The sequence below is a fragment of the Dryas octopetala genome, chromosome 5 (genome assembly GCF_963921425.1).
Source record: "Dryas octopetala chromosome 5, drDryOcto1.1, whole genome shotgun sequence".
NCBI lineage: Eukaryota > Viridiplantae > Streptophyta > Magnoliopsida > Rosales > Rosaceae > Dryas > Dryas octopetala.
Genome location: NC_141370.1, coordinates 9,090,455 through 9,145,622, shown reverse-complemented (window position 1 = coordinate 9,145,622; position 55,168 = coordinate 9,090,455). Strand labels below are relative to the sequence as shown.

General features: G+C 37.0%; 4 protein-coding genes and 1 pseudogene across 6 annotated transcripts; 2 read left to right on the top strand and 3 right to left on the bottom strand.

Annotated features, from left to right (window-relative positions):
• Nucleotides 1-3,832: 3,832 nt before the first annotated feature.
• Nucleotides 3,833-16,527, bottom strand: LOC147284059 (signal responsive 1). 3 transcript variants are annotated; one of them, XM_086243058.1, is made up of 13 exons: nucleotides 16,223-16,527; nucleotides 14,912-15,031; nucleotides 13,874-13,989; nucleotides 11,780-11,868; nucleotides 11,455-11,497; nucleotides 10,072-10,354; nucleotides 9,756-9,869; nucleotides 9,307-9,629; nucleotides 7,793-8,362; nucleotides 6,926-7,617; nucleotides 5,823-6,402; nucleotides 5,353-5,676; nucleotides 3,833-4,473 (listed from the first exon to the last, which is right to left on the bottom strand). In XM_086243058.1, the coding sequence occupies exons 1-13, from the start codon at nucleotides 16,260-16,262 to the stop codon at nucleotides 4,357-4,359; spliced, it is 3,411 nt and encodes a 1,136-aa protein (XP_086099184.1). In that variant the 5' UTR covers nucleotides 16,263-16,527; the 3' UTR covers nucleotides 3,833-4,356. The 3 variants fall into 3 exon arrangements, with proteins under 3 accessions (XP_086099184.1, XP_086099185.1, XP_086099186.1); XM_086243059.1 differs by having other exon boundaries at nucleotides 7,793-8,359; XM_086243060.1 differs by having other exon boundaries at nucleotides 16,235-16,527.
• Nucleotides 16,528-26,988: 10,461 nt separating this feature from the next.
• On the bottom strand, nucleotides 26,989-27,644 carry LOC147284058 (pyrophosphate-energized vacuolar membrane proton pump 1 pseudogene; annotated as a pseudogene).
• A 1,147-nt stretch (nucleotides 27,645-28,791) lies between these two features.
• On the top strand, nucleotides 28,792-34,458 carry LOC147284057 (cyclin-dependent kinase C-1-like). The gene is made up of 12 exons (XM_086243334.1): nucleotides 28,792-29,005; nucleotides 30,219-30,300; nucleotides 30,531-30,621; nucleotides 30,729-30,758; nucleotides 30,890-30,999; nucleotides 31,081-31,153; nucleotides 31,246-31,366; nucleotides 31,460-31,577; nucleotides 32,336-32,475; nucleotides 32,576-32,633; nucleotides 33,130-33,200; nucleotides 33,596-34,458. The coding sequence occupies exons 1-12, from the start codon at nucleotides 28,893-28,895 to the stop codon at nucleotides 34,119-34,121; spliced, it is 1,533 nt and encodes a 510-aa protein (XP_086099460.1). The 5' UTR covers nucleotides 28,792-28,892; the 3' UTR covers nucleotides 34,122-34,458.
• Nucleotides 34,459-39,417: 4,959 nt separating this feature from the next.
• LOC147284056 (agamous-like MADS-box protein AGL62) lies at nucleotides 39,418-40,072 on the top strand. Its single transcript, XM_086245648.1, has 2 exons — nucleotides 39,418-39,789; nucleotides 40,049-40,072. Exons 1-2 carry the CDS (start codon nucleotides 39,418-39,420, stop codon nucleotides 40,070-40,072), a joined length of 396 nt encoding a protein of 131 aa, XP_086101774.1.
• A 438-nt stretch (nucleotides 40,073-40,510) lies between these two features.
• On the bottom strand, nucleotides 40,511-43,933 carry LOC147284055 (Mitochondrial substrate carrier family protein). The gene is made up of 4 exons (XM_086244561.1): nucleotides 43,456-43,933; nucleotides 42,682-42,985; nucleotides 41,106-41,573; nucleotides 40,511-40,693 (listed from the first exon to the last, which is right to left on the bottom strand). Exons 1-4 carry the CDS (start codon nucleotides 43,917-43,919, stop codon nucleotides 40,619-40,621), a joined length of 1,311 nt encoding a protein of 436 aa, XP_086100687.1. The 5' UTR covers nucleotides 43,920-43,933; the 3' UTR covers nucleotides 40,511-40,618.
• Nucleotides 43,934-55,168: the final 11,235 nt, after the last annotated feature.

The window sequence follows — 55,168 nt, the reverse complement described above, 5'->3', positions numbered from 1 at the left end:
GACAAATGGTCGACAAATGATTAACAAATTGTCAACAAATGATGGCCGATAAATGATCAACACATGATCGACAAATGGTCGACACTTGGTCGACACATGGTGCTACAGCAATTAAAGTTGATGCAATTAAAGTTTGATCGATAGCACTTGGGTTGTCCCTAAATAGATAGTTGACTTGTGAATCGGTAAATAGACATTCTGGATCAGTCGTTGAAGCCAAACAAGAGTAGCAGCCTTGTATTATGCTTTTCTTGTAGAAAGAGAATTGTATCTTGTTTCTTACTGCACCAAGAAACACCTGCAGAATTATTAGAAAAACATATCCACATCTGGATATGTTTTTGCTATAGGACTAAAAGTTTCTTCAAAATCTTCTCCATAACTCTGACAGAAACTACGAACATCGATCTGGCTTTAAATCTATCTGCCTTTCTTTTCAACTTGTAAACCCATTTACAAGTGATAAGATGTGCATGTTCAAGTTTGGGATCTTTAAGAGCCTTCATTTCTTCATCCATATGACATTCCTTCACTCCTTGACATCTTTAGCTTCTTCAATACACGAAGGTTCCTCATCATCAAATGGACTTGCTAGAAATAAGAATATGTGCTTGTGAAATTCTAATCTCGATATCTAGTTGGTTAATTTGATGATGGCACTTTTTGGTCTTTGATTTGTTTCAATAATTTCTTCCTGCATGTGAAACACTTGCATCTTCCAATCCTCCTTCATTTTGAGCGCGAGAGCTCCCCCTTCTCCTTGGCCCTTAAATAGAGTATCCAAGATTACACTAGCCCAAGATCAACACCAAGTCTGAAGCAAGATTACACTAGCCCAAGATCAATAACAGTTTTCTAGATACAACCAGAGAGCATAGAAAAACCAGGTAACATAGAAAAATGAAAAGACAAAAGACTGTCAGATACATAAAAAATGACTGTTTAGTTTCCCAAAAAGAGCTTTAATGCTTAACATCAATCACTATCAAGATAAACATAAGATTGTCTCGTTGCTATGTCTGAACTGATGATCATCAGGGACCCTTAATTGTGATAGTTGCTCATAAGATTGTCATCAGTACGTTGATCCAATCAGGTGAAATAGGAGGTACGGGATGTCCTTGCTTTAAGAAAATCTACAACACAAATGTGTTATATTAAGTGAGCAATCAAGCCAAAGAAGCTTATTACTAGTACGATACCACCACATAATTACATCCATTGACAAAACTGAAAGATATATGTTTGCGAGCAGACAAAGAAACATATTTTGCAAGAGGAAAGGTTGAGCAAGAGGTCACCTTTGAAGTTTCTGTAGGCACAAAATTATCTTCATATATGCATCCAAGTCCAACAATGCTTTAAGATCTTTGAGGTCATCATAAAAATTAGTTGTTCCTTCTGGACCATTCAGAACATTGTCACAAACCACCTGCAACATCAGTAATTGAGTTGACTGAGTGAGCAAATTAAGGGTTCAAATAGAAGCACCCTTTTGTTAAACATATAAGACAACTGATTAAATGATATTAATCTAGTACATGACTCCCCCTCTCAGCTCTAGTTCAATCCAAGCCTAAATTTGAAATGTTGGAATGAAATCCCAAAGTACAACTAATCCACACGTTTAAAGCAGGTATTTCTCTAGTTATAAAATAAAAGCTTCTAACTTCCTACTATTAGTGGGAAGAGAGGGAAAAAAATTAATGTTCAATAAAATAAAAAATGAATGAGGGAATTGAGAGGGAAGACGAAAGGGTCTTGTTTACCTTGGTTTCCAGAATCTCAGTGATGACATTCAGCCGGTGACGGTATTGATCTCTTTGTTGAGGATATTGAACCGGGGACTTCACCCTTGCAAGTGCATTTTGCAACATTTCCTTGGTTAATGCATCTTTCAGTAAATTAGGATCATCCTTGGAGGATGAATCTTGCATACTCTGCATGCTGGGTTGTGGATTGGACCCATGCAAACCACTTCCTTCTTGTCTGCAATCCAAAATAACCTTCTTTTGAATTTCCCATGAGCAGACTGTTGGTCTATGATGTTTCCTCACCTGGTGGTCTCTTACGTGGGCCTTTTATATATCAAGGAAAGCTAAATGTTAAATTTCAACAATGGTTTCAAGTATGGAACAATGCTATATATATATGGAAGAAATTTGGGGAAGATATAATGCCTGGAAAATAAAACAGGATCACAATTCTTATAAACAAGAGAATCATGGCAATATACCTAAATTGGAAAATCCCTTGCCGGATTATAAAAAATTATTTTCTACCTTTACAAATATGGATTGGAACTTATTTGTATTCTTATTGTTGGAATGTAAGATTGCGAAAATATCGCGTTTTATCAAGAGCTAGATTACACTATTTCAGTAGAATAAATTAGAGAGCCACTCGAAACAAAAAGTTCTTGAGTTCAACTCTCAATGAAATCACCAATTGTTGAAGCATAAAATCACCACCTTGTTGATTGACTTATACATCCTACAAAAAAGACATGAAAAAACCCTTGGAGGTAAGAGGGTACCGGTGTGGTGCTGGCCAAGGGTCCTCCGACAATCAAGTCAATAAGGTCTTTGAATAAAAACCAAGTAAATAAGCTTGGAGCCATATATGACATTACCTTGATCTTGTACATATGAGGGAATATTTATAGAGGTTTGGAGGAAACCTCATGGCCTTAGGACTATAAGTTTAATAAACTTGTAGTCACCGGGAAGTATACTCCTTGTGGGAGTGAACTCCTATACTTGAATCCTTATTTTGGAAGAATTCAAGCCACTTTGATCCATATGGGAGTTGGTGTTCTAATCCATTGTGGATTTCCTAGGTCCCATTGGTCACGGGTGTATGAAAATACCTCCGTGGATTCACATTTGGATGCATCCGTGGGCTTTGGATGCAAACCCGGATGCATCCGCGAGCTCGGATGCTTCTACAAGTTTGGATGGATCCGCGAGTTCGGATGTGTCTGCAAGTTTAGATGTGTCTGCAAGTTCAGATGTGTCTGTGAGTTCGGATGGATCCGCAAATTCGGATGTATCCGCGGGTTCGGATGCATCCGGCCCTTCTAAGCAGTTGTGTGGGTGATTACCCTTTGCTCCATGCTTAATGGGTCCTTTGAATTTATGGTGCCTTATGCCTCCGGTCCCTTTATATATCATTGATGAAGATTCCTTGTCTATGGGTTCCCCTAGATTCATATAATCATAGGTCTCATTCTCTGAGTTGTACGACCCTTTTCATTTAGTTCCAAGGGTCCTATGCTTGTCTTATTATTTTCCATGGACCTATTCTAAATAAGAAGGATATGTCTCATCTTGATTCCACAAGCATTACATGTGAATTACATACATGATCCTACAACGGTCCATCGAGTTGGTTCCTTGATCGTCCGTGGCTCTTTGCTCATTTCGCACGGTCTCTTAAATTGCTTTAGATGGATGTAGCTTGCTTTGATAGAAGTTATGGCCCTATGTTATATTTGTCACGGTCCCCCCTTTTTTACACAAATTAGAGGTCTGATACCTTTTGTCACTTCTTTATGGACCTTGCACTTGAAATAAGGAGCAAGTCTCTTAGTTATTTTATGGGTCCTTCCTTATTTACTCTTGGTCCTTACAATTGTAAAACCATGGTCCCACACTACACTTGTTTGCATGGATGAGGGATAATATAGAGTGAGGGATAATATAGAGCGTGTTTTAGTGGGTTTAGCATTTTTAGAGGGTTGAGTAGAGAATGATGTTGGGTATAAATGTAAGTGAGTTGTTTTATTTTATTTTTATTAAATTATGTCTTTTTTAGTCAAATAGCATTAGAGTAGAATTGAAAATTGTATTTTCATTAAAATATTGGAGCTAAAAATAAATTTGTTGGGTCCAAATATCAACACTCTAAATACAACAAAGCTTTGGTTAAAGCATTGCTACTCGCTCTCCCCAAAAAGTTGCTTGCCCTCCAAAAAAGAGGAGACCATTATGAAAATGTTATTTGCAATCCATCTGAAAGAACAATACTTGGCTCCATCCCTTGAAGACAAAAAAGACATGTTTTAGTGAGATGGGGTTGGAGGAGCTCCTCCTTCTGAGGATAGAGCCAAGTATTCTTCCCTTTACGCTTCCATTTATTAAGCACCCCTCTTTTTAAACACATACAACAGCATTACGCCAACATGCTTTTAGACAAATGGTTAAAAGAATTGGCAGGTATATTACACGAGAATTTTTCTTAATGGCAATGCATGTATTGATACTAATCTAGTCAACTGACGTCATACCAAAGAAAGAATCTAGTACAACTGATGCACAACAGAATTTACAAGAGGATAGGGTGAACCAGAGATCACTATGAAGCTGCTGTAGGCATGAAAATGTCTTCATCCAACAATGCTTCAATATCTATAAGGTCATCATCAATATCAGTACTCCCTTCTGCACTATTCAGAACACTATCATACACCACCTGCAACATCAGTGAAATCAGAGAGTTCATTCAACAAGAACCCAATCAGACGAATTAAGTAAAATATCCCAAGGTACCATTTGAAGACTAGCACCCTGATGTCAACTGCATATTTACAGTTGCACAATTATAATGAGTTTTTGCATCCCATGAATTATGGCTTTTTTGTTTATACAAAAATTCTTAAACTAAGGGAGCAAAGTATCATAACTAAATATTATAAATAGACATGTACATATTTCATTTATAGCTTCATCATTCCCTAACATATATAAAAAAAACAGGGGTCACTAAGAAATTCTAATTATATATTCTTTGGTTATAACTCAACCTAAAACATGCACATTGGGTCATCCACTCTATGAATGAGAACCAAGCTGAAGTCAAGCCATGAGGAAATGCCCTAAGCTATGCCTAATGGCCTTATATAGACTCTCACTTGGGAATAGGTAAGAGATTTTTTTTTCTATGTTGGGTAAGTGCAAGCATGAGAAAGGAAGGGTGTGTATTCCATTCCCATGAATATCCAAAACCCACAAAATGGGGGTTTTGTATTTCTAGAGGACAAGGTGAGTTTCTCCATCTCATTCCCTTTTTATAACTTCACAATAAGTGATAACAACTATACCCTTATATTTATGCTTCCAGAAATAAAAATTTCATTAGTGTCCTGATAATGCCATTTCCATACCCAACATTTCCAAGCATTGGAATGAGACGCCTCTCATTCCCTCGCAATGGAAATCGCGAAACTAACACTACCTAAAAGTGTTTATCCATACTCTTCAGTGTACCACATTTCCATGGACACAAACCACCAGCACAAAAATAAATGTTTTAAACGCCAAAGAGCAGGGAAGAGGAGAGGCTCTTCTTTACCTTGGTTTCCTGAATCTCAGTGACAACATTTAGCAGCCGACGGTATTGATCTCTTGCTTCAGGATATTGAACCATGGACTTCACCCTAGCAAGTGCCTTTTGCAACCTTTTCTCAGTTTGCTTCCTTCCTTCTTTCAGTATATCATCATCATCATCCTTTGAGGATGAAACTTGCATGCTGGGCCCCTCTGTAAGTTGTTCTGGCTTGAACCCACGCAAACCACTTCCTTTTCGTCTCCAACGCAAAATAATCTTCTCTACAATTCCTACGGACCAGACTATCTTTCTAAAGCTTTTCCTCACCTGGTGGCCTCTTACATGGGCCTTTTATCAAGAAAGGTGGAAGTTAAAATTGAAGATAAGGGTTTGAGTAAGGAACAATGCTTATGGAAGAATTTAGGGAAGATAAAATGCCTGAAAAATCAAACAGCAGCAAAAATCTTATTAACAAGAGAATCATGAAAATGTACCTGAATTTTGACAATCCTTTGCCGGATTATCAAAAATTCTTTTCTACCCTTCCAACTACGGAACTTATTTTGTATTCGTACTGCAGCAGCATCCACATGCTCATCACGTTTCCCTGGCTTCTGTGACTTAACTGCAATAAGTGATAGTGCACGTTCATCTGAAATTCCAAATTTATCGCCACCATACTCTTTCAACTGCTTCCTTTGGAAAGATTGTACCCTGAACACTTGATGAATACGAGCAGCAGCTTGGGTAGCATTACAGACAGCAGTTAAAGAATCCCTCAGGGAAATCCCATCTGTTAAATCCCCATCCCTGATAGGAGATGCAATTCGTTCTGAAACTGTCTGTACTGCTTTTGCTCCCAAAATCTCTGCAGAATTGCCTTCCTTGATATCCAAATTAAGAGATGAAAGGTGGGCACTCAAAGCAGCTTCTGCAAGATAGCCAGCAATTCCTTTGTGTCCCTGTGCAGATGCTAGGTCCGCAGGTGTTTTTCCTGTAGGAGATTTGGTACTTGGGTCTGTTAATGCTCCGGGAGCTGCGCCAAGAGAGATGAGAGAAGCAACTGTGCGCTCTCTGATATTATTTAAAAAAAAAAAAAAGAAACAAAAAAGGAGAAAATTAGACAAAACTAAACAAGAATGAAGATCTAATGAAAGATTCTGAGAGCTGTCCTATTTGAGCAGTTCTGGAATAACGATCGGAACCAGATAAAAAGTAAATGCATTCTCTTGATCCATGGCTAAGGCTTTCATGGAAAAGGATGGTTTTCTTCTGAAAAAACCTTACCCTCTTCTCTCCCTGGGGTACTTACTGCATAGTTTACTACACTTTTAATAGCCTCGTCGGGCCTCTTCTTCCTACAATAGCTTTGCACATTCTTTTTTTTTTTTTTTTTTTTTTTCATTCATACACATTTTTTTAAGTCAGTAAACTGTTACAGTTTCTTTATCAAAAAGATGTTACAGTTTATGGTAAAACAGCAGGCTATGAAATGTTATCTTGCATTCCGGAAGAAGGATAATAGAGAAAAATATAGAAATGAGTACATACCACAACCAAACATCAAAAACAAGAAAGAATTTTTTTAGCTGCTCACCTGCCACAAAAAGCTGCCCAATGAAGTGCGGTCCATCCATTCACATCACGGAAATTGACGCTGACTCCGGCAGTTATTGTGGGTAGTAAGACCCAATCATAGCCAAGAGCAGCTCCAAAATGTAGCACACCTTGGCCACCCTCATCTAGTACACTAGGGCCTTTTCCACCAACAGCCAGCTTCTGCAAGAGCCATACATGCAACTTCTCTTTAAGTAGCTGTTGAAGCAACTGCTCCTCTACTCTCTCCATGGAGAAGTCCTCGTCTGACGTAAGCTTTAGCATCCTGTCCCATTCATCATTGTCATTTTTCAGCAATGAACCAATTTTACTGCTCAACTCAGAATTCTCTGCTACACTGCAGGGATCAACATTTGGAGAAGTAGAGCTTAGAGACAATAATTTTCCAAAGCGCATATTAAGTATTTCATTTGTGCAGCCACTGTAATCATCTTTAGCATCAACATCTTGAATTTGGGTGACTCGGTATTCAAATTCCCTCACTTCACTACACGCTAGCCTATTGGAACATGTCACATAGAAAGGAACCCTCCCGGCCTTATGTGCGGGTGTATAACAACGAAGAACACCATCTGCTATAAGCTCAGCAGGAACTTCAACTTCCCCAAACATACATGACCACTTACAACTTTCTTCTTGTTGACTCTTCAAGAATCTTCCGGTGATCAAAACCTGTAAAAAATGAGGAATACATGAGAAAATATCTCGGTACTTGAGAAACTAGAATATAACTCTGACACGAGAGAACAACACTCTTTAAATCCCTCCGTTGTTTCCCAAGATCAGATGATATATTCAAAGATTAAGATGATATAATAGTAGGGCGTATGGAAGATTAAGATGATACCTTGATTTCAGAGTTTTCATATGCCCAGTTTGGTGAGAAATCAACAATGCTAAAGAGCTGGTCCTGGGAAAGAGAAGGCCCCAGCATGTAGCTATCCAAGCGTACTTGCAGGGGAACACTGGACTCATCAACGCCATTCTCACTTTCAACAGTATCCCAGTAGGCCCCAGAACTGGACTGCATTTGTGGCTCATCCACATCTCCAAGTTCTTTACTCATCCATCGGTTGAAACTGTCAAGCTTCTTCAAGCCTTCAGTGGATGAGCCATCCAACAAAGGCTTCATAGCAGAAGCGTGATGGGCTTTTCCCTCAATGGCCTCATTTCTCTTTGAAATGGACTTTAGATAATATTCATGCTCAGTGTTTGAAAGCTGTACTTGAAGGTCATTTTGCAAAGAATAATTATTTTGTTTGTCAGAATCCATATGGTAAGGCCCCAGGGAATTGAGTAAATCAGCAGCATCATTTCCTTCATGGACCCTAGTAGTTACATCATATCCTGTATTTGAATGCAAGTTCTGATCCATAGGCCAGTTAGATGAGCATGACGAGTTGCCTTCTGCAGTCTGCTGGCAAGTCAAACAAAACCGTGAACACAAATAGATTAATTTGAAGAGGAAAGAACAACCCATAAAGGGGAGCGCAAATAAACCTCCAGCAGGTGTGCCGGAGTGATGTAGAGGAACCCAAATAGCACTCCCCTCCATAAACTGTGGTATTCTTAGTATGCTTAATGGAAAATGATAGGACATTCATATAAATTAATAAATAAACTATTTAAATTCCAGTAACAAACTATGTAATTTATAAATAAATTATCAATATATGGCAACAATAACCACCACCCAAAAGTTTTCCAATGCAAAAGATGAGCATGTTGAAGACTTCAACTATGTTGAACCATCGCATTAGCCAACTGCATGATTAAATGACTCACAAAACGGAAAGGATGACCAGATAACCTATATATGGTGATAATTTAAGTGCTATCAAAGCTCCCAACATTATCCTTACATAAATTACATTGATCATTTTCATCAAAATAAATTTCATCATAGCATGTTCTAGATATCCAGCAATATAAGAAACAGTTTAAGAAAAAAAAAAAATGCAACTAATATCTCAAAAATTGTTAGAACCGTTGGAAACAATAAGACATCAAATATTTGTCAAACTCCTTGCTTAGGTTTGACAGTTTGAATAATTTGATTACCCATAACCAGATTCAGTATAACTAGCTTCCATGACATTTAATAGTGTCACTGTAAATGAATTCTAAGATTACGTAACTACTGTTGGGAAAACATCTTTTGTGAGGAAGTCATATACACCAGATTCCATAACCATACTACATCCATGTTCCCCCAGAATCCACTTGTAAATGGAACACCAGATTCCCATAAGTATCTACCATCCTTGAAAATTATCACACAAGAGTTTGTAATTTCATGGCCCTAGAATTAACATATTTGATGCCAGCAGCACTAAATGTGTAATATAAAATGCTCTTTACCTGCCAAGCTTGTTGGACCTTTGGTTTACTCCCATACACCAGCTTTTTATCAAAACTGTCTGTGAAAAGGTGAGCTGTCTCGTTTTCTTGCTTAGAGATGATTCCCATTGCATCAGATTGTGTTGCTGAAAATGATGGCTGAAAAGGAAAAGATTGGATGCCAGTAGCGCTATTTTCCAAGGCCTTCTCCCATAATGGGAAGTCAAGATTTTTCCTGGGCTCATAGGTCACTCCAGCATCATTACCATCTTCACTCTTATATGCTTGAGTAAGTGAGCTAAAATCCACCCCAGGAATGGCCGACAATTTTTCTTGATACTCATCTGTTGTCAATAATTTTACCATGAAGTTGGTATGCCATATAATTCAACAAATATTATCAATTTAAAAGCACTCATGTATTGAGAAAGACAACATAGGTTTAGAAAAATATAAGGAAACAAGTTTACTTGAAAACGACATGGGATAGAACGCATCAGAGAATCCCGCATTGATCTTCTCAGCCATAGGCTGTTGTGGTTCAAGAAAAGGGTGGAACCGAGAACTTGCTTGGTGATTATATGCTGAATCATATATTATGTTAAGTTAAAATAATGATAAATACAAGAAAAATATAGAAGGTAAAGCTGGAAAATGAGTAATCAAGGGGAGCAATCTAAGAGTTTAGTTTAACAAATCTTCAAAAATATTTATAAAAAAAAAGAAATTGATGACAATTGACAAACTATGCAAAAAAAAAAAAAAAAATTGCCAAATGTAAAACACCTGATTCAGCATCTTCGTATTCTGATGCCTGAGCACTATTCAAGCTTGTTGTGTCGGTAGCTTGTGAACGCATTTGGAAATTATTTGGATTGAAACTAGAAGAAACAGAATTGTCCATCTCAGAATTGGGTGTAGCTTGTGAATGCATTTGGAAATTATTTGGATTGAAACTAGAAGAAACAGAATTGTCCATCTCAGAATTGGGTGCAATATCTTCAGTTTCGTGGGAATAAGGAACAGCTTCTTCAGTCTCTTTAATATGGTTAAAATTTGTCCTATTGCCCTGATCAAGTTATAAAAACAAATGTGAATACACAGAACATGGATATCCATAAGGGAAGTAAAAGGTTAATATATGAAGCTCCTATATTTAAATTAATTTGTATGGTCATGAAGGCCTGTATCACAAAAATGACAACAAGAAATGAACAAGAACCCTATTTTCAAACACCAGATAGCATAAGCATAAGAACTGAATCCATGAATAAGATATTCATTCTCATCATTAAGCTCATGCACTTAGCAGAGTATAATTGTTGAAATCAGGGCCTTGGTCCTTGCCACATCAAATATTTACTTTAAAAATTCAAAGATTGTTCAGGAATCAAGTTTCTCATCATTGAAAACTAAATTCTATTTACAATGGAGTCGGTGGAGCTGCCCCTTGAATTAGTCAGCTAGGTAATCAGTTGAACAAATTTTTTACAGTGGTTCAAATGATAAAATCCTTTGGAATTTACTAATCCTATATATAGATAGATATATATATATATATGCACACATAATTCAATTTCCATAAAATCACCCCTGGAACATATTGTAGATGAAGAACCAACCACTTCAAAATTTCAAAGAAAAGAAAGAAAAAGTTACTTGACTCCTTTTTATTAATGTACCCTCACACTTTTCTCTTCCCTTCATCTATTTTCTTCTTTCTAACAGTCAAGGGATTCACACTAAAAAATTACAAGTCATGGAATTAGGATTGCAAGACGAGGAGTTTCCTTTTAATTATTTCAGATTGATTGGAATATAAGTCGACCAACTTTTATTAACGCCCTTGAGAGGGAACTTCTATTTTTCTTTTTTTGGTGATGCTTTTAGACTAGTGCCTAATTTACTAATACTTTTTCAACATTGATTCAAACATGAATCACAAACATTGAAGCCAAATCAACATAATACATTTCTGGAAGTATGTATAAAGTTCCCAGTTGCTTTGAATGACAAATAATACATATACAATGGATTGGCATAACAATAACTCCTACGATATTTTAAATCCAAACAGAGATCTGAATATGGTAATAATCTAAAGGGTGAAAGAAACTCATGAACTAATTACGAAATCTATACAAATGAAATGATAGCATAAAGCATTACCTTTACTTCCCGGTAGTGGACGAGAACTATGTGCGAGAGTTCCCTGCAGTAGTGATCAAGTAGGTAAGACATGGATACAAAATTTCACAATAACTTGAATAATTAGCATGTGAGACTAAATGTTTACTACGTTTGATTTTCTTCTTCAATTTTTATAAATGTTCAAAATGAGCAGGCAGTCATAGGCATGTTGCATGTGCAAGCTTGCACATATCAACACACCCACAGAGAGAGAGAGCATTGCACACTGCTAAGTGCTAAGACCCGAAAACATAAATCTTTAATAGATTCATTGCATACAAGCTTTTAAAAAACACAAACTTACTCTTCAAGCATCCAATAACTGCGTCTTTGGAAATTTTCATTATCTTCCCCATGGGCATAGTAGCAATGCAACACATCAACACTTCCAGCCTGAAAGAATGTACAATTATTATTCAATATATTTAATTAGAAAACAAAGGAGTTTTCAACAAAATAACTCTTGATGAAAGCTACAAAAAACTTGAGAAAATCAAGCTCCTTCATCCATGCGCACATGCACATGCACATGCACAGAAAAGGGAGGACAGGGAAGGAAGAAAAAAAAAAAAAAAAAGAGGAACTAAAAGACCACTAAGAATGCTCTAAGAACAACCTCATATAACCCCTTTTAGCTGCTTCAAGAAACCTCTGCAGCATAATTCCAAGATTCCAAACGCTGAGTAATCATAAGAAACTGAGCTTTTGCCAGACATTTAATCTTTAATATGTAAATCTTCCCACTACCTAATCAACTTCTAAACCAATTTCTTTCCCCACTGTTTTCCTAAGCAACAATTTTTATTCAGTCAACATTGTCCTGCCTTAGTTTGGAACCAGTGCTCCTTTATACTAAATTAGTTTGGCATAAAATAGCGATGCAAAGTAGCCACAACAAGTTGAGCTTTGAACTGGTGTTGGCTAGGCTGGCTAGATTTTTATTGAGCTGAAGCCTAACACCAACCTCAAGGTTCAGCGCAAGCTTGGCTTGCTGGGAAAGACGATTTTGAACTCAACTCATTTACTTTGATGATCCTATAAATAAGCTGACTTCAATCCCAGGTTTGCCCAAGACCATCAAGAGTACTCACAAGCAGAGCGCTTTGTTTGCATTCCTAACATAAAGTTTTCATTTTACACCGAATTCCTAAAGAATATAATCTCATCCACCCTTGTATACTTTGAAGCCACAATTTTGTTTCCCTAGGCCTTAGCCCACCACATCAAATTTTAGGTACAGTCAACATGTCAGTTTGTCCCACATTGATTTTATACCAAAGCTCTTCCGTCCTATGTCGGTTTGTTATCAATGCTTTCCATTTATGTCAAATTTCTTAGCTCATAGTAGGTGTGCATGGTTCGAAAAACTGAACCACAAAAGCATAACCATAACCAAACCAACATTTTCGAAATGGCCAATTCGAGAACCAAAACCAAATCAAGCCTGGCCCAAGCCAACTGGTTTGGTTAACCGAAAATATCGGTTCGGTTGGTTCGGTTGGTTCAATTATCCAGAAACCGGATAACAACTGGTATACCCTAAACCTCATATCATATAGGACCTATACCCTTTACCTTATCTCATATACTTACATACCCTATACTAGTATACTCTATACTAATTACCTATACTATTATACTATATACCCGAAATCATATACCTTTAACTATAATTGTTTTAATATATATATATACCCTAGTGGTATAGTATATAATTATATATACAAACTATAAATAATAGACTAATCCTATAAAGAATAAACTATACTATAAACATATACTATAAACCTATAAACTATACTATAAACTATAATAAACATATATAAACTATAATAGGATTTGGTTTACTCTAATAATAGGTATTAAAACCATATAGTATAAACTTATAAATTTATAAATTATATAGTAGTATAAACTATATACTAAATAAACTATAAACTATAAATTATAAACTATAATAAACATATACAAACATATATAAACTGTAATAAGAAATTTGGTTTACTCTATAATAGGTATTAAAATCACATATAAACCAATTAATATATAAAAATGAATATATATATATATATATTATAAGTGGTGGTCCGGTTCGGTTAAACTGAAAATTTCAATATTAAAAACCAAAACCAAACCACTCATCATCAGTTGGTTCGGTTTGTTATCCGAAAATGAAAAAAACCAAAACAAACCAATCCGATCAGTTTGGTTCGGTTCGAAACTCGGTTTTTCGGTATTTTTGCACACCCCTAGCTCATAGAATATAATGTTACAGAAGATAAAGTTACCAGAACATAGCTGCATGGTTAAATATGTTTCAATCAAATTTGACACTCAATTTGTTATAATATATCCATCTGTGGTACGTAAAACCTATAACATAACCTTTGATCCTTACCTTGAGCCTCTCATGGGCTTCCTTCACTGTCTTTCCATCTTTTTTCTTCCTCCAGTTATGGCCATCTTTTCTGAAATATCTCAGCACCTTCCGATCAAAAAGAAAAAGAGATCCACCTAAAACAAATGATGAGTGTCAAGCCAAAGTAGGTTTTCATATATACCTATATAAAATTCAAAATAATACAATCAAAACAAGGTGCATACACATCTCATAATCTCATAGAATTTAAAACTTGCAATGATATATGCAAAGTAAATGCACTTAGAACTTCATGTAATGTTATTATATATGACCTGAAAAATGAAAATTTTGAGTCCTATATGTTCAAAAATCAATGCCAGTAACACCCAACATGAATCAAACAAAAAAAATATAAAACACCACAACTCCCATGTCAGAGGGCAATGTAAAAAGATAAGGTTAACTGACTCAATTGCTTCTTGACACAAATACTAACTGACATAAAATTTCCTCCTCTTAATAAGATAATCACTAGTCAAAACCTTATGAGGAGAAGTTTCTATACACATCCCAAAACAATTATTTGGAGAATGATGCACAAAGCAAAATAAACTTAAAAAAGGTGTGCTTTAGAATGTTATAGCAAATTGATTTTTACAAAATAAAAAACTACAAAGCCTGTCCCACACTTTATCAGTGTGACAAACATGTAAATATAGTGCATTCAAGAGGTGACTACCATGCAATTTCTACATAATAATCCGTCCTGTTGGTTGACAATTTTTACAGATTGCTATCACATATACCAGTTGAAATGCAAGCTTAACTACAATCGTTTCTGAAGGTAAAGGGGTGAGGAAGGTGGGACCAAGAGCATGCCTTCCATGAAAACATTTGAGTAAATTGAAACAAGTACCCAAATTTGTGAAAGCCCTTTCTAAAGTCCCAGGAGGACAAAGAAATTAATTTAGAAAAACCAAGCCAAAATTGTTATAAAGTAATACTTCATCATCTGGCAGAAGGAAATTCTATAAATATATTATCGACAAATCCAATGCAGCTGAAAAATCATACCCGGTGGCATAATTGCAGGCTCTGGAGCAATACGAAATTTGTTATAATTTCGAAGTATTTCACATATTTCAGCCGGGCGTAGCCATCGATGTTTAGCTTCTAAGAGAATTTGATCAATATCTGCATCCAATCATATCAAAATTAATTAATCTCCATAGAAATGAGATAAACAAACCACTAACTTAGTTCTAAAATGCTTCATTCATCCACATAACGAAACTATGAGAGAGTCAAGTAAGAGAGTCAATGATTATAGACAAATTTAAAGCTAAAAGAGAAAGATAATTTACAAGATGAACTCCTCCTGACCTAAAGGTACTACGAATTGAGAACAACTTGTAATGGCAATGACTAAACTGTACTTATACGGGAACCATTCCATAATTAGAATGAACATCAAAGCTTAAAGTATTTTTTGGATCAACCATCCCGTTGCGTCAGAAATGGCTAACAAAGCTTCTCTGATTTGACTATGAGATCAATTATAAAAGAGGTCCTGGCAATAGGGTTGTTGATTGATTTTCCAGAATGAATGAAGATCAAAGAGAGTGTCCAGCTATTACCACTGTGATTCAAGATTGGCCTAAGAAGTGGCTATAAGGAGCTCATTCCCAAGTTAATGATCATTGAGGAAGTTGTTCTTAAGTATACATTCAGCAATGAATACTACTGAGGCACGAAGGAAAATTTGCAATGGCTGCCAAGGAGACTTGAGGTCCATAATAATGGTCGCAGTCACTCTACAATGCAAAGAGGCTGTAAAAAGGCCACACAGTACTTATATTGGCTAGGAATAAAGCAAGACACTTATTTTGAGAGCTTCCAAAAGCCACAGAGTTCACCAAATATTGCCATCTCTAGCTTTGAGACTACTTGAGTCATTCCTATACAACTATCAAGGTTGCCCAATTATTCATAGCCAACGTCTGGATGAAATTCCTTCCATCATTGTGACTGACAGAGAAGGTTTCTTCAACCTATTTTGGCAAGAATTATTCAAATAAACTAGGCACCAAGCTCCACATGAGTATTGCTTAACACCCTCAAACATATGGCCAAACAGAGAGGGTGAATAACTACCTGGAAACCTATCTCAGGGGAAAAAAAAAAAAAAAAAAAACTATAAATCAAGAATATTTTACCAGTGAATCTCATTTTTATGAGAAATTAAAGTAACAAAGAAACACCAGAATTCAACTTGGATCAAAATATTCATATAGACAAGTAACACAAGAAATGAATCACAAAAACCATAAGTCAATCTTAAAATTTAAAAAAAAAAAAAAAACTATAGAAAAGCATCAAACTGACCCAATTGATTACCAAGACCGTAGCGCTTGTTCTCCGCCATGAACTCGTTGTGGGTTGTAATCACTGTAATACCAGAAAACCAAACTGTATAACTCACACAGTCATAGCCAACAAGTATATCCAGTTCACTGCTGTTTGATCTGAAATGGGTGGTAACAAAGTAGTGCTTTGGGTAGTGGAGGCGTGTGATGAAGACTGCACAAGAAAGTGAGAAAATTTGCGCGTGTTGGGAATAAAAGGAAGGTTAGAAAGATAGTTCTTCGAAGGCAAAGAGCGAAGGAAGGTTCTGAGGAAGGTGGAAGTGCAGCCCAAATGAAAAGCAATTCAGACAGTAACCATCTGACTCGCTGACTTATATAATTTGGCAGTCTTGGCCCACTTATTTTGACGTCAATCCTGAATTTTATTTCGTCCGATCACAGATTTTTTTTTTTTTTTTTTTTGAGAAATTTTTTAAGGGTTAATTGGTTAAATATAAAAATATTCTACGAAATTTACACTAATTCTCAATTTGATTTATTAACTATAAAAAGTGTCAATTTAATCCATAAATTTTTCAAGTTGTATCAAAACAGTACAAACGTTAATTTTCGAAGATTAACGGAATTACTTATATAAAAATGTAATGAATAAATTGAAATGTTCCTGAAAATGTGGTCACTTGTTGTGCACATGACCAGTTTTCGTTAAATTTTTCAATGAAATTTAATGTTTATACTATTTTGATACAACTTGAAAAGTTTATAGACCAATTTGACATTTTTTATAGTTAATAAACCAAATTAAAATTCATTATAAAGTTCATAGACTATTTTTAAAATATGATACATACTTTAGAGTTAATCATATTTCAAAACACATATTTAGGGTTGTTGATGAAGGATACTTATTAATAACTTATATTAGTTATAGTGTATCGATTACACCCATTAATTTTTCTCAGTTTTTAATTAGTTTAGAGATATACATTTTCTTCTTATTTATGTATATACATACATTATTTATTTTATGCTCTCCAATGAGCATCAGCCTCTAATTAGTTAAGAGATACATTTTCTTCTTATTTATGTATATATATATATACATATATATATGGTATAAATTCAATTTAGACACATAACTATATAAGCTATTTCAACGGGGTCCATGAACTTTAAAATATTTCAAATATACACCCGATCTATTATCTAAATTGAAAAATGAATTTATGTTCATTAATTCGTTGAGAGATCAGTTAAATGACAGCTTGACTTTTGCTGACCAGGATTAATTGGCAACGTGGCGCTATCTCAGCAAACATTTTCCGCCAAATGAGCGACACGGGCCCACAATTTAATAATAATAGAGAGAGAGAGTTTGTGGGCCCGTGTCAGGGGTTAGGTGGACCCATGTCGCTCATTTTCCGCCAAATGAGTGACACAGGTCCACCTAACCCCTGACACGGGTCCACAAACTCATCATCTATTTCTCGCTCGTTGAACACAAGTGAGAGATTTATATTCGAATTTGGGGAAAAACATGATGTTTTTTAGAGACTAAATGGTCAGGAGAGCGTTCGACGAGCGGGAAAGAGGTGATGGGTGTGTGGGCTCGTGTCAAGTGGACATGTGTTGCTCATTTGGCGGGAAATGTATGCTGAGTTGGTGTCACGTCGCCAATTAATCCCCGTTAGCAAAAAGCAAGCTGACATTTAACTGATCTCTCAATAACTTGATGGATGAAATTTCATTTTTCAATTTACATAATAAATCAGGTGTATATTTGAAATATTTGAAAGTTCGTGGACCTCGTTAAAATAGCATATATAGTTATGTGTCTAAATTGAATTTATGCCTATATATATACTACAATAATTTTCCCATAGTTTTGTTTAATCAGATTGAATTTATGAAGAGGTTATTAAAAAAATACAAATATCACTTTGTATATAATTTTTTAATATTAGAAATCCTTTTAAATCTATAGTGAGGAGGGTGGAGAATTATTAGCTTTGATATATCATGATTTACACTCTAAAATCCATGAAAGTTCATCATTTAATAAATTTCTCAAAAGTTAATGGCTTTCAATACAATTCTTTGAAAGTAATACTATAGACTTTCAATACAACTTTTTGAAAATAACATAGTACTTCGAATCAACTAACTTAGAAATTATTTAGTTATTTAACTGTGATAAAAAAAAATAGATGAACATTGTTTTAAATAAAAGCATATAAATAGTTGTTTTTATGATCAAATACCAAATAACTTCTGATTTTGGAGTTTTTTTATAAAGGTGATTTTTAAAGTGGGACCTAAAATATGAACAGTTTGGATTAGGGCTGCCATTTGGTTTTGTTTTTGACCGAACCAACCAACTACCGATAGAATTTTTTTGGTTTGATATACTGATTTTCACAATTCGAAAATCAGAAATCAGAAACCGAAAAAATCCGAAAAAAGTTAGTTTGGTTTTGGTAAAAACCGACCGATTACTGAAAATTATTACTAAAAAAAACCGAATTGATTATTACTGAAAAAATTGAAATATATACTGAAAAAAAAACTAGAACAATTACTGTTTGTGGATAAATCCACATGGATTCAATGGCCAATCACAGACCAACACGTGGCACACCAAGTCCCATTTTTGCTCAGACTCTTTGATGGTCAACTTGGTCAGACCCAGCCATCTGTGTCATCATCTTAGCTCAGCAAATGCCAACAACATGTACATCTGAGATCGGCTCTTACCTCCGGGTTACCCATGTCCGATCCGAACCGACATTGAGATCCACCAGGAATTCGAGAGATTATCTTTTTCGAACACCATCAGTTCGGCTCAGATCTGGAGATCATCTTTCTCCAGTCACATCTCAACCATTGGTTCGGCTCGGCCCGGACCAATGACCGATCACGATCAGACGTGCTTCGACAATCTTGTCAGCACCTGATCATCTCAACCATTGGTTCGGCTCGGCCCGGCCCAATGACCGATCACGATCAGACGTGCTTCGACAATCTTGTCAGCACCTGATCATCTCAACCATTGGTTCGGCTCGGCTCGGCCCGGACCAATGACCGATCACGATCAGACGTGCTTCGACAATCTTGTCAGCACCTGATCATCTCAACCATTGGTTCGGCTCGGCTCGGCCCGGACCAATGACCGATCACGATCAGACGTGCTTCGACAATCTTGTCAGCACCTGATCATCTCAACCATTGGTTCGGCTCGGCCCGGACCAATGACCGATCACGATCAGACGTGCTTCGACAATCTTGTCAGCACCTGATCATCTCAACCATTGGTTCGGCTCGGCCCGGACCAATGACCGATCACGATCAGACGTGCTTCGACAATCTTGTCAGCACCTGATCATCTCAACCATTGGTTCGGCTCGGCCCGGACCAATGACCGATCACGATCAGACGTGCTTCGACAATCTTGTCACCACCTGATCATCTCAACCATTGGTTCGGCTCGGCCCGGCCCAATGACCGATCACGATCAGACGTGCTTCGACAATCTTGTCAGCACCTGATCATCTCAACCATTGGTTCGGCTCGGCTCGGCCCGGACCAATGACCGATCACGATCAGACGTGCTTCGACAATCTTGTCAGCACCTGATCATCTCAACCATTGGTTCGGCTCGGCCCGGACCAATGACCGATCACGATCAGACGTGCTTCGACAATCTTGTCAGCACCTGATCATCTCAACCATTGGTTCGGCTCGGCCCGGACCAATGACCGATCACGATCAGACGTGCTTCGACAATCTTGTCAGCACCTGATCATCTCAACCATTGGTTCGGCTCGGCCCGGACCAATGACCGATCACGATCAGACGTGCTTCGACAATCTTGTCACCACCTGATCATCTCAACCATTGGTTCGGCTCGGCCCGGCCCAATGACCGATCACGATCAGACGTGCTTCGACAATCTTGTCAGCACCTGATCATCTCAACCATTGGTTCGGCTCGGCCCGGACCAATGACCGATCACGATCAGACGTGCTTCGACAATCTTGTCACCACCTGATCATCTCAACCATTGGTTCGGCTCGGCCCGGCCCAATGACCGATCACGATCAGACGTGCTTCGACAATCTTGTCACCACCTGATCATCTCAACCATTGGTTCGGCTCGGCCCGGACCAATGATCGATCACGATCAGACGTGGATCTCTCCACATCACCACATCAACTCAGTCCATTCCATTCCCAGTTCGGATCGGCTCGGCTTTGGTGATCGTCATCTCAAAACCTAGTTGCGGCCGGATTTCACTTGAGGGGATCACTGCACTACCCACCTGATCGGCTTGGCCGACTTGTCTAAATCCGATCCGATCACACATGGGTTTCACGTCTACACGTGAGGACATATGTTCGGATCGGCTCGGCCTCCCACCGCCATCCTAAAGAAGATCACGTTGGGACGAACCGCCATACTCAAGTGCACCTGACGTGACTCTCTGACAGATAAGACATTCCAGCTCACAGCCATGACTATTGGAGCATTCCACCTGATCTTCCATCCTTGCATTCAATGCAGCATTGAATGCAAAGGAGGTGAGTAGCTTTGCATGCTACTAGTTATGACCGAACGCGTGGATCTCTCTCAGCCACTCAATCACATGCAGGTAACTTACTCTCCACACCTTCCCTTGTCTATATAAACCAACTTATATGCACAAAGCCAGAATCCCCATCCACCCAGCCATCACAAAGCAAACACTTGCACAAACTTTGGCTTACCAAAAACACACTTGGACTTGCTGAGAATAAACCCAGAACATTTGCCTTGTTCTTCCCATTCTCCCAAGTTCATCACATGTTCTTCCTCACTTCCATTCAAACACCATCAAACACACATCACTGACTTCATCATCGGAGCGTGTTTGGCTGGTACCACACCGGTCCATCTCCTTTGATCTTGTGTTTGTCTACAGGAAGATCTCAATCAACATCCACGTCATCATCCGGCAAGGCTTCTGATCAGCCAAGTCATCACCCCTAAGTTGTTGTAACTTTCTTACGGAAATTTGCATCAACAGATTGGCGCCGTCTGTGGGAAGATCGACTTCAGCCGTTGTGTTCATCACCACAAGTGCTAAGCTCTTCCTTCACACAGAGTCATCATGACTACCATCTTTCGCGACAGTAGCTCTTCCTCAGGAGGATCCCAGAATGATGAACAACATCAGCCTGAGACACCTGAAAAGACGAGAAGGGCCAATCCCTCTGGAAGAGCTGGGATCAGCAATGACCCAGCCGATCTCAGAGCTACCAATAGGCTCTTGAGAAGGGTAAATCAAGAACAACTTTCTGCTGAGAACGAACTTCTTAGGCAGAACAATGAGCTTTTTACCAAACAGGCAGAACAGACCGCCGAACTGTAACGCCTCCGAGCTCAGCAAGGGATGAGTGTTCGGATCGGCAATAACACGAGAATGACCCGAGCTGATCCCGAGGTTCTTTCTCCAGCTCGTCCCCCACAAGTCACTCAGGCTGACATCGACAATCACCCTTGCCGACGGAACATCGATTGCTCATTCCCTGGCTTCGAGAGTATGCCCTTGATTGATCAGCTCGAGTTCTTAGATGCTCGGCAGATCATCCAACAAAAACGCCAGGCCTATGTCAGAGGCTCTACTTCACCTCCCGGAAGTTACCATGATGATCCGAGCGAGGAACCGAGATCGCCGATCCGAACCAGACTGGGGACTCCACTCGGAAACCCAATACGGACCAGATCGGCCGAACAAAGAACTCCAACCAAGAGTAGACTTGGTCCGCAGCCGAACGTAATCCCGGAAGAAGAGCCCGAACCTTCCTCTTCCAGCACCCAGACCGGCAGACAACCTACACGGGATCGGCTCGGCCCAACCATGGTCACGTCACGAACAACTGCTACTCTCTTCGCGACGCAATAGAGACTCTCGCCCGAGCTGGCAAGATTAATCGATTCCTGACCGGAGCCCCAAGGGTGAAGATCACTGACCCAAGGAGGACCACCAACACCGTTGAAACCAGAGATGCTCATTTGGTTGAGGGCTGAGACCTTCGACTTCGCCTCTGACCCTTCAGATCGGGTCGGATCATCCCGGCGGATACCCCACATCCAATCCGACCCGATCTGAGAATCTTCTAAGAATTGAGTGTTCATCTTTTCTTAGTTATCCCAGCTCGGCTCGGCTCGGCTTTGGTGATCATCATTTCAAATCCTAGTCACGGCCGGATTTCACTTGAAAGGACTACTGCATGATCCGCCTGATCGGTTCGGCCTCTTCCTGTTAGGGATTGGGAAGAAGTCCCGGTTTTTTCGAGGAGAAATCGGACCAACCTGTTCGGATCGGCTCAAGACTCAGATCAGCTCGGCTCAGTGCTCAAACGCACTTGCATACCTACGCACAAATACTGAAGTGTTCGCCTGGTTCTACAATGGTGTTCTGAACATTTCCTCTGACTTGATCAAGATCGGGGACTATCCGATCCGATCTTCTTTCGACAAATATAGATGAACACATCTAGATCCACATTGATTCTCAGATTTTGAAGCTAAAAACACCTGGTCCAAGCAGGAAAAGACTCAAAGGTCTATAAAAATCCCTGGCCGAGCCGAAGTGACTTTCTACAGTCCTAACGTTCGACAGGATATTTCCAAAAAGAAAAATATTTTCAAGCTCAAAACTTTTATCGTGCATACCGAGCCGATCTGAAAGTAAGTTTGAATATTTTTCTCAAAAACAAAATTCCTAATATCTCAATGGACACATCAAACCCATCTGAGATCATCAGGGATTTATAGTTTCTTCTTATTTTCGTCATGCTCATCAGACTGATCCGAAAATAAATTGAGAGTTATCATTGCATTTTATCATAATGGCCAAGTCAGGCCGAATGTCACTTCTTACAGGTCATCACTTTTTTCAACTTCCAATCCATCACAAGTCTGCTCGGACCGGAAGTTGGGGGACTCCTGTTTGTGGATAAATCCACATGGATTCAATGGCCAATCACAGACCAACACGTGGCACACCAAGTCCCATTTTTGCTCAGACTCTTTGATGGTCAACTTGGTCAGACCCAGCCATCTGTGTCATCATCTTAGCTCAGCAAATGCCAACAACATGTACATCTGAGATCGGCTCTTACCTCCGGGTTACCCATGTCCGATCCGAACCGACATTGAGATCCACCAGGAATTCGAGAGATTATCTTTTTCGAACACCATCAGTTCGGCTCAGATCTGGAGATCATCTTTCTCCAGTCACATCTCAACCATTGGTTCGGCTCGGCCCGGACCAATGACCGATCACGATCAGACGTGCTTCGACAATCTTGTCAGCACCTGATCATCTCAACCATTGGTTCGGCTCGGCCCGGCCCAATGACCGATCACGATCAGACGTGCTTCGACAATCTTGTCAGCACCTGATCATCTCAACCATTGGTTCGGCTCGGCTCGGCCCGGACCAATGACCGATCACGATCAGACGTGCTTCGACAATCTTGTCAGCACCTGATCATCTCAACCATTGGTTCGGCTCGGCCCGGACCAATGACCGATCACGATCAGACGTGCTTCGACAATCTTGTCAGCACCTGATCATCTCAACCATTGGTTCGGCTCGGCCCGGACCAATGACCGATCACGATCAGACGTGCTTCGACAATCTTGTCAGCACCTGATCATCTCAACCATTGGTTCGGCTCGGCCCGGACCAATGACCGATCACGATCAGACGTGCTTCGACAATCTTGTCAGCACCTGATCATCTCAACCATTGGTTCGGCTCGGCCCGGCCCAATGACCGATCACGATCAGACGTGCTTCGACAATCTTGTCAGCACCTGATCATCTCAACCATTGGTTCGGCTCGGCTCGGCCCGGACCAATGACCGATCACGATCAGACGTGCTTCGACAATCTTGTCAGCACCTGATCATCTCAACCATTGGTTCAGCTCGGCTCGGCCCGGACCAATGACCGATCACGATCAGACGTGCTTCGACAATCTTGTCAGCACCTGATCATCTCAACCATTGGTTCGGCTCGGCCCGGACCAATGACCGATCACGATCAGACGTGCTTCGACAATCTTGTCAGCACCTGATCATCTCAACCATTGGTTCGGCTCGGCCCGGACCAATGACCGATCACGATCAGACGTGCTTCGACAATCTTGTCAGCACCTGATCATCTCAACCATTGGTTCGGCTCGGCCCGGACCAATAACCGATCACGATCAGACGTGCTTCGACAATCTTGTCAGCACCTGATCATCTCAACCATTGGTTCGGCTCGGCCCGGCCCAATGACCGATCACGATCAGACGTGCTTCGACAATCTTGTCAGCACCTGATCATCTCAACCATTGGTTCGGCTCGGCTCGGCCCGGACCAATGACCGATCACGATCAGACGTGCTTCGACAATCTTGTCAGCACCTGATCATCTCAACCATTGGTTCGGCTCGGCCCGGACCAATGACCGATCACGATCAGACGTGCTTCGACAATCTTGTCAGCACCTGATCATCTCAACCATTGGTTCGGCTCGGCCCGGCCCAATGACCGATCACGATCAGACGTGCTTCGACAATCTTGTCAGCACCTGATCATCTCAACCATTGGTTCGGCTCGGCCCGGACCAATGACCAATCACGATCAGACGTGCTTCGACAATCTTGTCACCACCTGATCATCTCAACCATTGGTTCGGCTCGGCCCGGACCAATGACCGATCACGATCAGACGTGCTTCGACAATCTTGTCACCACCTGATCATCTCAACCATTGGTTCGGCTCGGCCCGGACCAATGATCGATCACGATCAGACGTGGATCTCTCCACATCACCACATCAACTCAGTCCATTCCATTCCCAGTTCGGATCGGCTCGGCTTTGGTGATCGTCATCTCAAAACCTAGTTGCGGCCGGATTTCACTTGAGGGGATCACTGCACTACCCACCTGATCGGCTTGGCCGACTTGTCTAAATCCGATCCGATCACACATGGGTTTCACGTCTACACGTGAGGACATATGTTCGGATCGGCTCGGCCTCCCACCGCCATCCTAAAGAAGATCACGTTGGGACGAACCGCCATACTCAAGTGCACCTGACGTGACTCTCTGACAGATAAGACATTCCAGCTCACAGCCATGACTATTGGAGCATTCCACCTGATCTTCCATCCTTGCATTCAATGCAGCATTGAATGCAAAGGAGGTGAGTAGCTTTGCATGCTACTAGTTATGACCGAACGCGTGGATCTCTCTCAGCCACTCAATCACATACAGGTAACTTACTCTCCACACCTTCCCTTGTCTATATAAACCAACTTATATGCACAAAGCCAGAATCCCCATCCACCCAGCCATCACAAAGCAAACACTTGCACAAACTTTGGCTTACCAAAAACACACTTGGACTTGCTGAGAATAAACCCAGAACATTTGCCTTGTTCTTCCCATTCTCCCAAGTTCATCACATGTTCTTCCTCACTTCCATTCAAACACCATCAAACACACATCACTGACTTCATCATCGGAGCGTGTTTGGCTGGTACCACACCGGTCCATCTCCTTTGATCTTGTGTTTGTCTACAGGAAGATCTCAATCAACATCCACGTCATCATCCGGCAAGGCTTCTGATCAGCCGAGTCATCACCCCTAAGTTGTTGTAACTTTCTTACGGAAATTTGCATCAACAATTACCAAAATTTAGTTATATATGCTTATATAATACTATTATGTTAGTGGTACAATAAATATTAAATTACTAATATCTTAAACAACTGTAAGAAAATATAATTGTATAATGTTATCATATTAATATTATCAGAAATGTGAGTTAAGATAAATAGTCATTCTCTAATAAAGTAAATATTATTATTTTTAAGAAAATAAGAATCTCATCTTTAGGTAAGTAATATATATATATATGTACATATTAAATTAAGGGTTTTTTGTTTTAAAGTCCATTTTTTAAATTTTACTGTTCATCCGGTCCATCCACTACAGTGAAATATTGTAACGGCCCACATTTAAAAAATTAGCACTGCTATAGTAACGGCGTTACTGTAATGCGCTACAATGTTTTTAAAAATGCTTTTTTTTTTCTCTTCATTTCAATGTCAATTGGTACAAAAACTACAAAAAAAAAAAAATCATAATTTAGATATTTTTCATTCCATAAACATGTTAAATAATAACCAACATAAAACAAAAAAAATCAAGATGAGGCATCATAATCTTTTGTATTTTAATAGTAAATATAATTGTTACTATCGAATAGTAACAATCACCTATTGTTACTGCTTGACAGTAACAATCACCTATTGTTACTGCATAACAGTAACAATCACATATTGTCATTGTCTGACAGTAACAATCACTTAAGTAGCAATCATGTATTGTTATTGTTTGATAATAACAATCATTTATTGTTACTGCTTGGCAATAACAATCACCTATTGCTATTGCCTGACAGTGACAATCATAGATTACTATTATTTGCCAGTAGCAATCAAATATTGCTAACAATCACCTATTACTACTGTACCTATTGCTACTGCCTGGCAATAACAATCACCTATTGTTACTATTTGTAAGTAACAATGACCTATTGTCCAATGTTACCTGCAATTCATCCGCTCAAAATTATATTTACAAACACCACTTTTTAACGCAGCAAGTAAGCATCAACAAACATTTCTAACTTTACAACTGGGTTTCTTGGGCCATCTTCATGAATGTTTCTTTCAATCTTTCATACAAGGTCATTACCAACATCAACAGCTTTGGTATAGATACCACCACCAACTCTTCCAAAAAGAGCCATGGATGATCCACCAAGACCATAGCCAGTAATTGACTCAAAGAGGCCTTCCCAGTCATCACTAAAGTACAGCTTGAAGAGATTGATAGTAACATAAAGTACCAAAAGACCATTTGCTGCAAGAAGAAAACCCATCACTGCACCAGATATGAACGTTACAATAAAGGTCTTCCCAACTCCTTTTCTTGCTTCCAATGTTGTCCTGGCTTTGGCATAAGTGGCAATTTTCATCCCAAGAAAACCAGATAGGAGTGAGGTAATACCACCAATATCCCTAACGAATTAACATCAAATTTCATCAACGAAATTCCCATCAATTCATCATTAACCTCCTGCATATATACAAAAATTTCAAAACAAAAATAAAGAAATAAAAACAACAACACATCAATAATCATAACAACCCAGAGAGATGAACTACTTGGTTTGCCGAGATACGAGAGAGAAGAAAGAGACTTGATACGTCGAGAGAGAGAGAAGAAGAGTGGTGTAGACCTGGAAGCGATCTCCTGGTTCATCAAGAACGATCTCACGCTTCTGGAAGCGATCTCCTGGTTCGTCAAGAACGATTTCACGCCTATACCCATATCCAATGGCGGCTAGATCTCGAAGCTCGTCGATCTGATCCAGCGGAGAAGCCGTTGGGCTATGCTCCACAGCGAAGACGAGAGAGTGAGGTTAGAGAAAGAGTGAGGGAAATAGAGATAGACGGAGAAGAAGAGGAATGTTAGAATGTGGACTGCGGTTTTGTATTATTGGACCTCCATCAAAACAAGAAAAAGTACATGGGTCTTAAAGGTATAGAGGGCCCAAATTTAGTATTAGACCTCCATTAAACCGAAAATGAACCGAAGATATACTGAAATAAACCGAAAATGAACCGGAGATATGCCGAAGTAAATCGAAATGAACCTAAATTATTCGATACCAAAATTACCGAAATCGAATCGAAAACTGAAATTTACCAAAAATTACCGAACCGAAAAATACCGAAACTGAAAAATACCGAATTTTTTGGTTTTGGTTTGGTAAGCCCCAATGCTGATTCGAACTGACCAATGGGCAACCCTAGTTTGGATTATGAAATTATATCGTGTGGTGGGTCCAAAAGAATGATTAACTTCGTATTAATTTACTAATTAGTTAACTTTATATCATATTTGATGTATATAATATTAGAGATATATAAGTGTGGAAACCCTTTCGTTAAGGTATATCTCATCTTTAATATAAAGAGGTATCAATTGTAGGACTCACTCCAAATTATAATCAATTATCAAAATTGTCTATTTTTTAAATTTCTATATACGGATTATTCTTGTAAAAAATTAAATAAATTGGAAATCACTAAAACAGATAAATTATGATTAAATAAATAGATAAATATCATAATTCGATAAACACTTAAAATGATAATATTTTAATCAAATTATTAAATAATTTTTGATTTTTTTAATCTTTTTAAAAGAAAATCCTTGAATTAAGACATAAAAGAAATTAATTTTGATTATCAAACTATAATATGGAGTGAAACACATAAGTCATATTTGATTATGCATTTATGCCTAAAATCAGGAATACCAAAAGTGCTATATTTGTTTTACGAGTTTAAACTTTGTAGTCGGAAGTTTTACTTTATTCCGTTGTATAATGGTGGCTTTTAACTTTTGTTTAGGAATGAAACCTAAACTCTGCCCGCGTCAGTGTGTGTTTCAATAGCTATTAGCAAACAACTCGAGTCCCTCTCTCCCTCTCTCTCTCTCTCTCTCTCTCTCTCTCTCTCTCAAGCCCAGTCTCAGCCTTTGGGAAACGTTTTCTCTTTGTGCTTTGGAGGGATGGCTTCGGCGGCACTTGGGCAGCTCAATACCGAAGAGTTACCTTCATCATGGGGATCTCGAACCGTCGACTGCTTCGAGAAACTCGAGCAAATTGGCGAAGGCACTTATGGGTCAGTCCGTCTCTCTCTGCATTATGTTCTTTCAAGAAGCAAAAGAATTGGAAAAACATGCACTTAATGATGAATGATGAATACCCTTTTACTTCAATTAGCAATTGAAGTATAAATAATTCAAGAATGATCAAAATTTTATTTATAAATTGATAAATTCCAAACCATACTGTTACTATTGTAAAAGTATTTTGATTTATTCTATGTTCTTGGTGCTGGAGGTTTTGCCTTTTTTTTATTTTTTATTAATAATGATTGTTTTCTCATTAAGTTTAATTGCTTATCATATGTATCATATCTTTTACTGCTAATATTCTTATATGATTAATATTCGATTGAAGGAGAGCATGGAAGTTAATTTTAATGTAAGACTTATATCTGTATTTATGTGTATGGTATTCTATAGAGAAAGTGAGAAAAAAAAAAAAAAAAGATTAGAAGGAAAATAGAAAAATTAGTTAAATTTTGATCCTTAAATCATAAAATTGATTAGACATTTATCAATTTGTTGTGTTGGGGAAGAAAATTTTTTAAATAAAAAAAAGTGATGTAACAGAGGACACCTGTGCCAGGCCAGTAAGATTTGGATCTCATGTTCTGTTTATTGTTAGACATGATGAATCAGATGTAAGGGTGTAATGCAGTTCAAGGTAGACTGTTTCTTTTTCTTCGTTAAATTATTGATCTTTACTTGTTGGGATTGGTAATAATGCGCATTTTCACGGTAGCTCAATAAGCGGTTCTTTGACTTTGAGTACTGTTTTTCGTACTCATCTTCAGTGGAGATGAAGGATCACATTTTGTGCTGTCTTTATGAGTGGACAGAGAAGACACCACCTCCTTCCTTTTCATCTCTCTTAACTTCTTGCTTTCTTCTTTTCCAGGAGTGCATCAGTAAAAGTACAAATTTGCACAAATCTTTAATGGTTTCTATAAATGTTAATATGTTATAGACTGCAACAGTGATGACAGTCTATGAAGAGATAGAGTAAGGGGAACTGTTAAAAAGATAGGTTTTCATGGTCAAAAACTGTGACAAATTATGGTTAGGGGTTAGGATTTTAATGTCAAACGCTTTGGCAAATTATGTTTGATATGAAGCAACATATTTACTTTGTTTTCACATAAAGAAACACAAATAACCATGTGGATTATGCTTAATTATGAATTAATTGAGTTATTTTCTCCTTTTGCATTGCTTGTGTTTTTGCAGTCAAGTGTTCATGGCCAGAGAAACCGGAACTGGGGAAATTGTTGCTTTGAAAAAGATACGCATGGATAATGAAAAAGAAGGGGTAATTATCTTTCCATTCACCATGCGTTCTTATTATATGAAGAATTATATTTCATCACAAATCATTTGGATTATGTGAAATATATGGGTTTTTTGGTGCAACCCTGTTACAAGCGACACACATACACCCATATTTTGGTGCAACCGTGTTACACATACCGACAGAGAGGCACACACGTATTTCACACATCTTTTAATAATCAGTACGGAATTGTTGCTTTGTTTATGCAGTTTCCTATTACAGCAATTCGGGAAATTAAAATTCTGAAGAAGCTTCACCATGAAAATATTGTTAAACTGAAAGAGATTGTAACTTCTGCAGGTACTTTAGTTTCTATTGATCAAGAATTACCTTGCATCAAAATTCCAAATTTCATAACAGTTATACTGATTCTCTTTGCCCTTGAATATTTTGTTTCTCTTTTACAGATCCTGAACGGGATGAGCGAGGGAATCAAGGTACAAAAAGCTGTTGCATGAAATCCTAGTTAGTTGTGTTTGTTACTTCTGTGTGCCTGTGCAATTTTGATAGTGTTACTTGTACCTAAATTTGTAGGGGGTAGTTCTGACATGTGTTTTGTTGGTTACAGATAATAATAAGTTCAGGGGTGGCATCTATATGGTTTTTGAGTATATGGACCATGATTTGACAGGCCTTGCTGATCGACCTGGACTGAGATTTACAGTTCCCCAGATAAAGGTGTTATATGTTGTTAAATTTGGGAAAGGAGTTTTCTGTAACATCAAATACCTATCATTTTTCTCACCTTTTATTCTTCAGTGCTATATGAAGCAGTTATTGACTGGGCTCCATTACTGTCACGTAAATCAAGTGCTTCATCGTGACATCAAAGGTTAATCAACAAGTTATATCGTTTCCTTTGCTGGATGTGATTGTTAATCTTTTGCAACTGGAGCTATCTCTGAATAAAGCCTATTGTTGCAGGTTCTAATCTCTTGATAGATAATGAGGGGAAATTGAAGCTAGCAGACTTTGGGCTTGCAAGATCCTTTTGTAATAACCATGGTGGAAATCTTACAAATCGTGTTATTACGTTGTGGTATAGGTAAACATTTACTTCATACTTGCTAAAGCATTGATTCTTTCGAAGAGTATGTCAATGTTTAGTTAGTGCATAAAATTGATATGGTTGGAGCAGGCCCCCAGAGTTGCTGCTTGGAGCCACAAAGTATGGTCCAGCTGTTGACATGTGGTCTGTTGGTTGCATTTTTGCTGAACTTCTGCATGGAAAGCCAATTTTGCAAGGAAGAAATGAAGTTAGACATCCCTCAAATTCTTCCTTAGTCTTATAATAAGTTTTAGAATTGACGAGCTTACACATTTTGGCTAGTTTTGCAAATTGATAGTCTGAGGTTTTAATTCAGTTGACTATGGATTGCTTCAGCTTTTATTTTAATGATATATTCAAAGAAAAATATTAGGTTTAAAAATCTCAATGATTTTTAGGAAATACACAAATTGGTTGAGGGTTACATGTGCCAAGGATGTATAATAGTGAGAGCCAAGCTCTGTGGAATCTACTACCAACTTGTTTCATCCTTTATGGTGTAGTTACTAACATAGCCTTTGAACTAAAAGTTACATCTTTCTACACCCTATTAGAGGCTGTTATTATTTAGGAATGGTTTTTGATGCTTAAATGTTTGAGGTGGCTTGTGATGAAGTAGCAATATGTGGCGGGTTCAGGGAGAATTTGATTTGTTTTTGAAACTTGGTGGTTTTTTAAAGAATTGAAGAGATGCGTGATCATAGAACCGGAAAACTTATGTGGCCTTGAAGTGATGACCTTGAATTTATGATATGAGAATATTTTACATTGTTTTTTCTTTTTAAAGTTATCCCCATATTTTTACATGTGCTATTATGTATCAATTGTGAGTCTTGTGGTAGTACTTAGTGCATTAGACATCTTTATCAAATGATCACAGAAGAAAAAAAAAAAAAATTGACAACATGGACCAACTCTTTCACAAGGCTCTGTTTATGATATTTAATTTCTTCATATTTATTGTAGTCTGACCAACTGAACAAGATATTCGAGCTTTGTGGATCACCTGAAGAGACCAACTGGCCTGACGTTTCAAAAAATCCTTGGTATAGTAAATTCAAGCCAACAAGGACCATGAAGCGACGTGTCAGGGAAATTTTCAGACAGTAAGTAAATAATTGATGAGTCTCAAGTTTTACGTTTGATTATTAACTTTGCTAAGCTATTTGATTTTGTTTACCAATTTTTTTAAATGTTGCATTACAGTTTTGACGGTCATGCTCTTGATTTGCTCGACCACTTGTTAACTCTTGATCCAAATCAGGTATCACTTGAATTTGAAATATTTGTTCTTGTTGCAATAAATATATTATTTACCAATTATGTTGGAGACTTAATTTTGTTAAGAATCATTTGATGCTTTGCTTGTTTAGTTTCTTATTTTATTTTTAAAGTATTTGATGTATCAGTTGCACTAGCATGATTTTGTTGCCGTTCTTTGGTTTGAATTTTGGATCCAAAGATATGCTGGCTCAAACAAATAATGAATGATAGGCTGAATATATGTTTGAAGCTACTTTAAGCTTTGAATTAATCATAGTACACATGGTCAGGAGGCTTAATGAAAGGAATATAATCGTATATTAACAAACTCTATGGTACATGACTCTTACTGTAAATCAAGCTTTTGGCCCTCTTAGCTGCAATTTTGTAGGACTGAATTTGATAATGGAGATTGAGCAGACTGCCACTTCTCGTTTTGTAGTAAAATATTGGGTGCTTTTATAATTTTCCTTTTTATCTACTTGTCTCCTATGTAGAGGTGGACTGCGAAGCAAGCACTGGATGCAGAGTATTTCTGGGTTGACCCTTTGCCCTGTGATCCAAAGAGGTGTGTTTTACCATCTTTAAATTGTCTGTTTGTTCCCATTGAGTTTGTTAGATCACTTGATATATTCGAATAGGTATTTCTCAACAATTCCTCACAGTTGGTGAAAAACCCAGTTACTCAGGGTGACAATTTGTATTTTGCTCTTTTTTGCTTTCTTGCACTTGGCTTTTATAAATGTGCATATTTAAGCATCTTTTGCTCATCAGATGTGTGCCTCCAACCAGCTGTAGTAGCCAAATACTTGTCCCCTTTTCTGAAAGTGGTGGGCCTAGGGTATGACCCGTTATTGTGATATTTGAGGGGTTCTCATTTGGGTCTCTTCTGAAAAGTGTGGTTCTAGGCATCTCTTTGTATTTGTATGATATGTTGAACTGTGCTTATCTTTGATCATACAGCCTGCCTAAGTATGAATCATCACATGAATTCCAAACAAAGAAAAAGAAGCAGCAGCAGCGGCAAAATGAAGAATTAGCAAAGAGACAAAAATTCCAGCATCCTCAGAAGTATTCTCGCCTACCTCCCATACAACATACCGGGCAAGCTCCTCCACACTGGCAATTGCCAAATCATCCGATGAATGATTCACAGCCCCCATTGTCTGTTGGACCTGGTCACCACCACTATGGAAAGGCTCATGGTCCTCCTGGAGGTCCAAGCAGATACCCTCCTGGAAACCAGAGCGGGGCTTACAACCTGAATCGTGGAGGTCAAGTTGGAGGTTACAGTGGTGGACCATATCCACCACAAGGGCGGGCTCCACCATATACTGGGAGTGGTATGCCAGCTCCTGGTCCGAGGGGAGCCCCAAGTGGTGATTATGGGGTTGGTCCTCCTAATTATTCCCAAACAAGTCAATATGGAGTTCCTGCTGCTGGTAGAGGTGTGAACAATCGAAATCAACAGTATGGTTGGCAGCAGTGACAGTTTAAACTAGTGCTCAGAATTAGGAGATCATACCGACGGGACATAGATGGTTATGGAGTTCGCGTTGTTGTAGGCTAATTTGTTGAGTTAGGAACTCATGTTTAGCTATATGGATGTTATTTGCATAAGCAAAATCTTTTGTTACTTGGGAGGCGTATTTTTGTTCCCTCCTTTGCGTCCAACAGCTTTCATGAACTTTAGAGCCCAACCATGCTTGCAAGGTTGCCCTTTTAGGAACCCAACCTGATCGTTCGAACTAGTTTATGCATGTGGATAACGATGTTGCTTTTGTAAAGTTCCCAGATGCTCCATTTTATTTGTTCTTTTTTGGTTATTGGTTCTATCAGTGTAAATAAACTTGATTTATTGCACTTAGAAGTTAGAATGAAGAAAGAAAAAAGCTGAAATCGCTTTAGGGGAAAAGAAAAAAAAAAAAAAAAAGGGCTCACATCGTGAAAGAGTAACAAGTTGTAATTTTCTCTAATTATTAGTTCTTACGTAGCCCTGTTTGAGATAATGCATAAAAATTGTTACGTTGGATCAACAAAATTGCAGAAGCTCAACACATAACCGAACTTGTAGGGTTCGGGATGAAAGTTTAAATTTAGGGTGCTTTAAGTAGAAGTCCAAAATGAGAAAGAAAGATAAGTCATGGTCCAGCTGACTCAAAACTTAAGTAAAAGCCTAATTTATTCTACCGAGTGCTCAACAATTCTTACCAAGTGCTCGGCGGTTGCAAATGTAGGTGAGATGCAACCTACATCTGACACCTACATCTGCGACCTTATCTTTGCATCTGCAATTTAAAACATGCATTTACAACCTAAAAGTTGTCATCTACAACCTAAAAAGCTGCATCTGCAACCTAAAAAGCTGCATCTGCAGCCTAAAAAGATACATCTATAACCTTAAAAAGATGCATATGCAACTTAAAATCTAGGTTGCAGATGCATCTGTATCTACCGAGCTCTCGGCAAGATTACCGAGCGCTTGATAATTTATTTTCGGCATCTAGACCCGCGCACGCGAATAGATTGAGCTTTGACTTGATTTTATTTGGTTGAGTTTCCACTTAACAATCTTTTAAAAACTGGACTTTAGAGTAATTTATTGTTAAAATTGAACCTTTTTTACACACTTACATTTCCAAAAGCAAAAAATTATAAGATGTGTCTCTATAGTTTGTACTTAGGGTCTTGTTTTCACTTTTGTCTATATAGCTCCAATTTTGACAATAATGCTAATGTACTTATGTTGATGCTCATATTGATCAAGCAGAACTACGCGTCGTAGAAATGGAAACGACGAGTCTTAAATGATATTTTGGATCATTGTTTGCCTAGACATAGGCTAGGAAAAAGGCCTAAAATATTAGAAACGTGTTTATAGGCCTAAAAGAGTCTAATGGATGGGGGCGAGGCCCAAACATGAGCTCGAGACCCAAAGGACCAAGGCTCAATGGCAGGCTTGGCGACCAGTGGACCAAGGCCAGTGAGGCCTGGTGACCCAGAGAAGCGAGGCTAGCCTAGCCTCGGCTTAGACATGGGTAGTAGCCTATGATGGACCATGAGTTGGCACTCATGGATGCGAGCGCTCAATATCATAAAAGCGCGAGGATTGAGTGGGTCTTGGTGCAGTGAACGTGTAAGGCTAAGGGTAGCTTAGGCGCCTCGGCACTAATGGAAGGCCCAAGCCCCAATGATCTATGCTTAGGGTTTCGTTGTAGAGGAGTCTCAAAGGCCCACACCCGGGGGACACCCTAGGGAAGAGGCGCTCTGGGGATGACTCGGTACCAGTGTTGGCCCAGGATTTCACTTGGGGACCTATGGGTCCCATGTGGTGAGATCCGTAGGCCACTAGGGTGGAGTGGATGAGCTTCTTGACTAGAAGGCCCAGCTTGCGCGAGAGTTAGCCTAAGAGAATGTGTGTTTTACTTGAACAAGGAGTCACGACCTATCCTTAGTTAAGACTTAGGCGGCAAGTTGTCAGGAACCCTAATTGGACAAGGACTAGGAGACCATCGGCCATAATCACTATAAATATGGCACACTAACCCTCAGGTAAGATATGCAACTCTATCTCTCTAGAATACTCAAAAAATGTGTGATTATGACTTGATCGAGCGTCGGAGGGTCCTTGGCCGGTACGACACTGGTGCCCCTTTATGCTTAGTGTTTTCTATTTTAGTGTGCATAGTAGAAGGAGAGTGACATGGTGATCAACGTAGGCCTTGACATGGAGGTTAGAGGCTAGGTTAACTGCGTAACGAATTTTGCACATCAACAAATTACAAGGAAAATTTTAGAGTTTTGTCTACTTTTTGATTATCTTAACTAATTCTACTGTCATTTTGATCTCAAAGAAAAAATATTCTCCTTTTATTGTATAATGAGGCGGCCTCAACTACAATTAATTTAGTCACTCAAACGATGTAAAAAACTCAACAAATATACAATTGCAGAACATATGGTCTAGATAACTAAAAATTAAACCTATTTAAGGGTGATATAAGAGCCTAAGTTACACTTTTTACTTAATAAATTGGGAATTTAAATTATGTATTTTTGTTTTTTTATGTCTTCCCAACGTTCAGTTTTAGTTAGGGTTGTTTTTCCTAAAGAGTGCCTTAATTTCAAAGTCATGACAAGCTAAAAATTTAACCAAAACTATCATAACACACAAATTTAACTTGCATTTAACTTTTTAGAAGGCCCAATAAAAAATTAAAACTAACACAAGCCCAACTCACCCAAAATAAAAACTAAAACTAATATAAGTCCAACCCACTCAAAATTAAAAACTGAAACTAACACAACCTTAACCCACCCAAAAGGACACGTACTTTGGAGTGAATTCTATTTTAGGACACGCTTTTGAGTTTGTGTTAGTGTAGGGCACATATTTACAATTTGTGTTATTGTGGGATGCATCGTCAACTCTGTTACATTTGCCGTCCAAATGAGGGATAATTTGGTCATTTCATATTAAATGAAACTTTAATTCAATTTCTAACTTAATAAATATTATTAAAACTAAAAATAAAAAAGATTAATACTAAAAATAAATTAAAATATTAAAAATTAATTTTAAAAAGGTTAAAACAAAAAAAAAAATGAAAGAAGAGGAGATCGATGTCGCACCCTTCTCCCTACCAGGCCTTCCACTCCCAGCCCGAACTCACCTCTGACGACGGCTCACCCTCCCCTCTGTCTCTTTCTCTTCCTTTTTTCCTCTGTCTCTTTCTCTCTTTGCATCTCTCTGTCTCTTTCCTATCTCTCTATATCTCTGTCACTTTCTCTCTATCTATTCTTCTCTCTCTCTCTCTCTTCACTGTAACCCACTGCTGGAGCTGTGAGGGAGGCCGGCGAGGTCACTGCTCTCTAGATCGGCGTCAAACTGATATGGGAAATTGATTGTTTTTCTTTCAACTACAAAATTGGATTGTTTATTTTTTATTTTTTGAGCTTTTGAGTGTTTCTTACCCTAATTTGGGAAATTAGGGGTTTTGAAAGGCATTTGATTGTGGTTGTTCTGTAGGTTCTTGGCGTGGAGAGAATCTCTTTATGGTTGTGGTTGTTTTGTAGGTTTTGTATAGGGCTAAGAGAAGTTTGAGCAATTGCAAAATGTGATCTCAATTCTTGGGAGAGAGAGAAAAAGACAGAGAGGAAGAAAGGAAGAGAGGGAGAGATAGAGAGAGCGGGGAGGATGAGCCGTTGTCGAAGGTGGGTTGGGGCTGGGTGCGGAGAGGGTTGCGCTGCCTACCTGCCTACCTCCTCCTTATCTCTTTTATTTTTTTTTAAATTTTTAAAGTTTTTATTTGTTTTTAAAATATAGAGGTTGAATTGTCAATTTTGCCCCATCAAAATACGTCACGTGTTGTGCACATGGTCTATTTTTAACAGAGTTGACGGTGTGTCTCACAATAACACAAATTGTAAATATATGTTCTACACTAACACAAAATCAAACACGTGTCCTAAAATAAGATTGACCTCAAAGTACATGTCATTTTTGAAAATTTTTCCCGAGAAAAAAATTCAAAACAAACAACACTAAAAAAATGAATTGAAACTAAACTAAATAAGCTAAGTGACCTAGAGGTTACAAATGTTACCTAATTGTTATATTTAACAAGGGAGGCGATTTTCGCACTCCACTTTTTTCTATTTGCACTCCTTTTATTTTTTTAAAAATGTTTTATTATATTTTATTACTTATATTTCCAAATCTACCCTTATAGCTTTTGACTTGCAAAATAATTTTTTAAAATTTTTCATTGAAGATGTTCTTGTAGCTTGTTACTAGAATGCAATGTTAGTTTAAAGAACTCAATTTTGTAATATATTTTACGATTCTAATAAAGAATAAAGAATGCACAAATGATACATGTAAGTGAAGGACTACATCAATCTTTTAAACAAACAAAAAAAAGTACAGTAGTCTCTTAATGAAAGAATAGTGAGGACACGAAAATTCACCAATTAAATTTTACCAAAAAAAGACAATTCTCCAATTAAAGGCAAAGGTCGAGAGAGAGTACAAAAGTTGTATAATTCAAAGAGTTTTAATTTCTATTGTTCATAGAAAATAAACAAACAAAAAACACACAGAGAGAGGAGTGTAGAAGGCTACGTGTTAAAAGAGAACTTTGCTAGAATAGACCATTTTTATGCCTTCAATGCAAATAACAAGCCAGAGGAACGTCTATATTCATATTTAAAGAGCTTACTTGGAAAGACCATTTTTATAAGGGTAGATTTGACCAAAAAGACCATTTTCTAGTAACAAGCTACATGAACGTCTTCAATGAAAATTTTTAAAAAAATTATTTTGCAAGTCAAAAACTATAAGGGTAGATTTGAAAATATAAGTAATAAAATATGATAAAACATTTTAAAAAAATAAAAAAAGTGTAAATGGAAAAAAGTTGAGTGTAAAAATCACCTCCCTTTAACAATAGGTGTACTAGAGATTAAGTACGGTGCTTGTCATGCATGCTAATTTATTCTTAATTTCCTATATATAAAGAGAGTTCAGTTTTGGAAATTAAAAAAAAAAAAAAAGAAAGAGGAAGGAAAGTTCACTTTTGAGTTTTGAGGTTAATTAATAATCTAACGAGGAAAGCATTCCCATCCCACGCAGGAAATCCAATCCTTAATTATATAGGACATGCACAACACTTGCATTATAAAATAGAAACCCAGTTCGATCAAACACAGTTCATTCTCGATCAGTTTCTCTGTTGTGTAATTTCACACAAACAAACACAGACATTCACAGTTTCTTGACCATCATGGCAAGAAAGCATATTCCCATGATGAAGATCGCCGACAAGCAGCATCGCATGGTGGCATTCTCAAAAAGGCGAAAGGGTCTCTTCAAAAAAGCCCAGCAGTTCACCACCCTCTCCGGCTCTGATGTTGCCATTGTCGTCTTCTCCGAGGCCGGTCGACCCTACTTCCATGCCTCCTCTCCTCATTCCTTTGACTTTCTTGTTGACCAAGTCCCCATCACTACCACCACTGCTCCTCCTGCTGCTGCTTCCACCGCCTCTAATTCTTATGTCCAAGATGTCGAATTCAATTTCAGGGCTCTACTGGACTTTGACGTTGAAGCTTATGACAATGTGGAACAGCTCGTGGCTTTCAAAAGGAAATTGGAGCAAGTTAGAGAGAGGCTAGGCTGGCTCATACAATAACGACCAGAGACTTGGGGAGCAATTAATTAGTTGGTTTCATGCAATTGATGGGATATAGGGTTCTAGTTTAAATCTGATGATGATGCTTGTTGGGTACGCATTCTAGCTTGTATTGCTCGATCAATCTCTATTTTCTGTGATCGTCTCCCAATTCTAATGATGAATCTTGGATTTCATGCGATTTCTTAAATGGAATTGATTTAACACCTTTTGTTATTTCTTGTAGACCTGTACTGTGTTTCTATTCTGATTCATGCCCTAGACCCTAAATTATTTCATGGCTTTATTGCATGATCCAAGGCTTGCCTGTTCACACTGTTCAAATGCCAATGGAAAAAAAAATAAAAATAAAAACTTGCTCAGTATATGTATCTATCCCTCTTGTCATGTCACTTAGCACCGCACCTTGTGCGTCTATAAAAGTCATATATCCTATCTGTATCTCTCTCGATATGTGACTTAGCACCTTATTTGTCTATCTCTTGTTACATGATAAGTCACACGTGATGGAGGTGTACACATCTGTTACATGGAAGTTCTACTTCAATGGAAGACTAAGATAAAAAAAAGTCAAAAATTTTTTGTTAAGTTGCGCTAAGAATTTAATTTCCTTGTCCCATATCACAAAAAGCCAACTGAAAACATTGTAAAGAGCTAGAAGAGTATGCCTCCTTTTTTTCTTAAAAAAAAAAAAAACAAAACAAAACACAAGACCAACCACAAACTATATCTTCATCCTCAACCTCAACCTCGACAAGAACCTTTGGAACTTGATGTGGATTGAGAAGTATAGTGTCTATGTGGACTCTACTTTGAGAACAATCTTCATGAACTCGTATACAAGATAACTGATGGCAGCTGATGGTAAAACCTGAAAAGTTAAGACAAAATTATGTAAAGAAATGTCATAATAAATTGATGTAATATGATAAGCTCTCAACAAAAAAAAAATGTGGTGACATTAACAATATGCAAAAGGTTAACATATTCGGGTATCAAGTTATGGAACCTACTCTAATTACCAAATGAAAATAACAGAACACACTTAAAAAATTTCTCACCTCACTTCATCCTCTACAATAAGTTAAAACATAATTATTCCCTTGCTTATATCACTACGCTAGTCGCTAACTGTTAATTTAAAAGATTAAGAACAAGAATTCTCAAGCATCATCAACTCTATAATATCATAAAACCTCTTATATTATGTTATCATTTTTAACGCAGCTAATTACACAGAAACCAAAAGTGTTTTCGACTAAAGAATCATCAAAGTACCATACCTGCAATAAGCTGGGTATTAATCCTGCATAAAGAGCAGGAACACCTCCTTGCTCAACAATTTTCACACAAGTTGCAAGAGCACTTAACTTATTTGCCCGAACTTGCATTTGGAGGTGTCTCCTCACAACTTCGAATGGATATGTTGCAGCTTCAGAACAAGCACCAGCAATTGCCCCATACAGTAATGTTCTAATGGGACCCAACTCCAATTGTTCAAAAGCATTCAGTTTCTCACCTTCTTGTTTCATGTGTTGGATTCTTTTCCTCCCTTCAGGTGAATGCAGATAAGCTGATTTCAGTATATCATAAACACCGTAGAAAACTGCTCCTGAAGGTGCCATGCTCACAATAGAGGGTAGTAAACCCTTGTAAAGAGAAAAGAATCCTTCAGTTTGGATCATGTGACGGAAAGCACCGATTACACCACCCAAGGCTTCTCCACCAGGTGCTACCATTTTTGTCCTTATCTGAAATAATTGACATTTTGGAATATGACTTGGATAACAAGACTTGAGTTGGGCAAGTTGAACTATCAACAAATATAAAACACAAACCAAGATATGGCCACATCTAAATCACAATGGCATTACCAAAATGGTTCACAAAGAAAACAAAAATAAATTTTCAAGTGACTTGTAAAAGACAATGGAAAGACTTTGCTCCCATTGTATACCCAAATAATCCTTGAGGTATGCTACACATGATAGCATATAATACAACTCAACTTATTTCCATTAAAGAATATATGCATATGCTCAGGATCTTCTTGGCAATTTAACATGTCCCTGCGCCCCCCCAACCACGAAAAAAAAAAAATTATAATAATAATAAGACATGTGCTAAGGCTATTACCCTGTCCAATTTTGGCTAGTAGTCCAGACTGGTAGGGGGCATTTCTTTCTTCATCTTATTCCCCCATTTTCTTAAACTTGGATTGTAACTGGTTAAATTATTTACACTGTGAAAGGGGGAGAATTATTTATAAGAGATCTAGAAAAAGCAAAAGAAACACAGAAACTCAAGGTGGACTGTACGGCAAGCATTTTAGCCTAAGATAATACAGAAACTCTAATGTTTGACACAGGGATACTCCTGGAGCCTTTTTATCATGCTCTCATTGGCTAGGGTGCTTGACACATTTGGAAACGAAGCAGTTGCAGTGGAAGAATCATGGGGGTTTTCATCCAAGACTAAGTAAACAGCACTGAAGGCTTAGCATATGGTTTTAAATGGCTAATAATCAAACATCTTATCAATTCTCATGAACAATATACTGCAAGCTCTAAACACAAAAGCAACCCCTCCCCCCTTCCTCTCTTCCCCTAGGCCAGATCTTATCAAGTTAAACCAGATCAGAGTTCTCAAGTGCAAACAATAGAATTTACACCGTGGAGACTCTTAAGTTTGACCCGTAAAATTGTAGGTCACCATCACCCCCCATTCGGCACATTGCACTAACTACAAAGTACAAGAAGAAATTAATTTTAACACAAATTAAGAAAGATACACTGGGAAAATATATGCTCATGAGATGATATTAACTGAACCAAATAATAGTATTAAGTTGCAACATACAGTGTCCATAGGTAAGCAGAGCAAGGTAGCTGTAATTCCAGCCGCAGCACCAGCAACAAACCTCTCAAAATTTGTGGATTCCTCATTCCCAGACAATTTCATCAGATTATTTCTGTAAGTATCGTAAGCGTAGAAATTGATAGCCTTAAATGGTGCAGTGCGAAGAATATTGACAAAATTTCCTTTCCAGAATCCTTTTAGCCCTTGAGTAGCTGCAATTGTCCTGATGAGCTCAAAAAGGTTCTTCTGTTCGCCACGAACTATATATTCCAGCTTTAGCCTCTCGAGAGGAGCAACAAACGTTCTAATACACCAGCATCCATATGGGCACAGAAAATACCAAGACTTAGAAAGATTATGCATGAACCAAACAGAATAATATGATGTACCATTACCCAATTTAAGTACAACATATTATAATTTAGAGCCACAATCAGATAGAAAATCGAATTGGATACTCCTATTAAGCTGCTTCAAAATCATAGGATAAGAAAGAATTTATCATTTGGGTTTTTAGTTTTAAGGATCCAAAAACATATAACCTGGACTTACAGTGCGTAATATAGTCATATATCTATCTGGGTGACGGCTTAAAAATAGCTTATATCCTTGGAAAAACTAAGACTTTTTTCTTCTGTTTCTTTTTAACGTATGATGCAACACTCGAAAACTCTACTCTTAATCTAATAAACTCTGTAAATTCACCAACAAAATAAAGAAAAAAATATCAAACAAAAACATTTAAAATGAAATGTAATGGTTTAGGAAACGAACCTCGAAACCATGGCAGCAACAGCTCCAGACCAAAGATGCTTGGTAATATTCATAGCACCCGATCCCTTCCTCACAGTCTCACTCCCACCCTTCTTGAACACCGCCACGGCCACCTCCTCCTCCAACGAAGAACTTTTATTCCCATTTTTCCCCAGGACTTCTCCTGATTCCCGAACATACCCCTCGCCACCATCCCCTTCACTCCCCTTTATCGACAAGCTCACCGACAAAAACAACCCACCACCTCTTGAACCTTCAAAACGCACCGTTTTCCGACGACCCCTTAAACGACAACCCGAACCCGAATGCAAACGGGTCTTGGACGGAATCAAGGAAAGAAAAGAGGGGATGGTGTGGTTGGGGTGGAGGAAGAGGCCGCCAAGGAAGAGGCAATCGGGATCGGACGGCTGGGATTCGATCATGAAATGGGAGAGGCTGAAGCAGGCGAGGTCTGGTGGGTGCATTGTGCCAATGGAGTCGTAGCGTGGAGGGGTTGGGGTTGAACGACATTTAGGGGGTATTAAGAGAGTGGAGAAGCTTGAAGAGGACGAGGGAATGGAATATTAGTAGGAGAATGTTGGAGAGTTGGTGATGGTGGATTTTGTGGGTCTTGTTGTGCTGCTTTTGCTTTGCTTCCATCGCCTTCAGCTAGACCACTTGGCTGTAGCTTTCATCGAGTATTTGCTGTTGGTATGCTTCTTCAGCTACTCTTTGCTTGGACCGTAGCACCCTTCTTTTCGTTTGTATCCCAGAGTACAAAGTCCAAACTCCAAAATTCCAAATGGCTGAAGAAGACCTTCTGATTGGGATTTTTAATTCAAATTTTTTCTTAAATTAAAACTAATAAATTCGTGAATTTTACTAAAAACTGAAAAAAAAATTCATGTACGTAACATTTAATTTAATTTTTAAACAAAAATTAAAAATTTTGAGTTTGTTAAAATTATTCTCATATTGTAAAAAACATAAAAAACAAGGATCAAATGTGAAGTTTTAAAACCACAATAACCAAATATGAAGTTTTAAAACTACAAGGAAACAAATCTGTTTTTGAAATAAACACAAGAACTAAAAATGTTGTTTTTCCTCTATAGAAATCAAAGTATTCTTAATTGGGAGTTTTACAGATTCTATAAAAATTTAAGTATTTTAAAAAACTTATAGATTTAATTAAGTGGTGGATTTTGTTCAAATAACAAAGACCATCAGAATTCTAGCCTTTCCTCCTTAGATTTAGATGAATTTTATAAAAATCAATAAGAATCGATAAAACATAATAAAAAAATCCAAATCGAAATAATAACACAGAATGTACATATATAATGATTATAATCACACAATTTTAGATATATTTTTTGATTAATCAATAGCTGGGACCCAAGTTCAATATTACAAGTTTAGGAAGCTAAAATTCAAGGTTCTAGACTCCAAATTAAGAACTTTAGACATCTAACACAAAAAAAAAAAAAAAAAAAAAAAAAAAAAAAAAAAAAACCTCTAATCTGAGATCTAGACCATAAACTAAAGGCATAGATTTAAATTTCTAACCCAGGACCCTAACCCACCAAAAAATGAAATCATTTCCATTCTCATTCTATTTTCCATTTTCATTAATTCTTGTTTGCATTCCATTTTAGCAATTAGACAACACTTAAAATATTAGAAGTTAAGTTTTACTTTTTTTAACCAAACAAAAACAAGCACCCTAATCAACTAGGCCCTGATTGAGATTGTAGTTGAACAATCAAAAGTTGTTGTAGATGATAATTATAGGTCACTAACAACAGTTTTGGTGTTTAATAATAAAATCAAAAGTTTTAGTGTTTCACAATTTTATGTCACCCACCACAATTTTGAAAAGCAGCTCTTCACATGTTTTTCAAAACTATTGTGAATAAAAGTTGTGGGCCTCATTAATGAAATTTTTGAGTGGTCAAATATACCCTCCATTTTTATTTGTACCTTTACTAGACTACTAGTTATGTTGTCAGATTTTTATTGATAATTTATACCAAAAAAATAATACACATACTTATTTAATGATTTTGTTTTTAACAAAATTAATGCTAATATAAATTTTTATACCAAAAATTATAAAAGCAAGTAAAAAACATTTTTGTACCAAACAAATAAGCCAAAAGCACTTTTAACATCATGTCAATTTTAGTAATAATACACAGTCATAGCACTTTTACATTAAAATTTACCAAATATTTTGACACTATTGAAAACATATTTTACTAAACACTAAACTATTTTACTTTACAGCTGACTTTATTTTACAACTATTTTACTTCACATTTATTTTTTCTCACAACAATATTAAACTAAACCTAGTGTAGTGGTGTTTCTCTTTCCAATATTGGAAGAGGTCTCAAGTTCGACTACCCATCCCCAAATCAAAAAATAAAAAATATCAAAAACCCCTAAAGAGTACTCAACCAAAAAAGGGTATAATTAATTTGAAAGTAGAACAAAATTAAAACTCAGCAAATAAACAAAGTAGAACTTTTGACATTGATATATATTTCTTTTGTGTCTATCTCTCTAATCATACGCTAGACTACATGATAAAATAAATACACACATAGAATTTATGCACTCGTGACAAAAAAAAAATTTGTTTTCAATAAATTAACGAGCTTCACATACAATTGGTGTCTCGAGAATAAAGTGAAAATGAATAGTACGATAAAGAGGAGCTGCAGTATGAGTACCACACACATACAAATTAATCTTGAGATTCTAGGTCTAAACTATGTTACTTGTACTATTCTAGGTCTAAACTATGTTACTTGTACTATTTCAATTGCCTAATGATAGTCGACTCTCTCTTCTCTCTCCTAGGTTTAGCAGCCTCCCTTACTTGCGCCTCCCTCTCCTCTGTGAGAGCATTTTCCTATCCTCTGTGAGAGTTTCCTCTCCTTCTTGTGAGAGTTTCTTCACCGATTCTGTGGTTATATGTCTGAGCTATGCTCAGATTTCTTTATTTCATTGTCTGTTTTTCCTCATCAATCAAACCCCTTTTGAAACCATAGATCTAGTACCCTTTATTTCCATGACATCCATCACTTCCCTCCTTTTCCCCTTTCTTCTTTATTTCTTTTACCCTCATGTGAAGCCCTTGATATGCTCCTACCCCAACATTCTATTCGATTCTCCTTGTTTGATCTTTGCAGCTGCTTGTTAAAAGTGAAATTCACTTACCCAGTGGATTATGGGAGTCGTTTTGACATGGGTGTCTCACCCCCCATTCTCCCAAGTTGTTTCTCTTTGCAATTGGCTAACGTCGTTCTTCAGTGGTTGTGGCTTCAGCTAGGATTGTCGTTTTTTGGCGATGCTGGTGGTTTTGGCATGTGGTTTTGGGGATCTTGGCTTGCTGTGGTGTTGCCGTGGGTTTTCCAAAGCAGGGGTTGTTCCTTGGTTACAACAGTGGCGGCGGCGGCCTTTATGGCTAGGGTTTTTCTATTGTTTTTGTCTTTTGTTTTTCTTTTAGTTGGGCCTTTCTTTTGTTTGTTGGGCCTTTGGTGTATTTGGTATTTGTTATCTTTTTCTTTGGAGTTTCCTTGGATTTTTGTAACTTGTGTTAGAATGGGTTTACTAAGTGTGGCTTGTGAAACTGGATCGTGTACTTTTTATCTCTTCAAAGAGTATACCATCCAGTTTCTTTCAAATCTTACTTATTGAGCCAATCCTTTGTAATTTTTCACTTCAATCTAATGAAATTTCTCTTGCCCAAAAAAAAAAAAAAAAAAACTATTTCAATTGATTATATGATTTATCAATCATTTCTTTACTAGAGATTTATTTAAATAAGTTTCACATAGATAGAAAAAGTCTCATATTAATTAGAGTCATGTATCTAATATGATGAATTGAGATGATACAAATAATTTATTATTTACGACTCCTATATATGTATGCCCTATAAATATCACAATTACAAGAGAATTTTGCTTTTATTTAGTGATCATGCATGCAACTTTGTACACTACCTTCACCTCTCAATGCCTCTTTATTCATTAACTATATTATATGATGCTCCTCTCTCTGCTAGTGTGCTGAATCAAGGCTTTTGCTTTAATTTGCATCTTTGTTTGCTCATTTGATGTTTCCTCAATGATCCTGCTCCAACACTTCTCAGATTTAATTTGCAATTTTGTTTGCTCATTTGATGCTTCCTCAATGATCCTGCTCCAACATTTCTCAGCTTTAGATGTACTCGAGGCTTCAACATTAATCTTGGCTTCATTGTTGTTACACTTTTGCATGGTAGCTAGAGACGTGGTTTTCCCATTAATTCCTACCATGAATCTCATCTCCATCAACTGATCATACAACACTTGGAGTGAGGAGGAATGATCGAAACCCAGGTGTTTCAACAGTTATTAACACAAAATTGGCTCTAATACGTATGTTTCAACATCTAAATAAATTTATAATTTCCTCCACTATAACATACAAACAGTCATTTCAACAAAAGCCAAAACAGTGGAAATGTATAATTGTACATTTTCTTCTTATACCATTGTTGTCACAGAATCCTTGTTATACCATTATTCACCCAAAACTTACATATCTTCACATTCTTTATTTTTTCGGTACATATATATCTTCGCATGCTTTATTCATTACTCATAATGTTCACATGCATGCTTTTTTCAGTACTCATAATTTTCACATGTACTTATAATATTTATGAAAGTGATAACGACGGTGATGGTTGCGTTTTTCTCTTCTTATAGCATCGATTAAAAATAGTACTAAACTATATATACACAAAATTACATATATATACATACTAATTGTCATGACACTATTTTCACTCTAAGACCCATTACAATATTATAATAGTTCAATACCTCTTACTACCAAACTATAATATACTTAATAAGAAAGACATTGAGAAATTAACTTAACCTAAAGGACGATCCATGTGTGTAAAGCACATCCATCAATGTAACTTAGGCCGCTGAGTGCTCAGCAGCTGCATCTGTAGTTACTACTTAATTTTTTACTTGAATCTTAATGTTTTTGGAGTTGATTAGGTTATTTATAGTGTGTTTTAAGAGATTTATTGGTTGCAGATTTAAAATTAGTCTTTTTATTAAGAATATGAGTGCTACTATTCCCACCCACATTTCTTATTTCTCCACCCATTTTATTTTATCACATTTTACAACATTTAAAACAAATATGAATATTCGTTTCCCACCCCCATTATCCCAATCCTACCCCTGATGTTGTAATCCAACCCCTCACTGACTAAATACATACAACTATTCAATCATGGTTGTTATCCTACGTGCACCCTTCCCTTATCTTGAGGTGATTTTTGTTGGTTGGCTTTAGATCTCAAATCGATCTTCAGCACAATCACTAACACAAACTATGTAATTACAAGCATTTAGTTAGTTTTTGTCTCCGATTCAGTGAAAATGATGATATGCATAAAGCCACTACAATAGAGACATATACATGGTTACAAATCCAACAGAAAATGAGGGAAGTCATATATCATGCCTCAGAAGCTTTTGACAAATACTTTGACTGGAGAGGGTTTAGGAGATTATTATGGGATATTAAGAGTGCTGCTATTTGCACACCTTTTTTTTTTTTTTTTCTTTTTGCACACTCCACCAACTTAGTTTGTGAAATTACTTAATTGACACAAAGAGAAATTACCTTAAAGGACAATCCACATCATTTGAAAAAAAAAAAAAAAAACTCTCCTTATATACCCCACTCTCAACCTCACCTCCAACCACAACCAAAACACACCCCACCCGTGACCCCACCTCCATCCCAAAATTGCCGACACCCACCTCCCGCCATCAACCCGCCTTCATTGTCGCCCATGCATCCTATCTCCACCATAGTCATTGGAAGTTGGAGGCATGCCCTAACCTAAATATTTGGATTTGAATGTAAATCTAATGATTTCTTATCTAATTTCAATTGGTTAATCAATCATAATATCTTTTTCGTCTTTTTGCGATGATTTGGAGTAAGGTTTTTTATAGTGCAAGAGTGAATTTTCTGGTTATTCATTTTCAGATTCACAGATCGTTCGGCACTGATCTACCGAACATATCAGTTTCATTTGGTAGTAAGCTGTCGAATCTTTCAGTTTCGTTCGGTAGTAAGTTGCCGAACGAAACTGAAAAGTTCGACAGCTTAGTACCGAACGAAACCGAAATGCTCGGTAGCTTACTACTGAACAAAACCAAAATGTTCGGTAGACCAGTGCCGAACGATCTGCGAAACCCTATAACTTAAACCTGAAATTTCAACCCTGAAACCTAGAAAACCGGCACTCCAAATTACCTCAAACAGAAAAAAATAGGTCTTGGGATGGAGTAATCAATTTAAATTTGATAAAAAAAACCTAGATTTGCATATGAATTAAAAATAATTTAGCCTAAGGCATAACTATGAGTTGACAACAATAGTTATGGTATTGTAGTAAGGTGGTGAGACCACCAACGGTAGATTGACAATAGTGAGTTGACGGTGACTTCGACGGCTGAGTTGATGGCGGTGGTGACGGTTCCGATGATGATGTTGGTATACAGGGGTGTGTTCTTGGCTAGGATTGGGTGGGCGTGAGGTTGGGAGTGAGGGTGTGTATTGTCTGAAAGGGTTGAGTAAGTGTGTATTGTTTGAATAGATTGAGTGGGGTATGTAAGAGAAATTTGGTAATATTAATGAGATTAGGGATATTTTGGTAATGAGAGAGGTATGTTAAAGAGAAATTTTACATTTTTAAAAATAATAGGAGGTGTTTAGAAGAAAAGTGTGTGCAAAAAGAAAAGAAAAAAAAGTGTACAAATAACAGCTCTCATACTTAAAAGTGGGCAACCTAAAATAAAGACCCTTTCGGGATTCTTAAAGCTCACATCCATTAGGATTAAAATTGAAGAGAAGGCTAGTTGTTGATTGAGGTCTTCGTTTTTTATTCATTGATTAATTGAGTTGAGGAATTTTTTTTATCTTAGGTCCTTAAAGGTCATTTAATAAAATGACAAATTTTTAATTAATATTTTTATTAAAAGTGGTGGGGAAATAAGACATAGGGAGGAGAATTTATAGTAGCACTCTAAGAATATATAATATAGCTTTTGTCTAATTAGTATTCCTTATGGAAGTATGTTGTATTCTTATAAATACCAACTTATGAAGAATAATATAAAAGTTAATTATTTTACCTAAAACCAAAATTTTGACAGTTAATTTGATCATTTTCTTTGGGTGTGCCCGATGTATTCATTTTCTCTTCTTAGTTTAGCCATTCTTTTGGATGGTGAGGATGTGTTAGAACTATGATACATAATGAGTTCGATCTCTGTCAAAACGAATTTCTCAAAACATTAATAATCAATTCTCTCACACTGAAAAATTGGTCCAAATATTGCTGAATACTGGTACTTGCAGAAGGAAGAAAGGGTTTACATATTCTTCATCAATCCAAAAACAAATGCACAAACAAACAAAAAAAGAACTAAGGATGAGGATACGAAATGATATATAAGGAAACCCCATAGCTTGAACCTGGAGTTATTCTTTAAACAGGTTTTGGGCCTAATTAAACACTTATGTTTGTTCCAAAAGGTGTGGTCCAAAGTGAATGGTTGGGCCCGACTGAAAAAGGAATCAAGAAAAGCAAAGACTAGCAATTGCAAACATATGTTATAACAAACTTATGATACGGGGTCTATCATGGACTTCAGATTTTCTTGGACTTGAGTTTGAGTAAGCTAGTAGCTAGTTGAAACAATTTGACAACTTCAAGTTTCAACCTCTTTTTTTTTTAAAAGGACTTTCATTAGAAACTCAAAATCGAAAAGAAATTTAACTCAAACTTCAGCCGGATAAAAAATTAAGTAAAAATTCAAATTGTTCACCGAACGTTTAATGGTAAAAAAAGAAAAAAATTTAACCCAAACCCCAACCAGCCCAAAAATTAAGTAGAAGCTCAAACTGTCCACCAAGCGCTCGGTGGTACATACTAAGCGCTTGGCGATTCTTGCCAAGTGCCTGACAAATGTATTTGCAACCAACCTACATTTGCAACCTAAAACTTGCATCTACAAACTAAATATGTCATTTGCAGCCTAAAAAGATGCATGTACAACCTAGAAAAGGCATTTGTAACTTAAAAAAGATGCATTTGTAACCCAAAAATGTGTAGATGCATCCACCGAGTTCTCGGTAGGGTACCGAGGACTTGGTAGTTGATTTTTTTCACTCTGGGGCGCGTATACAGACATATTGGGCTTGAACTTAATAATTATTTGGTTGGGTTTCTAGTTAAATTTTTTTTCAAAAACAAAACTTAGGAGTAATTTATTATATAAAAAAAAAAGGACAATATTACCAGGGTGTCCTAATCTTATGCCTTGATGATATAAAATTGTATAAGAGCAAATTTTCACAAAGAGTTTAAATGACTTTTGTAACTTACAAAAGAGAAAATTAAAGATCATTAGGACATTGGCGTGGTGTCTGACTGTCTGCCAAAGGCTCTCCAATCCCTAAGTCAATCAACTTGTAATTCTCAAGTAAAGCGTTCTTTATAGTAAGGGTTTTTTTTTTCATATTTAGTACCTGAACTTTGACCATTGTCTTAATGTGGTACCTAAACTTTTATTTGTCCCAATTGAGTACCTAAACTTTTATTTTGTGTCTAATAGGTACCAAAATGAATTTCTGTTAAAATTATCACCAAAAGTTAGGGGCAATATAGTCATTTCAAAAAATTTATTTTTTATTTTTAATTTTTAATTTTTTTTGTTTGTTGTGTGTTTTTTTTTTTATAATTTTAAACATATAAAGAAAATAATTAAAATATACTTTGACTATATTGCCCCTAATTTTTATTAACAATTTTAACAAAAATTCATTTTGGTACCTATTAGACACAAAATAAAAGTTTAGGTACTCAATTGGGACAAATAAAAGTTTAGGTATCACATTAAGACAAGGGTCAAAGTTTAGGTACTAAATATGAAATAAACCCTTATAGTAATATTTGTATGTATGAATGGAGAGTGGCAACCAAATAAAACTATACTCTTGACAACTGCCAGGTGCCACGTGGCGGGCCTGGAAATGTTAGGAGATTTGAATATTTTTTCCTTCTTGGAATTGGTTTAAGAAATATTGGTGGAAGTGATGGATGGTTACCGGAGTAACCTGCATATCATGGAGTGCATCCTCGCGTTTATATATATATATATATATATATATATTAAGTGCTCCAAAGTTAACTAGTTAATAAGTTAATACGAAACTAATTATGTTTTTGGGCCAATCATATAATTAATCAGTCTAATCTCATAATCCGAACCATTCAATTTTTAGGTCATACTTCAAAAATTATCATTATAAAAAATTAATAACATTAAAAATTATTTAGTCATCTAATTGTGATTAAATATATAGATGGTCACTGTTTTCGATAAAAGCATATAAATAATTGTTATCATAATCAAATAGCTAAATGACTTTCGATTTTGAAGATTTTTTATAGAGATGATCTTTGAAGTAGAGCCTAAAAAATGGATGGTTCAGATTTTGAGATTACATTGTGCAGTGGGCCAAACAGGGTGGTTAGCTTTATATTAAATTGATAATCAGTTAGTTTTAGAGCATTTTTGTATAAATATATATATATATATATATACAAGAATGCTCTAAAACTAATTAGTTAGTAAGTTAATACAAAACTAACCACCCTGTTGGGCCCACTGCAAAATGTAATTTCAAAATCTAAACCGTTTATTTTTTAGGCCTTACTTCAAAGATCATTCCTGTAAAAATTCTTCAGAATCGAAAGTCATTTAGCCATTTGATTATAATAACAACTATTTCTATGCTTTTATCGAAAATACTGATCGTCTATTTATTTGATTTCAATTAGATGACTACATGATTTTCGATTTAGTTGATTTTTTGCAATGATGATCTTTGAAGTGGGACCTAAATAATTGATGGTTCAGATTATGAGATTAGTGATGTGGTGGGCCCAAAAGCATGGTTAGCTTCGTATTAACTTGCTAACTGGTTAGTTTTAGAGCACTCCTCTATATATATATATTTATAGAAGACTCATTTCGTATTAACTTACTAATTAATTAGCTTTCGTATATATAAGACTTTTTCCGTTGAGGTATATCTCATCTTAAATATGATGAGGTATACCTTGTAGAACCCACTCCGCATTATAATTTGATGATCAAAGCCGTCTATTTTTTAAGTCTCTATACAAGGATCATCCTTACAAAAAATTAGGTAAATAAGAAACTATTAAGACATCTAATTGTGATAGAATAAATAGACAAATATATGAATTCTATTAACACTTGAAATGATAGCCTTTTAATCAAATGGTTAAATGATTTTCGATTTATGTAATTTTTTGCAAGGATTATATATTCTTGTATATAGACTTAAAACATAGATGGCTTCGATCATTGAATTACAATGCGGATTGGGTCCCCAAGCCATACTTAATCATGTTTAAGTTGAGCTATACCTCAACGAAAGAAGCCTGTATATATATAGAGATTTCTCTAGAAAGAATGTCCACATTTTTCAAAATTTGCAGATGCCACAGTGTCGACATGTGCTGCAACAAGTTTGGGTATCTACAAATTTTGAAAAATGCGGACATTCTCTCTAGAGAAGGATGCTCACAATTTTTTTTCATGGATTTCCAACGCCCAACACTCGGTACCGAGTGCTCGACAATGTTTTTCTTCTTCTCCTGAAAGCTCGGCACTGATTTGTTGGTTCAGTAGTGCCTTTTTCTTCTTCTTTTTCTTCTTCTGATAGTTCGGTACTGGTCCGAGAAGTACCCTAAAAAATTAGCTGAGAAAGTGGTGCTGAGCGCTTGTTGCAGCGCTCGGTTGTTATGAAAAAATCAATGCCGATCGCTTAGTACAATCACCGAGTGTTCGACGATGAGAACCCAAAAAAAAAAAAAAAGCAGATGCATCCGGCCTAGAGAAAAACTGTATATATATATTTATATATAGACCCCTTTTATTGAGGGATCCCTCATTTAAAATTAAATAAGAGATCTTTTGTAGGGTCCACTCCAACAATGTATATTAATGTGATCGGAATCATCTACATTTTGGTCTCCATTGAAGAATTATCCTTACAAAAAATTAGCTAAATCGAAAACTAATTACCCGTTTGATTAAATGGTCATCATTCAAGTGTTTATCGAAAATATTTTGCTCATCTATTTATTTGATCAAAATTAGATAGCTTAATGGTTTTCGATTTATCTAAATTTTTACAATGATGATCTTTGAATTGAGACATAAAAAATAAACAGTTTGGATTGTTGAAATATTATATGGTGTGAATCCAATGAGAGATCTCTTAATTAAAATTATTTGAAAAATCGCTTAATGGAAGGGTCTATATATATCAATATTTGTAATAAGCAAATTCTAGATAAATATAAGGCCAAAGTGCACATTTAGTCTATGTACTTTAACGAAAATTTCATTTTGGTCTCGTTCTTTCAATTTTAGAAATTTCAATTTCGTACTTTCATTACGTTTGCAATTGGGTTCAAATCGTTAATTAAGTTTAAATTGTTGAGAAAAATATGACGTAGGAAGAATATTATGGACATTTTAAATAACCTATGAGTGAAAATCATTTAACCGGGTGATGTTGTCTAATCACACTTGGA

Bases quoted from the DNA above. Each gene is read 5' to 3' on its own strand.
- LOC147284059 (XM_086243058.1), bottom strand. From the start codon at position 16,262: ATGGCGGAGAACAAGCGCTACGGTCTTGGTAATCAATTGG. The intron at 15,032-16,222 runs GTCAGTTTGATG...GATTGGATGCAG, and splicing joins CGGTCTTGGTAATCAATTGG to ATATTGATCAAATTCTCTTA. The intron at 10,355-11,454 runs GTAATGCTTTAT...TAACTTGATCAG, and splicing joins TCCACTACCGGGAAGTAAAG to GGCAATAGGACAAATTTTAA.
- LOC147284057 (XM_086243334.1), top strand. From the start codon at position 28,893: ATGGCTTCGGCGGCACTTGGGCAGCTCAATACCGAAGAGTTACCTTCA. The intron at 30,759-30,889 runs GTACAAAAAGCT...TGTTGGTTACAG, and splicing joins GGATGAGCGAGGGAATCAAG to ATAATAATAAGTTCAGGGGT. The intron at 31,000-31,080 runs GTGTTATATGTT...TTTATTCTTCAG, and splicing joins TTACAGTTCCCCAGATAAAG to TGCTATATGAAGCAGTTATT.
- LOC147284056 (XM_086245648.1), top strand. From the start codon at position 39,418: ATGGCAAGAAAGCATATTCCCATGATGAAGATCGCCGACAAGCAGCAT. The intron at 39,790-40,048 runs GTTAGAGAGAGG...TATTTCTTGTAG, and splicing joins TCAAAAGGAAATTGGAGCAA to ACCTGTACTGTGTTTCTATT.
- LOC147284055 (XM_086244561.1), bottom strand. From the start codon at position 43,919: ATGCACCCACCAGACCTCGCCTGCTTCAGCCTCTCCCATTTCATGATC. The intron at 41,574-42,681 runs GTATGTTGCAAC...CAATTATTTCAG, and splicing joins TCTGCTTACCTATGGACACT to ATAAGGACAAAAATGGTAGC. The intron at 40,694-41,105 runs GTATGGTACTTT...TTAACTTTTCAG, and splicing joins TAATACCCAGCTTATTGCAG to GTTTTACCATCAGCTGCCAT.